A 72,089-nucleotide genomic window follows, 5' to 3' on the forward strand; every position below is an offset into this window, starting at 1 on the left:
ATTAGATATACCACTTTTGTTTTAAAATCGAAGTCAAGGATCTCCAAAATCAAAACTCTAGTGTAATAATTTACGTTTCTTCTTGTCTGAACTGAACTCTCTTCACATATATATATATATATATATATATATATATATATATATATATATATATATATATATATATATATATATATATATATATATATATGTATGTATGTAGTGTCCCTGCATGAGCAGTGAGAGTCACTGGTATTTTAGATGAGACCTTAAAACCTTTCAACTTAAATCCCTTGTCACGGTAGGTTCTGGCACGATAAAGAACGCTCACTGCTCAATTTGCCGCTTTATATTGATTTCTCTATATGGGTGAAAAATTTCAGAACTCGGCGAACATGTAAAATAACAACCACTCATTCTATTCTTAAATGGTTTCCTTATTATCAAAAGATTATTAAGATCAGTTTATTTATAACTCTTTACTTATTTGGAAACCAAAATTATGTCATTTGAACCAGTTTTATCCAGTTTTGATAATGATGTTTACCAGAAAAATTCTCATGTAAATATTGCCTTCTCTTCATTTCTCCTGAGTTCTTAATCAATTCAAGTGAGTCAGACTATCTTTACATATAAATCTATTATTGGGATTATTAAATATGTATTTATATTTAACAAAATTAAGAAGAAAATTTTCTAGGTTTTCTTTGAACCTTTAAAAGTGTGAGGATGGAAGCACCTAAAACATAAATTGTATCAACTTGTATTTTGCTCTATAAATGTCTTAAGTGTATTGCACTTTTCATTGTTTTTTGTAGAAAATCAAGGCTAATGTGATACCTATTAAAGATTTTTCCCCGCATAATTACTAGAATTTAAGCTTTATATTATAAAAATATTAAATTTTGCATTAATCAAAGGACTTTTAAAAAAACATGAATTATGAAAAAGCTGACTGACATTCGTAAAGTTGCCTCATTGATTTTTATTATTTTTTTTTCATATTACATCCCATCTTTTCTGAACCTTTAAAGGCTTACAACACAATGGGGAGATAAATCTTGCCATTTCAATTAAGCGTTTAACTTGACGTTAACTTGACGTTAAATTTGACGTTAACTATGAAGCGTCCAAAAGACGAGCGATACGAACTTGATGTATTTTAGGAAAAACTGGATTTGAGCTTTTGATCGTGGTTTCTTTATGAATATCAAATCCTATCCTTGATCATTTGCGCATTTGCAATAAACACCCTCACATCAATGAAAAGGAAGAACAGAAAGATAACCCCTTCTTTTTAATTAGAATTTTTAAAATTCTTTCTTTAGACTGTATTCGTGATAAAACCTCGGCATTTTTTATCTGAAATTTTTTTTGCTACATTCCTTTTTTCCATTACAATTGGCTACTTTACATTCATATTACCGATCTGTCTCTAAATTAGGAAAATACACACTATCTTATTTTACTTTTCTATAAGAAAAAAATAAAATCAAAGTATTAATTATAGATATTATTTTCAGAAAGTTACTGATCAAAGAGAAACAACTCTAAAATGTAGGAGATGAATATTTTCCTCCCTTAGCTGAGTTATTTCTCCTGTTTTCTGAACAATATAATTTTTTTTTCACAAATACACCGATAGATTTGTGTATATGGACTACAAACCGGATAAGTGAACGTAAAATCGTTAGAAAATGAATTTTACTAAATATAAATGAATTCATATAAAACAAAATATATCAATAATCAATAAATAATCTGCATTCATGCATGAACGAATCACAATGGTCTGCTTTGCAAAAAAAAAAAAAAAAAAAAAGAAAGAAAAAGAAAGGAGCAGGAGGGGGGGGGATAAAATTTCAGAAGTTGCATGATCATCTACATTTAAATGCAATTTCCAAGAATTTTAGATTCCGATAAAATATAAATATAAATAACATTTTAGCAAAAGAAATTTTTAAGCCTGGAATTTTTATGTGTATTTGTAGATTTGAAATATTGTTTTTGTCCCAAGTCTGAAAGAAGATTTGAGAAACGTGACTTACGAGAGAAGGAGAGGAGGAAAATATAAAGAAAAAAAACTATTTTGACAACCAGTTACATGAAGAAAGTATTTTTTCCCCAAAACTAAACGATAAGTTTTGGCAGTTTTCTAATTTAAAATGAACCATACTTTCTCAATTTAAATTCTTCAAAATTGTTCTTCTCGAAGTGTACCTCTACAAATTTACTTTGTTTGTGTGTTTTATAGTTAAACAAATGGGTCACTGAAATTTGACAGCAAGGCTATCCTTATATTTTTGAAAATCAAGGATTTTATAGTTAATCTGTTGAAAATTTCTTCTCCTCGTGAACAGCCAAAGGGGAAGTAACTTTTGGAGCTTCCTGTCCAAATTTGTCCAAAATGTGCATACACATAGTAAAAGCAATTGGTATAGTGACAGTACCGTGGCATATTCATTTTATGCTATGACCCCTTTATTTTGGGTTTGGTACTATTCTAAGGCTACCACAAAACCCTAAGAAAATAATAAATATTTAAATTTAGAATGTATTACTTAGAACATAAATATTTGAAAGTTAATTTCAATTTAAGTGAAAACTTTGAAAGATCCTGATTTCTGTGCAATGGGTTTTCGAGGATAAAATGTTTTTTTTTTAATCAAATTTAATTTGAATTCTTTCTTTATTGTTGTTTTGACAGAATAAACGATTATCGAGATTTTCATAAATATAGATACATTACATTTCTTCTTATCTTACGGATGAATTGTATCTTAAAATATATGTTTTATTTTTACTTTACATAAGTAGCCACGTATAAATTTACGTGCAAAAGAATGATGAGGCAATTTACAGGAGAATTATTTAACGACAAAGGAAGCGCAAACGATTGATTGATTCATTGTATGTACTTTTGCGTCCCGTTTGAGAATTTTTGTTCCATATACAGTACCGCTTGGGGTCCGCTGCGGGTCCGCTTTCAGAAAATTAAATTTGGGACCGCTCTGGGTGCACTTCGGGTTCGCTCTGCGTTCGCTCGGGGTCAGCTCTTGGTCCGCTAGAGCGAACCCGGCGTTCGCACTCATGCGTGAAGCGGACCCCGCTTTAATCTCGCCGCCAGTAAGCCCCGCCCCTTGTATATTCCAAATACAGTAGTGAAATCGATCATTACTGTTTGTATGGCGATCGAAACATGTACATGTAAGTGACAATATGGAGAACGTTGATTAATTTTCAAGAATTTCACTGTACATTCGACGTAGAATTATCACTTTTATTTTTCTAAACTTTCAAGCTAAGTATATTTCGAAAGAAAAAGAAGAAAAGGTATTAAATTTATTTTCGATGTATCGGATGGAGTGAAATTGATAAGAGTGTCTTAATAAAAAAAAAAATGCTTTCAAATTCATTTGTTCACATTATTCATGCGTTTTAAAATAAGTTGGAACTTCCAATTGTAATTGCAATTGCTAAATCGTAATTTAAATGTTTGAAAGACAAACAACTGAAATATGACCTTATCTATGAAATAGCCGAGACATACTGTACACGTAAAATGCTAAGTTTTCATATTTAGCAGTTTACATTTAAGCTAGGTTGTCGTCCATTACATGTATATGTAGGTCGTGACAATCGCTAAAAATTCTCCTACATGTACAGTATAACTTGCGTTTCGTTTTACAGATCATTTATAATTTACTTCCATGCTATAAATCATTGTTTTATAAGGCGAGTTTAACGGAAGACTTATAAAAAAACAACAACAATCAAGAAACCAAAACAAAGAAACAGAAACTAATAACTGGTCCACTGATAAGAATATATTAATTTTTTAAAGTTGTTTTCAAATACATGAAAATGATCAATTGAATAGTTTGTGTTCCTTACTGGTTCATGACCCCCCTCCCCCCCATACATGTACATACTGGAGCGGCTTGTTAACAAACAAACAAACAAAACAAAATTCTAAATGTTTAAAAATAAATAAAAACAAGATAGAAAAACAAAATAAGAATTCAATAACTGTAAACTCGCATGATTAATTAATTCAAATTAAGATAATAACGCCCGAATTTTTTTTTTATCAATGTTTTATTTCGGTGAGCCCCCACCCCTCTCCGTACTCGAATTGTTTTCTATGGGCAGGTTGTAGCGATTTTAATTTCAAATACTATATAGTGTTCTCTCTCTCTCTCTCTCTCTCTCTCTCTCTCTCTCTCGCTCTCTCGTAAAGCTATTTTACTGATTTTCAGCATTCAGGTGGCAGCAAATTACATGAACATGTAATATTCATGCAACGTACCAAAGAACTATGACGTTTCCAAATTCAAAAATAAAATGTAAAAAAAAAAATAAATAAGAATAATAATTGAATTTCTCATTGATAATATGCCCAGACGAGGTACATGCAACTTAAGGGGGAGTATATACTCAGGTATACCGTGACCATGGAGACAGTATACATCCAGCTAGCAAGTATCAATTTAAAAAAACCCTACGCAATTGCTCTTGGCACCCGCAATATCCTCGAAACAGGTGGATGATTACTGACACGTTGTAACTTTGGCTTCACTTTGAAATTATAATTATTAAAGTGTTAAAATTAAATAATTATGACAATTACAAAGTTCAAATACAGGTACCTATGTAATGAAAAAAAAAATTACGTTTTCGTATGAAGGTATCTTTGCAAGTTCAATTTACTTATGTTGGAATTAAGTGTACTTTTCAGTTTTCATGCACAAGTACAAAACGTACCCGTCTAGTATTTTTTACATCCATATAAAGTATTTCGAAAATTACATGTAGTACATGTAAGAGGTTCGTGAACATGTAAACCTGTATAACTATATATATCGACGCGAAGGAAAGTGATAAGCATATCTGCGTTTTTTTTTTTTTTTTGTTTTTTTTTTTTTGACTGACTTGCAAGTAGTTACAAAAATTCAAAAACATACAATATAAGGTCTACATGCAAGATAACTAGAATTGACAAAATAATCTTTCCCTATATTCATGTATTTAAATCAAGCTATTTATTAAAGTTTGGTAAAAGATTAATTAAAAAAAATCATAGTATTTAAAAAAAATGAGATTTTTTTCTCCAATTTACGTATTGGCATAATGCTCATTTATACTGTACATTGTATATTTAATTTTTTTTCATGATCAATTATTAAGATCGATAATTTCGATGTAGATCTGGATTAATTAAAACGTGCATGTAAATTGAAATAATAAATAAAAAATAATTAAATTAAAGCCCGTACATGTTCTTATACTGTATCTTAAGATAATAAAATTCTATAATTTATCGAAGACCAGTTTTTTTTTTTTTATTCTTTTTTTAGTAACACTTGTTTTAACCATTATTATCTTTGTTTTTTCTATTATGAATTAAAGTACTTATTGTCTGATAAATTTACGCAATGTATATTTTTATATTAATGGATTTTAAAAATATAAAGAAAATAAATATGTAACTATACATGTATTAATAGATTTTAAAAATAAAAAATAATGAAAATTGATGTGTAAATATTGCATGTTGTCTGGAGAATTAAAATATATAAATATAAAATCATGTTTAAAAATCATATTAATAATATTTTTACACTGTACATTCACACGCTTTGCTTGTACAATGTTTAGAATACAAACTGGCATGTTGACTGGTCGATGCGCTGATGGTCAACGTATTTTATCCCTTATCCTGATTGACAGACCTGTTCGGCATGTAGATTGGTCGACGCGCTGATGAGTTAATCGCTAGTCGTGATTGACAGCTCTGTTACGCAACACCGAACGCGCGTTCGCTTTCTGGGACCGCTTCTGAATTTGGGGTTCGCTTTCAACGTTCGCTCTGGGTCCGCTCTGGGTTCGCTGCGGGTTCGCTACGGGTGCGCTCCGGGTTCGCTCGGGGTCAGCACTAGCGGACCCCAAGCGAACCCGAAGCAAACCCAGAGAGCGAACCCGGGGTGCGCTCTGGGTTCGCTTTCTGCTAGGTTGTGTCTGGTCGGTACTGTAGGGACGTCACCATATACCTGTGAAGGACTTCAAAATTAGACTTTTTTTCGGAACTCAGGGTCATTGGGCAGTGAAAAAATCTTTATCGTGCCAACGCCTACTTTAACACGGGACCTCGATTTATAAAGTATTATCTGAAGGACCCTAACTATTACTTAACTGTGCCGAACGCTTGGCGAAGGAACAGTTCTATTTTTAATCGACATAGGTCAGTCGCGACCCTGATTTGAACACACGACTTTCCGATCACGGAGCTAGCGCTCTACCGACTAAGCTACCGTGACGGCCAAGCACGAACGAAAGCACAATTTGAGGTTAAAATAATGAAACATTTCCACTCAAAACTCTGTTACGTTGTGGCCACAGTAAAAGGTTTTTTTCACCATTATATAGTGGTACTGACATCACTGATGGTTGTGGACTACGTTTTTTTGTTTTTGTTTTTGTTTTTGTTTTTGTTTTAATTTTTTTATCATTGGTTTTAGTTTTTACAGTCAATAAAAAGCGTCTATAAACAGCAGAATATTGATACATGTACTTATTCAATTACACATTTCTACCACTTTTGCAATCACAGGCCCACATTTCAAAAAAGGAAATAATCATGAAGAATACGTCATAGTTTCGTACATCAGGATTAAAAAAGGCAACATATGAGTACAAATTTTATATTATTTTTATCTACGTCGATTTACGTCTTTTTTTGAAAATAATTTTGATTTTATTATACTATATGGTATGATAATTGCTTGATAAATGAGTCTTCTTTTTAAAAACAAGCTTTAAAAATCCATTGTCTCAGCAGTCAAAGGTGACCAAGATTGTTTTTATTCAATCTATATTTGGCTAGAGTTATTAAAGCCGGATAATTTGCTCATCAAATTATATTTGAATTATTTAAATACTGAAATCCCTAACTAATATGCAATATATCTTATTTTTACATTTGTGGAAACAATGGGTGAAATAAGTGCAAAGCACACAAAAGATGATTCGTGAAAAAAAATCATGAAATATGATAAGTAGAGAAACTATTTATGTACTTTTCCATCAGACGTATAATGCTTTGATGAAGTAAACCTTAGCTAGAATCTGTAAGATGAAAAAAGATGAAACTAGAGAGGATAAAGGTGATTCTGAAATGATTAAAATTTTTCTATGAAGAACACATTATTTTTTTCATGAAGAAATACAAAATTTATAATGATAAGAAAGAAATTTGAAAAAAAAGACATTACCCCCCCCCCCCCAATCAAAATAGTTTTTAAAAAAATCCCGCCTACACCCCCCCCCCCCAAAAAAAAAAAAAAATAAATAAATAAAACATCAATATAAACACATCACTGTCTTAGTGTATATTTCTGGAGATTATGTATTTGAAATTTCACGTTTTATGCAAACTGTCTAATTTTTTCACTACTTCTATTCTAAGCATGTCCTCATAACAAAAAAAAAAAATGAATTTGAACAATTCTAAATATAAATGTATTGTAATTCATGCTACATTTCATCTTTACTACATTGTAAAATGTTGATTTGTGGAATTTGCCCTAAAAATATATTCATTTTTCCTTTGATTCTGCAGAAGAGAAACGTAAGCAAGATATGCATACACTCTACAACCATACATATTTTGATGGACCAAATGAAAATGTGAGGACAGTAATGAGTGATCAACTTCTAATAAGAATAACAGGAATCCAAGTTGAGAGCAGGGTAACCAGAGTCCCTTAAGCACCTGATGGGATTATTTGCCATCGTGAAATTATCATTTCCTGTTTAATTACTGGTTAATAAAAGACCAATGCTTGGAACGTATTTATTATAATTTGTGTTGGAAAGAGGGTAAATTCCTATTATTAATGACAATATGTCAAATACCTTATTTTTTGATTTTTTTTTTATTTCATTTGTCAAGGTTACTTGTGATTTAGTTACTTGCGATTTAAACATTTGTTTGTTTTCATTTCTCAGTTACTTGTGATTTATTTTGTAAACATTTTTATTAATTCATATACATCCACTGCCCTTGGTGTTCATTCAACTGCGTCACAGTTTGATTATATGGAAATGAAATTCAGTCTGGAAGAGAGTTTGTCTGCTTTCGGAAACTAGATGATTTAAATGAAACATGACCAAACATTTATCACTATGATGTAACAATTGTCTGCATTTTCTGACGATAACAACTTCATACATTTCCTGACACATTCAAATTTCAGTCGATGAGAGAAAAATTCTTACCTGTCTATACAGTGCAAAATCTATGAAGCGATATGGAAATATGTAGCTTGATAGATATTGCATTTTTTATCGAATTTAAAATTTCTGAAATCAAGACGCTAGTGGAATAATTTGATATATGTGAATAATTTGCCTTATGTGGTTCTTCTCTAATGCCTCTTCTCGTCTGTCCGCACTGAACTCTCTTCAGAAATATATACATCAGTATCAAATGGACTCAGAAGCAAGGTAAATAATACAAGAGGTTTAACTCACGTTGTTGATTGTTATGAGCTAGGTCGAGGATTTTATTTTTGACTATATTTTTTCGAAACAACATTTTTTTTAAATTCACATCGATTTTATTAGCTTTTGGATAGTACAAATTTAGACGTCTGAACTTACGTCAACGTAGCGGAAGCTCTTTATTTTGACAATTGAAAATGTCAATCCATCACTGACATTTTTGTATTGCAATGTTAGATACATGTTAAATTTACTTTGGTAATGAAAACAAGATTCTCTATACAAATAATCAGGTTTAGTCTGTCAATTTAATGAATGTAATGTTAGATACACCTTACTGTATTCCAGAAAAAAAAAAATGGGTTAGAAAACCAGTAGAGGCTAAAAATTCAATATCCCACATATGTTTGGATCATATGTCTAACTAGATGCAACTAGAAATAATTTGCTTAAATATTAATTTAATCTGGACTAAAATTTCATCATATTGTTTAAGTTACTCATCATTCCATTGATGATGAAAGATTTGCCTGAGAACATGCATTACACATCTGTGAATCAGTGACTATGTTTTGGAAGTTCGACAAAACATAACGGTTTTTTACCTTATTTTAACAAGTATAATAGTCATGAAATCATACATATTTTTTGCTGAGAGTAAGTTAACAAAATAGGTTGAAATTGGTTACTGATGGTGAGGGCACAGAAAAAGTTTAAATAAACGCAATCCCCCCTTTCACTTCAACAAAAATCTGAAATATTTTTTAGGTTTAACATAGCAATTTCTTTTAACCTACAAAAAATGTCATCTGAATTCCAAAAGGAATGCAAATATGTATCTAACAATTTGACCTGATAACCTCTGAAATGTTCAATAAATTGTAGAATGTTTAATAAGTCAATCTGGCGTTTAGTATAAGTTTTTGAAAGAAGCTGTTTTTTATATTCAATTTGACGAAAACAACAATATTGTCAAAAGTAAAAAAAATATATATATTAAGGGGAAAAAATTTCATTTGCTTATTTTTGACAAGAAAAAATTGACAAAAATGATGAAAATATACAAGTGATTCTGTATATTTTGCTTTTGACATCCCTTAATCAGATTTAATAAAATCATAACAATGAGGTAATCCATGTTTCTGTATGAAAGATTTTTAAAAAAAATCTGTTTCTTATTAAATTCAAACTAAATTGACACCTACATCTTTGTAAATAATTGCACAGTCAAAATTTGGTATATTTCACGAACCTCTTAATCTCCAACAGAAATAATTTGTTTCAGTTTATGTTTGCGTAATGAAATCTGTGAAATAGTTTCTACTTGGAGAAAGTTAAAAAAAATGAAATTCAAATGCATGCACTTAATCTGATGATCTATTAAATATCTGCCAATATTTTATTTGATAATAATTTTTATATTTTATTTGATAATAAAATATATTTCCACTGTAGAAGGATTACATGTAATTATTCTGCTTTTCACTGCACATAAAATGAACACATTTTACCATGTTGATGTCATATGGACAAGTAATTTGCGATCAGGTAGTAAAACCTCATTCGAGGTTGTTTTGGATTCAACAATTAACACAATTTTAAGACGTGATAATTTTTTAATGTAGTTTACTAAGGAAATACAGTTTGTTATTTCCAAGAATTTCATTTTCTAAAATTTCTAAGAACTATTACCACTGATGTATGATGTAAAAGTGAAGATTTCCCTGTAAATTAGACCTGTACCCTTAAACACAAAAGTACTGCGTAATATTCCATCATTATATTATTGTCATTCTATCAAAAAATAAAAAAATAAAAAAAATAAAAAAAATAAATAAAAAAATATTATAATCTATTGCAAACAGATATATACAACGGATAATAAAAATAAAAAAAATAAAAAAAAATAAAAAAAGATCAATTATATAGTTATAAGGCGTACAGTACCGACCGGACACAACTTAACACCAGAGCGAACCCAAAGCGCACCCAGGGTTCGCTTCCTGGGTTCGCTCGGGGTCCGCTGCGGGTTCGCTTTCAGAAAATTTGGGACCGCTCTGGGTGCGCTTCGGGTTCGCTCTGCGTTCGCTCGGGGTCAGCTCTGGGTCCGCTAGAGCGAACCCGGCGTTCGCTTCCCGGGTTCGCTTTACGCACTCATGCGTGAAACGGACCCCGCTTTAATCTTGCCGCCAGTAAGCCCCGCCCCTTGTATTTTCCAAATACAGTAGTGAAATCGATCATTACTGTTTTTATGGCGATCGAAACATGTACATGCAAGTGACAATATGGAGAACGTTGATAAATTTTCAAGAATTTCACCGTACATTCGACGTAGAATTATCACTTTTATTTTTCTTAACTTACAAGCTATATCTCGAAAGAAAAAGAAGAAAAGGTGTTAAATTTATTTTCGATGTATCGGATGGAGTGAAATTGATGAGAGTATCTTAATAAAAAAAGCTTTCAAATTCATTTGTTTACATTATTAATGCGTTTTAAAATAAGTTGGAACTTCCAATTGTAATTGCTATTGCTAAATCGTAATTTAAATGTTTGAAAGACAAACAACTGAATTATGATCTTATCTATGAAATAGCTGAGACATACTGTACACGTAAAATGCTAAGTTTTCATATTTAGCAGTTTACATTTAAGCTTCCATTACATGTATATGTAGGTCGTGATAATCACTAAAAATTCTCATACACTGTAACTTGAGTTTCATTTTACAGATCATTTATAATTTACTTCCATGCTATAAATTATTGTTTTATAAGGCGAGTTTAACGGAAGCCTTGTAAAAAACAACAACAATAACAATCAAAAAACCAAAACAAACAAACAAACAAAAACTAATAACTGGTCCACTGATAAGAATATATTATGTTTTTTAAGTTGTTTTTCAAATACATGTAAATGATCATTTGAATAGTTTGTGTTCCTTACTGGTTCATGACCCCCCCACTACATACATACTGAAGCGGCATGTTAACAAACAAAATTCTTAATGTTTAAAAATAAATAAAAACAAGATATAAAACAAACAAAACAGGAATTCAATATCTGTAAACTCGCATGATTAAGTAGATGAAATTAAGATAATAACTCCCGATGTTTAGTTTTTTAATTTTATTTTTTTTATTTCGATGAGCCCCTCTCCGTACTCGAATTGTTTTCTATGGGCCGGTTGTAGCGATTTTAATTTCAAATAATATACAGCGTTCTCTCTCTCTCGTAGAGATATTTTACTGATTTTCAGCATTAGGTAGCAGCAAATTACATGAACATGTACTCTTTCTGCAACGTACCAAAGAACTATGACGTTTCCAAATTCCAAAAATCAAAAAAAAAAAAAAAAAAAAAAAAAAAAAAAAAGAAAGAAAGAAAGAATTTCTCATTAATAACGTGCCCAGACGAGGTACATGTAACTTTAGGGGCATCGAATGTAGGGGGAGTATATACTCAGGTATACCGTGACCATGGAGACAGTATACATCCAACTAGCAAGTGTTAATTAAAAAAAAAAAACCCACTGCATTTGCTCTTAGCACCCGCAATATCTCCGAAACAGGTGGATGATTACCGACACGGGGGTTTACTTTTGATTACTTTTGGTAAAAGATTAATTAAAAAATATCATAGTAGTTAAAAAAAATGAGATTTTTTTTCCCTCCAATTTACGTATTGACATAATGCATATTTATACTGCATAATGTACATTTAATTTTTTTTTCATGATCAATTATTAAGATCGCTAATTTCGATGTTGATTAGGATAAATTAAAACGTGCATGTAAATTGAAATAATAAATAAAAAATAATTAGATTAAAGTACGTACATGTTCTTATATTGTATCTTGAGATAATAAAATTCTTTAATCTATCGAAGACCAGTTTTTTTTTTAATTTTTTTTTTTAGTAACAATTGTTATAACCATTATTATCTCTTTTTTTCTATTATGAATTAAAGTACTTATTGTCTGATAAATTTACGCAATGTATATTTATATATTAATGGATTTTAAAAATATAAAGAAAATAAATATGTAATTATACATGTAACATGCTACCTGGATAATAAAAATATATAATGTATTAATAGATTTTAAAAATAAAAAATAATGAAAATAGATGTGTAAATATTGCATGTTGTCTGGAGAATTAAAATATATAAATATAAAATCATGTTTAAAAATCATATTAATATTTTTACACTGTACATTCACACGCTTTGCTTGAACAATGTTTAGATTACAAACTGGAATGGTCGTCCGCGTGGCGCAGTGGTTAGAGCGTCTGCTCTAGAGTCGCGAAGTAAGGAGTTGATCCTTACGTCGCGGGTTCGAATCCCACTGTGGGACGTGGAGACCGGTCCTTCGGATGAGACCGTATAAACCGAGGTCCCGTGTCGCAGTAGGTGCTGGCACGAAAAAGATCCCTCACTGCTCAATGGCCGTAAGTGCCGAGTATAGGACAAAATTTGCAGCTCTCCACCGGCAAGTGGTGGCGTCTCCATATGAGTGAAAAATTCTCGAGAGGGACGTTAAACAATATACAAACAAACAAACAAACAAACTGGAATGATGACTGGTCGATGCGCTGATGTTCTACGCATTTTATTACTTATCCTGGTTGACAGACCTGTTCGGCATGTTGATTGGTCGACGCGCTGATGAGTTAATCGCTAATCCTGATTGACAGCTCTGTTACGCAATACCGAACGCGCGTTCGCTTTCAGCGTTCTCTCTGGGTCCGCTCTGGGTTCGCTGCGGGTTCGCTACGGATGCGCTCCGGGTTCGCTCGGGGTCAGCACTAGCGGACCCCAAGCGAACCCGAAGCGAACCCAGAGAGCGAACCCAGGGTGCGCTCTGGGTTCGCTTTCTGTTAGGTTGTGTCTGGTCGGTACTGTAGTAACGGTGCAGAATACTGTTCTTATGAGATTCATTCAGTATAAGGTGTTTCGTTATCAAACTTATTGTGAATAAAATAATTATTGAGGACGGTTATTTTTTTTTTTTTATAAAGACCTGTGTTATGAATTCAACAAATAGGTCGAGAAATGCATGTGAAATGTTCAACATGAGTGTTTCGTTTTAATTCTAGTGAGGAACTAAAAAAAAGGAAATGACTAAGTAAAAGTAATAAACGTGTAGTTACTCTTTTTATTTAGAGTGATTTATATTTTGATTTGACATTTCTAACAAGCACTTTCACTGCATGAAGTCATCTAGGTTTTAGGTGAAATATCAATTAATATTAATCCAAAAAAATGAGATGGCTTTCTTTTCGAATTGACATGCAAAAACTCTCTAAGAACTTTCTTCCATGGATTGATCGTCCTTCCACAAAAAATTCCATTGCTTTTCTAGCACCTGAAAAGAGAATATCTGATTTGATAAATGTACTTAGAACTATAAAATACGAGGAATGTTAGGAAATTATTGAGACATTTGCTTTTACTTCACAAGGGACAGTGAAAAATTCAGGGAAATTCGTCAATATTTTATAAAAATCAAATAAAACAAATGTACAAAATTTCTAATTCATAGAATAATTAAATAAGTTTCGGTGAAATTATAAACATGCATATGTCTATTTACTTTGAGCAGCATCGCAACACACTGAATTGTCGACGGATTTTCCCGTTATTTCCCGATCATGACAAGGAGCACACGGCGGGTATGACCGGTCGGCAGGGGATGCTCACTCCTCCATGGCACCCGATCCCACCTCTGATGTTTGGAGGTCCGTGTTTGCTCTGCTCCTATTTTGTATTGTATAATGGACTTTTGAGCTTGAATACTGTTCGTTATCTCCATATATTTCATTTTAACCACCGAACATGTATCTCTGCTGGTGGACAGTCTGTCCCCGAGGATACTTGTCGTTCGGTACCTATTCATTCATGAGTACACAGAATAACGAAATGATACTGGCAGATGCTTCGCCCAGTATAAAAAGGCGTCACTCTTTTGAGTCTATAAGGGACACAGACTCAAGGAGTTCATTCGGTGCCCCTCGGATAATCCTCAGGGATATTAAACATATGTCATATGTACAGTCTTCAGATTCCCAGTTTTGGTATAAAACCAATAGTTCATACAAACAATTGAAAGAATGTAAAGTTTCTATTAGAGATATATTCGAAGACTCCTTTTCCGATCCCATGTCTTCTATTTCAAAATGTTCTGCGAAAAACCGTAAAACCTGTGACATTTTGATAACTAACACTTCTTTCACCAGTAATCTTACTGGACAGAGCTTCTGTACCAAAACTTGGAAAAATCTGAACTGCAAATCTTCTAATGTTGTCTACGGAATAGAATGTAATCTTTGTGGACTTATTTATGTTGGTGAAACCAAGGGATCACTCAATAAAAGAACATCAGGTCATAGATTTCAGATAGATAATGGGGGTCAGCAACTTTTATACAAACATTTTAATTTACCTGATCATTCTATTTTGTCAATGAAAGTTAGAATTCTGGAAAAGATTTACCACCACACAAACAGTCCATCACTGAGTACACCTTTCCGTAGACAACGAGAAGAATTTTGGATCAGAAAGCTAGGGACAGCCTTTCCCTATGGATGTAATGACAATGTCGATAGTGTTGGAAATCTTTCCAGTCCACAGTGTAACAATGTAAATGTGATGGGACTTTTTAACCATACACAGAGACGTAAGCGTAGTCATGGGCATCGGTCTTACAACTTTTGATACACGATGTCTCTTTTGATTCATTACTACCTTATGTAAATCAACAGTTAGGGTTACATCATATTCGCACCAAACTTTACTCTGTCCCTTTGAAACTTTTAATAGTCTTCTTGAAAAGGTCAAGGAAAGTCCATTTTTTGATTCCTCGACACCAGAATATAGGCTCGGATCTGTAGTTATGGATATTGCCATTCATAGGCTTTTTAAACCCTCGCGTTTTACTGAAGAAAATGCAGCTAAAACAATCCGTTTTTTCCTTAAACTTCAATATGCTAACAAAGGAATTGACGCGGTTAATATAAGTAATATCCTTAATCACAAAAAGGTCCAGTCTTGTATTCAACCATATTTCAAGACTACACCTTGTATTTCCTACAAATATACATCGACTATTGCTTCCAAACTTTTTAATTACAAGAAAACTTTACAGGGCCTGGATATCGAATATCTGAAACATAATCCTCCATCGTGTTCATGTTCTTTTTCGCCCTATAACTATAGTCCTGCTGGACACGTTATTACTGGTGACGTAAATATAGTTAATAATGAGGATCTTAGATCACTAATTTTAAAAGGTCCTAAATTTAGGGAACCCAGATCCTTCAACTGGCGTAAGAATTTCATATTATGGATTCTGTAGAGGACTACGCCAGGCGATGGGCCAGACATGAAAAAGAAGACCTTGACACTTTGTCAGAATGGATTAAATGTATCAGATGTATGTTAAAATCGCGCATTAAAAGATTGAGAGGTAATATGAAAACCATCTATCCTTCTGTATTCAATAATCCAGAAGTGAAAAAAGAATTAGATAGATTACATGATCAGTACGTACTGGTCCCTGCTGACAAAGCAGGTAACAACATTGTCTTTGTTTGTAAGGCTCATTATATTAAATGTATTTTAGAGGAACTTGGATTTAATTCTACAAGTGGTAATCCAACTTATACTCATAGTTCCCTTTCTAAGGAAGAAATTCTTCAAAATCATATGTCAGTTTTGAATATTTTTTAATATTCCAAACAACCAAAATGAATTCGAATTACCATATTTATATTGGATTCCGAAACTTCATAAAAATCCTTACAAAGAAAGATACATAGCGGGTTCCAGTAAATGTTCAACCAAGCCTCTATCTTTACTCCTCACTAAGATATTAACAGTGGTGAAGGAGAAACTTCAAGAGTACTGTACAACACTATATTCGAGAAGTGGTGTAAATCAGATGTGGATACTTAAAAATTCCAAGGAACTTTTGGAAAATTTGAAATCACAAGATTTTACCAAAATCAACAGCTTAAAAACTTACGACTTTTCAACTTTTTACACAACCATTCCCCACGATAAATTTAAGTCCAGGCTTTTTGATATCATTGACAGCTGCTTTTTCAATAAAACTGGAACTCGTAAATATACTTACCTTGTCATTGGTCATTTGCAAAATTATTTTGTTAAAAAACATTCCGATTGTACACACAAGTACTCTGAAGTTTTTTTTTTTTTTTTTTTTTTTTTTTTTTTTTTTTTTTTTTTTTTAATATTTTTTTTAAATCTGTATAATTTCATTTTCTTAGATATATATATATATATATATATAAATATACAAATATTTGTTAGAATTAATAATTGATTTCTAGAGAATTAAGTCTCGCTGCCAGTGGGGCACATCCTTCATCTTACAGAGTCAATAATTAGGTACCCCAACATGGCAGCACTACTGAAGGACAGACCCCTTCAGATATTCAGACTATATTATTATTATTACAAAGCTAAAGAAATATCATAAAACCATTTATATGTAAAGTTAACATCCAATCTTTTATAGGTCTCATATTGATACATTAGGTTTGTCTTTACATAGTATATAATATCATTCATATTTTCTTCTTTGTTTTCATATCTTAGCTTCATTTTTATCTTATATATAAAAAATGCTATGTAAGATAATAAATAATTGAGTGAAACAGTAGTTTTGTTTTCTTCATAGAAAAATCCTAATACAATATTTTTCCATTTTATATTCAATTTCAGACAATTTTCTAGATTAGCCGTAAAATGCTTAGGAATATATATAAAATTTTGTTCTCACAATTTGTTAGACTAATAGGTCTATAATTTCTGAGGTCATTCTTTTCTCCTTTTTTGTGTATCAATGAAATAATTGATAATTTTTGCGAAAAAGTCATTTCTTCTTTTTCAAATGTTTTAGTTAGTGATTCATAAAAATATTTTTTAATGTCGCTCCAAAATATTTTATAGAATTCGACAGGTAACCCATCAGAACCAGGAGATTTGTTATTTTTCATCTGTTTTATGGCCTGCGCACATTCAGAAATCGTGGGAAGCTCATCACACATCTCTCTTTCTTGATTAGTTAATTTAGGACATTCACAATCTTCTAAATATTCTTTTATATTTTCTACTCGGACATGATTTGTTGAGTATAGGTTTTCATAAAAATTACAAAGTGAATCCATAATATCTTCAGTTTTTGTTAATAATTTATTTTCTTTTTTAACTTCATGTATTGTATTTGAGGATTGATTTTTTCTTTCTAATCTTAAAAAGTATGATGTGTTTCTTTCCCCATTTTCTATCCAATTTGCTTTAGATCTAATAAATGCACCTTTAGTAGTTTTAGCATAAATTTCGTCCAATTCTGCTTCAAGAACGTTTTTCCTTCTCATATCTATTAAGTAGTACGGTGACATTTCAATTTTTTCTATTTCCTTTTCTATTTCTGATATTCTTTGTTTTCTATTGAGACTTTTTTGTTTTGAAAAATTTATTGAAAAGTCTTTAGTAATAGATTTGACCTTTTCCCATCTTATTTGATGATCAGTTACACTCTCTAATTCCTGTTGTTTATCTCTTATCAATTGTCTTAATTCGGTAGTATAATTGGAGTCGATTAATAGCGAGGTATTTAGTTTCCAATAACCTTGACCTCTTTTTTCTTTATTCATTGAAAGATTTAATCTAATCGAAAGATGATCTGAACTTCTATTACCTTGCGTATTAGGAGCTTTTCTTATAAAGACTTTTGACATATCTAACTCAAAATGTTTTGACAAAAATACAAAATCTATTCTACTTTTTGGTATTCCGTTTCCGGAAGTACTCTGAAGTTGACATTAAAAAAATGCTTGAGTTTCTGATTGACAATATCTATGTGGTTTTTGGAGAACAGGTCTTCCAACAATCTATTGGAATTGCTATGGGTACCAATTGCGCCCCGTTATTAGCAGACCTTTTTTTTGTATTCATATGAAGCAGAATTTGTCCAAAATCTTGTACGTGAAAAGAAGAAAACACTTGCTGTGGCGTTCAACTCGACATTTAGATATATCGACGACATACTGTCAATTAACAATGGCTATTTTCATTCTTATGTCGATACGATATATCCTGGTGAACTTGAGATAAAAGATACCACAGAGTCTGACACATCTGTTTCATATTTGGATATTTTACTTGAAAAAGACGTTAATGGTAATCTAACAACCAAGCTTTATGATAAACGTGATGACTTTAACTTTTCAATCGTCAACTTCCCTTACTTATGCAGCAATATACCTTCATCACCTGCATACGGGGTATATATCTCTCAGTTGATTCGATACGCAAGATCATTTATAATTTCTAAAACGAGGTAAATTATTGACAAATAAGTTGATGAAACAAGAATATCAGCTGTCTCGTTTAAAGTCATCATTTCGTAAGTTCTATGGTCGATACAATGACCTTGTCAGCAAATACAATTTATCATTGAGTCAAATGCTGACTGACGTTTTTCATACTAATTGTTAGGCCATTATTTACTCACTGAATTGTCGACGGATTTTTCCGTTATTTCCCGATCATGACAAGGAGCACACGGCGGGTGTGACCGGTCGGCAGGGGATGCTCACTCCTCCATGGCACCTGATCACATCTCTGATGTTTGGAGGTCCGTGTTTGCTCTGCTCCTATTTTGTATTGTATAATGGACTTTTGAGCTTGAATACTGTTCGTTATCTCCATATATTTCATCGCTTCGTCATTTTAACGTCACATCAACTGGAGATGTTTTCTCAAGTGAAACGATCGGGAAGCGCTTACTCTTCTTTCTCTGTTATCACATACTTGCATAACATTCCAGAAATCAAACTGTCTAATTTCTTAAACGATTTTTTAAAAAAATATATAGTAAAACGTGTGCTGTTGCTATCCCATTGAAAAATGTACATGAAGTGCCATATACCGGTTGACTAAGCATCATACAGTACTGATTTATGCAACGCGAGTCAACGTTATTGAGTTCGTTATAATTGATGGTCGCTCGGAGCTTTTGTTTTTACTCTGGTTGAATTATTTGAACGAAAAATTAATAAACTAATTAAAAAAAAACTCCAACCCCATGACATGTTTTATAGCATTGTTATTGTTTAAGCAGGTCGTTAAGGCTGGATAAGAATTCCTTATAGCGCTACACAAATTTTAGGTACAGTACCAACCAGACCCAACCTGACACCTAAGCAGTCCCAGAAAGCAGTCCACGGAACTGCTTTGGGACCGCTCTGGGACTGCTGTGGGACTGCTCTGGGACCGCTGTGGGACTGCTCTGGGACTGCTGTGGGACTGCTCTGGGACTGCTGTGGGACTGCTCTAGAAAGCAGACCCAGCAGTCCCAGCAGTCCCTGGGACTGCTTTCTGGGACTGCTTTGTTCACTCATGCATGAAAAAGGTTCTGAGTGACATGACAGCTCCGCCCCTTGTGTATTCTGAATTTGCAAGCTCCCTGTTGTTGTTTTGTTTACTTTCAGCAGAGAGGTGTTTAAGATAAAGAATAAAAAAAACCCAGGGATTTCTTACAACATTTTAATAAGTAGAGATAGATATGCATGTATATGTAATTACTAAATGTCTTCAGGGGCTGTAAATTTACACAATTGTAGTCCAGAATTAATTTTAAAAAATGAAAGTAGTTAAAAGGGAAGTCAGGGGATGACTTTTATCCCTTAAATTAAACTTACAAGTGTTTGAAAAAAATATCTAGGCCTATTTAATTAAATAATGCTAATTAAAACGTTAATACAGGTGTTTGAAAAAAAAATCTAGGCCTCTTTAATTAATTAATGCTGTCAAGTTACGGTATGTACTTAAAGTTTGCAATAGCACTATATTTCAAAAAAAAAAAAAAAAAAAAAAAAAAAAAAAAAAAAAAAAAAAAAAAAAAAACCAAACAAACAAAAAACAAACTTGTCATTACAATAAGATATTCAGAGGGACATACTGTACTGGATTTTTTTTTTAATTGAAAAAGCTAAAACCATGCTAAAAAAAAAGCATTCCATGCTATTTTTACCACCCTCAAATAAAATCTAATAATTTATTAAATGACCATGAAATAAAATATTCTACCATTCTTCAGTCATTTAAACAATTATATTTGTGAACAATTATTGGGGGATTTATTTATGAATTTGTTTTTGATTTATAAACAAGTTATTAAATGAATAAATTTATAAACATTTTAAAATATTGGGAATTGTGACTTATTTCTTATTTGTTTTGTTTGTGTGTTCCTGGCCGATTAATAAAAAGCAATACAAATGTATAAAATGGTGTCAACACCTGAGGTTTCAATCGCCTTCGGGCATGATTAGCAGAAAGTCAATGCATGTTATTTGGGTATCAGTGTTACACATCACTGAACCTGCTGGTCAACAATGACACTAATTTCAATCTATGTACTGCAAAAAATCTTCGTTTCAATAAATGTGTATAAATTTAATTCGGGATTAATTAATTTTGAACATAATCTGAGGGTTCCATTCGCGTAATTTACAGATGTACACTCAAACGTTTATATAATAAAAGTATTATTGTTTTCTGTTACATAGATAATCTAACGATAATGAAATTGGCAAGTCAGTGAAAATAATCATGACTGAAATATAATACAATGTACTCAAAGAATTTTTCAAAAGCTCCAGTACTTAAGAAAACTGCATTCAGAGTATAGTATGGAAATAGGCCTTGCTCTATAATTATAAGGTCTATTTAAAGCTAGTTCTGATAGAAAATGAATAACTGAAGTTTAATTTTCTATAAAAAATAAATAAATAAATAAATATGGAAACCAATATCAATCACAGTAAATCAAGAAATTGATTTATTTTGGTGAAAAATTAATATACCACGTAACTGTGTTTAAATATTCATGTTATTAGTAGGTGTGAACGTCTTCTTTGTTCAACATTTATTATTTGTTTCTATACGCGTAGTGTGATTTTCTTAACAGTTCAAAAATGACTGTAGCATGAGAATTGATACTGCTGAGAAAGAAATGGATCATCAATTTCAACTGCCTTTTATAGTTACATTGTTTATTGGTAATTTCATTTCTGAGTAAGCTCCGCCCATTAAATTAATTAACCCCGCCCACTGGGACTGCTTTCTGGGACCGCTGGGACTGCTTTCTGGGACCGCTGGGACTGCTGGGACCGCTGTGGGACTGCTCTGGGACCGCTGTGGGACTGCTCTGGGACTGCTTTAGCAGTCCCAGGGCAGTCCCAGAAAGCAGTCCCCGGGACTGCTCTGGGACTGCTTTGTGTCAGGTTGGGTCTGGTTGGTACTGTATGCTCGCTGCGCCGCCTGACGTCAAAATCCATTTAGTCGGCGTTATTAGATTTCTATACCGCACTTAAATTTTTCTGATCGAAATTCTAATAAACTTGCACAAAAGAAGTCAAAATTAAATTGAAAAAAAATATATATATACATAATTTGATTTATTTTAGCTCTTACTATGGGTCCACCGGCAGTTTTAAGGTTGGTGTTACAGTCCCTGAAACGTTCTACTTTCCCACTTGAACGGTGAGCGAACGGTGAGCGAACGCAGAGCGAACGGTGAGTGAACGATGTGTGAACGCTGAACGCAACTTGGTGAACGGTAGGTGAACGCTGAACGGTTAGCGAACGCAGAACGCGAACGGAGCGCGAAAGCGAGCGCAAAGTGAACGATGAACGCAAGATGAACGATTTATTCGGAATGCCTCTGATGTTTTCCATGCAATGTTTCGAATCTATTGTATTCAATGCGGAAAATCAAAAAGAAATAAATACGTGTAAATATTCAAAAATTGTCCTAAGAAAGATGAAACATGCACATTTAGTAAAACTATTAATTAAGTTTCTTACAATATTTTCTGCATATATGTATGATGTTTAAATTCAGCTGCTTAATCACACGATTTTTATCGCTGTAAAACATTGTCGTTGTTACCGAACGCTGTAGTTTAATTATTCTAGTTGTAAAATAAATATGTTTATTCTTATTTGATATATAAAACCATTACAAATAATGATTTTCGAAGAGTACATTACTGACTTATAGAATGAATTACAACGGTTGTAACAACCATACATGTATGTCAAGGCAATTCCGTGTAAAATAATGAGAAAAAAAAAATTAAAAATATTTTGCTATTCTGTGGACGTATTGCATGTATACACGCGTATTTAAAAAAAAATTAATGCAATAATATATTTATGTGTCTTTTCATATTTTTTTAATGATGATTTATTTAGCAGACATCTACATGTATCTGTAGACAATTCCCCGTGATTATACTCGGACAAGGCGAGACAAAGAAGCATTCATATTATTTGTTATAGATTAAAATTTCAGAACTTAGTATTTAATACGTGTCATAGTTTTGATTAAACGGACAAATGAGAGAGAGAGAGAGAGAGAGAGAGAGAGAGAGAGATATTCCGTTTTAACCCCCCTTTCCACAAATGCATGTGCATGTACATATGTACTTGTATAAACAAAAATTCTTAATTTTTATCTAAATATATCAGGCAGTGGAAGTAATTTTTTTTTATTTATCAACAAATTCACTTTGTTTGACAGTCATAATCGGTTTTTATTTTCCTACACGAAGTCCACGTGCTTGTCCTGTCAATCAAAATCATTCGACACTGTGCAGGTGTGAAAGTCTCGTTACACCAAAGGCGAAGTGTTACACTGTAGTGTTTCAAAGAAGTTTTAACATGTTTTATCATTTCTAGATCTGATTCCAATTTTTCCAATAAATAAAATACATTGGGCATAAACACTTTGAATGAATTTGAAACATACTTCCCGGCCAATTTAAAATACCACCGTCGGCGCGTGTATATTTTGAACTACTTTTGTTTAATGACTTTTTTAGATGCATGTTTGTTTTGAGACTGAAATTTTTGTGCTACAAAACGCGTTAACTTGTTTTTAAATATTAATATAAAAATATACTGGAAATACTGACTAAGTCACCGATCTACGTGGAAAAAGAGGGGGGGGGGGAGGTCTTAATCATATTGAATGGCAAACATATAAAGATATTGTGAAGAAAGGAATTTTCTCTCTCTAACAATAGAATTTATATATGAATTGTTGTATATCACGTTTAAATAAATATTTTTTAACCACACTATCAATTTAATTCGATCCAAAGATATTTAATTAACTGGATATCCGCAGTACTATTTATAATTCTCAGAACTAGTTCTAATAATGTATTTCTATAATAATTGAAAAAAAAAACGTGTTAGTAATAAATACTTTCGTAATGTTGCTGCAGTTGGTAAATTAATTGACATGGATTATTATCTCTCCATTAACGACTTGTCGTCTTTCACATAACAACAAAATGTTGCAGTGCTTGAAGTACGCGTATATTACCCGTATTTAATTTTAATATTTCAGCATCGTTCTACATAGGTACAGACTTATAACAACATTTATTTTCCAGAGTAATTTAATTAATAACCTATCAACTAAGTTAGAATAATAATAAAACATATTGTAGATAATTTATTCCCATAAAATAATGATCCTTTAAACACGATACGTTAATTATTAAATTTTAAATCCCGTAAATCCTTACTTACAAAAAAGATAAGTCCTTTCACTTTGGAGTTCCGAATGACAGTGAAGACTGAACGATAAGTGAACGCTGAACGCAAGGTGAACGCAAAGTGAACGAACGGAGAGCGAACGGTGAACGCTGAACGCGAGCGCACGGTGAACGCAGAACGCAAAACTGTGAACGGAGAGCGAACGGTGAACGCACGGTGAACGAACGGTGAACGCACGCTGAACGAACGGTGAGCGAACGGAAAAATGGGAAAGTAGAACGTTTCAGGGACTGTACATATTTTCAATATATCACTTCGCAACTGCGCCGGGTACCTCACCAGTGACACCTTGATATACCATTGGAAAGAAGAAATAAAATATTTGTAAAATATTTTTTGCTTTCATTAATTCTTAGTGTTTGTCAAACGCATATGCAAATTTTCACCGAAAAACGTTCATTAGAAAAATATACGCAATGTCTCAATAATTTCCGAACAGCCCTTGTAATAATAACAATAACGTAAACATGTTTTTCACATTATTTTTCTTTTTAGTAGATTTTTTTCTCGATTTTTTTTTGTTGGAAGAAAAAAAAGAATAAAATGAAAAGTGTTTTTGGACATGCATAAATTTGTTACGTAACACAAATATTTGTGAATTGAAAGTGTTATTAAAAACGTTGCAAAAATGTCAATCTAAATTCTCTTATCACAAGATGAAATAACAAATGCTTATTAGCAATAATTCTCATCTGAAAGAAATGCTTTCTTTTCCGTATCTATCTAGATAAATAAACTGAGTGCTTTGTTCATTGTTTTGATGCAAAAGAGAAATATTGAAATAATAGAAAGAACATATAAATTATCTCCTGGAGGATTCATGTTTACTGTTAATATATATCTTGAAATTACCAAATTACCAATTTGATTAATAGCAATATATTCTGACACCTTCATTACTTTTTAAGAATCCTGACAACCAAAAGTTCTCCAATAGCCGTGTTTCGAGTTTTGCCGGAACACCGTTTTTATTCCCTGTTTAGTCACGCCGATCACTTGATTTTAGGAAAATGTTCCACAGGGTTACTTCCGGTTTACATTCGAGTCGGGTTGTTTACTTTAGTTACGCCTGAAATCAAGATTATGCATGAAATCGTTTATTTATTTGTGTAATATAATAAGTTTACCATGAAGGTAGAAATTAATATACGTTTATTTGAAATATCTAGGGTTCTCTTTCTGAGTTAAAACCAGTTCTTGTACATGTGTCCCTCGATATCAATATCAGTTATGTAATATTTAGGAAATAATACATAGTATAAACACTGTTTAACGACTACTTTGTTGTATTTTACTCTCTAAGTTGTACATGTACTTCATTATAGAACGTGTAGTGTCAACATGCGTTGTCGTGAATTGTCAATTGGGGCGGAATATTGCAGCAACTGTAAAAAAAAGAAGGGGGGGGGGGGGAAAGGAGACTTTACATAAAATTGTTTTGTCCTCTATAAACACACAAAGTTCTAAATTTATATATGATTGTTACACATATTTAAACATTATTCCAATATGTGATAAAATGGAAATTCATTGTAAAAAGCCTGACAATTGGGTACATCAGCTCAAAGTCATCATCTCATGATTTGTTTATATTCCAAATTCCACGCATAAGATCAAGGCATTTTAATGCTAGAATTTTTGGGGAAAAAAGACTTTTTCGGTTTCTTAAACTGCATCAATATAAACATGTAAAACTCCTTAATTGAATAAATCAGATTGAAAAAAATATCTTGCTACTGCTTTAACAATAAATTATACAAGATCTCCAATGATGTACGACTGAGGAAATGCATGTACCTTGTATTAAGTGTATCAAACTTGACACAATAATTCAAACTAAAGTTGAGTGTACTGCCTCAGTGGTGGTCAAGATACTGCACAGAAAATCAACTGTGTAATATTTAAGCATCTACACACACTTGCAACTGGAAAGAAGAAAAATGTGACGGACCAGACCAGGATTCAAAACCCAGGCACTTGCATCACTAGTCAAATGCTCTACCAACTGAGCTATCTGGCTACCAGCAACTGAACCTGCCTACTGGGTAACTGCCACACACTCAATAACCCGCAATGTTGCTGAAATGCCACGTACCAGTATACAGCTTTATCAATTTACAAAATCTTATGTCCATACACATATGCAGTGAAAGTATAATTTATATTTTTGAAAATATTTTTTTTATTTTAGGTTAAGGACATATTTAAAAAAACAAACAAACAAACAAAAAATGTTTAGCAACATACAAAACAGTTCCTCAATGTATTTAATGTCCTGTTCACACGGAGAGTTTAATTCGAATTAAACGTAAGTTACTGCGAATTAAATTTGATCCGCGTTCACACGGAGAATTTAATGCGAATCAGTTTAATTCGAATTAGTTCACTGCGCATTAAATTACTTCGCATTAGCTCCGTGTGAACGCTAAGCGAAGCTAATTCGAATTAAATTTTGACGCATGCGTAAGGGCAGAATTAAATCATAGGCCACATGTCGATGGTCAAATATAGGTACTTGTGCTATTTTTGAGTGGAAAACAAAGGAAAATTATTTTAATCACTTAAATGTGTACAGACACTATGACATTATGTCAAATGTATCTGCTCTGCACAATATGACGTGATTTGTAAATGACGTCATAATAGCCTTACTGAATAGCCTTGCTGTAGAAGTCAAAATATAATTCGCATTAGTTTACTTCGCATTACCTGTCGTGTGAACGCAATTTAATTCGCATTAGTTTAATTCGCATCATTTTACTTCGCATTAATTTACTGCGAATTAAACTCGCCGTGTGAACAGGGCATAAAATTGTTTCATTTGGATACTAAGTCCACCTGAGAGTATTATAAAGCAAACAAAAATACTATCCAACTGTTCTGCAGTTTTATTTGCATGTTTCACCGCAGTCCAATATTTTTTTCTATTATAAGCCAAAAATCATATCTATGTTGACACGATGGAGGAGTGCACAGTAAGGTTTAAGGTTTAAGACATACAGCAAGCTTCTAATTGGCAAGGACTTAAGCAAGCTCTTCTCCCTAAACATAAAAATGGGTATCAGCCAAAATAATCTTGCTAAAAATATGTGTACTCTATTTAAAATTTAGCACAATAATTTATTACTTCATTTTATCAAATTTAAAAAAAATAAAGATATGGATTCTGTCTTGTATATTTTATTGTCTAGTCCATAACAATTTACTCAAACACTGAGAATACAGAGAATTTTTATACTATTATATATACATTACATTATGAGGATTTAATAAAGCAGACATTGATTTTTCATTAGCAGCTATACATATTATCAATCTTGTGAAATCATAACTTACACAAAACTTTCAAAGCCATACCTAATAGATGCAATGAGGTGATCTGTCATAGTGGTACTCCAGCAACATCCTGCATGCAGAGCTTTTTCGTTAACTATGGTAGAATATGGGTGTTCTTTTCTATACTTCTTCTCGTCAGGGAATGTACTTTCCTGGAAGCATTGTAAAGCTACATGTACTTTACTGATCAGATTACCCCCCCCTTTTTTTTTTTAATATAAATCATAATTTGAAACAGTTATGTAATACTTTTCCTTTAAAGACCTAGTATGACTTATCTCAATGATATTTGTAATGGACACAGTCAAGTTTCATGTATATACATGTATACTTATGCCCTAGCCCTATCTTTTAAATCTATCAGTGTTTCTGTGTGGAGTTCTCTAAAATTCATTAACAACTAGTCACAAAACTTTATCTGTCTGGGAAATAACATTAGGACAAACATTTCTGTTGTGTTATTGTCCTCATTAATTCAGTCAACTAAAACTGAAATAGATGTTTTTAATTTTATTTTGTTCAACTCTGCATTATTTCTTAAAAACAAAAGTGAAATCTTAGCTCCCCCATCTCCCGTGTAACACTTTCAAACTGCATTTCGTTTAAAAGATACATGTATCATAGTACAAGTGACTTCATCAGTTTTCCATTATTTTTTAAATTATTATCCAAAATTGTTGGCCCTACATTCAATAAAACAATTTGATTACCTTTGGCTTTGCTCAGTCGCACCACAGGAGTTCGCAATTTTATCAATAAAGTCAATAAAAATCATTCGATTGACCAAGCCATGAGCTATGCGTTATTATATATATAATAACGCATAGCTCATGGCTTGGTCAATCGAGTGATTTTTATTGACTTTATTGATAAAATTGCGAACTCCTGTGGTCGCACCTGTGGATCTTCTGCAGTTGACGTCTGGTCGAGTTTTTCAACAAGAACTACAAAAGTGGTGTGTGCAAATAAATTTTCTAGACAATTCCATGCTTGCAACTTAAATGAAATTTGCATGACAGTAACAGAGTTAATGGTAAAAGATAAAAGTTTCCAATATAAACACGGTATAGAATATTACCGGAAGTAACGTTGAGGAACATTTTTGATGCGGCGTGACTAAAAGGGGAATAAAAATGATGTTCCGGCATAACTCGAAACACGGCTATTGTTTCTTAAGAAATAAATGGAATTTTTGAATTAAATTTAAATTCTTGCCTCAATCCGTTTGTTCATTTTTTGATAGAGTTTATCCATCTGGGAACATCCTTTCTCCAATTTTCCCATTCTTTCATTTTCACATTTAAGTTCCCTTACATAATCAATCCATCTTGTAAATACACATAGAACATTCTGGTTCACATCACTGAGAAATAATTCATTTTTTTAACTTGAGAGTCAACAAAAATGGTAAAATTTTAACAGTCTCCTTAAATTTTAGAATATTTAACAAGAAATGAACAGTATTTACAGTAATTTTTGAAAACTTAAATTTTTGCTTTCGTTTGATTATTTAAGATAAATATGAGTATTTTATCATTACCATAAAATTCATCAAACCAAGCAAGGTTTATTATTAAACATGTTTTCATGCACTTTGAATGAAATAGCAACTCTCTAAGGTATCTGGACTAGCCCAGTACATATTTACAAGTGTATGTTAGTTTAGTTTAAACCATACTTTATTTGAAAAATAACATGCAGAAAATACAGGCAAGTAGTACAAAAATCAAAAAGGATTCGGAAACAAGTTAGAAAACTTATACTGATCAGTTTCCTTATTATTATGATTAAGATTACAGACCTTTATTAGATAGTAACAAAACATGTTTTTAAGCTGCTTAAAAACTAATATTTTAAAATGACAAACATGTTAAATTAGAAATCATGCCGAATTACACAAATGAATGACGTTCTAATTATACAGAAGAAATCTAATGGATTTTTTCGGCAGGGGATGCTCTCCTCTCCATGGCACCTGATCCCACCTCTGATGTTTGAAGGTTCGTGTTTGCTCTGCTCCTATTTTGTATTGTTTAATGGACTTTTGAGCTTGAATACTGTTCGTTATCTCCATATATTTCGTTACAATATGTATGTATGAGAGGGAGAAAAAAAACCCAGCAGAATTTGGTCGAATTTACAGAAAAAATAATTAAAGAATAAATACAGGAACAGTACAGTAGTAACATATCTTAATATAAAGATGAGAAAAAAAAATACAATAATAAGAGAAAAAATATTTGAATTTAATATTACTTGTTCACTATCACTGAATTATTATTTTGTTGAAAATATTTATTGCATAAAATAAAGTTTTCATTACGCAAAAGTCTGCATTCCATATTTAATTAAATAGAATTAAATAGATTCATTTAATTTGATGTCAATTATTTTCTAAGCTGTTGTATTGTTTTTTTTTGAATTGATATCAACAGATCAGATATCATTTTCTAGATTTTATTCAACATACCTTTTCGATTTTCTTTTAATTTTTTTCTTATTAGATATCCCATCATTGAGTTTTAAAACACTTTTCCGTAGTCTGCATGTACGACTTAACTACTCTCATCTAACAGGTTTTCTTTCGATATATTTGTAAGACTCCAAAGTCCGATGGTGACTCCAAGTCCGATGGTCTTGCCAAACCCCGATCGTCTGCGCCAAACCTCGATGGTTTGATGTCAGTACAGACGCCAAAGTCCGATGGTCACGCCAAAGTCCGATCGCTCGTTTCCTATGAGACGCGCTGCGCTAAAGTGCGATGATCTGACACGCCAAAGTCCGATGGTGCAGAGAAACAATCAACGTTTATGACGTCACAATATTCAGACGTCAATCCTTGACGCCGTTGTCCTGCATTCAAAAGCCATCAGTTCAGTATTCGTCCTCGCATAAAATTTTACTGATTTTGCGTAGTGTTTGCACCCACCAGAGATATTAGGGTTAGTCCTCGCACACACTCGACTGATTAGGGTTAGTCCTTGCTTCGCACCAACCCGAGAGATTTAGGGTTTGTCCTCGCACACTAGTCGAGAGATTAGGGTTAGTCTCGCGCCCACCCAAGATATCTAGGTTATAGTTGTTACACACTTTTCGAGCGATTAGGGTTAGTTTCGCAACTATCCGAGAGATTAGGGTTAGTTTTCGCATAATGATATTTATTTATACTTATTTAAGACCTTGGCATGGCGCGGCATTGCAGTTTGGCACAGTAGTACTATGACGTCACAAACGCCAATCGTTTTTCCGCACCGTCGGACTTTGGCATGTCAAACCATCGGGGTTGGGCGCAGACCATCGGACTTTGGAGTCCCATCGCACTTTGGAGTCCTACATATTTACGAAGCATAGATAAAGTTAACATCAATACAAGTATTAGCTTTCTTAAAAAGCTTGTCTGACGTGAGCAAATGTATTATACACGAAGAATCCAGAAAAATTAAATCCAGTGCATCAACATGACTCTGGGAGTCCTGAAATGAATTCTTTTTTTCTAAGAAACGAGAAAATAAAACAGAACTTGGACATACACATATTTATACTGTATATACTGTATTACTTGTAATTTTTGTTCATGGCCGTAGGAACCGGGGTGTGTTTGCCAATTTATGCATAGCTACTTATGCTGGTGTCTCAATCATGGAAATAATAACGTCGGATAACTTTTTTTGTTTTGTTTTTGTTTGTTTGTTTGTTTTTTTTTTTTTGTTTTTTTTTTGCTTTTTTTTTTTTTTTTTTTTTTCCTTGAAAAAGCAATTTCCTTTTATAGTGCACACCATAAACTGAACAGTTTTGGTTGAACACCCCCTCCAGAAATTTCTTACAACGGGCCTGTTATACTTATGAAAAGATTATATAATTGAAAAAAAAAATAAACGTGTTAAAAATTAGCTAACAACTTAAGTTTGCATTTTGGCAAAAGAATATTCAACATTTATCTTTCCCTCTGAGATTTTTTTTAAGTATTAATGAATCAAATTTCTGCAAGTAATGGATATGTGTAGACTTTATAAAAATTCTAAAGGTAGAGAGACTTGGAATGTATTGAAAATAAACATCCATTAGTTAATTTGATAAAATATGCGACAAGTCAGTGTTGACCTGACCAGCTTAATTAGTTCCTGCTGTTTTGATTGACATGAATGATGCATTCGAGAATGGCTAAATGTATGTATAATGTGATCCATGTAATAATGACATCAGGTCAAATGCTCTGGTTTGCTATGGTGTTTAGTATGTTTCCATTACTCCTCATGCACTCCAATTGAAAGTTATTTAGATAGTATGAAGTTTCCAAGATCAAGTTATCAAAAGAATTCTTTTAAACGACTTGACCAACAAGCTTTGTCTAAATTTCGTACTGTCTGACGCAATTACGTCAGACAATTAAAAGGCCATGTTAACGCCTACTCTAAAACCAACACATTGTTAATATTCTTAATGCCAACACACAATGTCCCGAGAAATGAAATATGCTGATGAAAATTTTTCCGACAAAACAATCTTATTGGTAGTCTAGCAATTTTATATTTAAATCCTTTTTTTCAAGCTGCGCAAACATATTTTAAGGAGTAGCAGGCAGTAACAATTGTTTAGATATTCATAGTTGCAATTAATTCTTCTGAAAACATACGTTTATTCTATTATACACGCTTATTGGTTTTTATCTAACTATTGGGTTGGCACGTTCAAGCAGTTTAATAAACAAACAAACAAACAAATAAATGAATGAACATAAATAAATATATAAATTCATTGATTAATTAATTTTTAAAAATACTACTAATAATAATGGGGTGCAGGTTCCCACCTGGCTTTTTTTGTATGAAAGCACATTTTTTTTTTTAAATCTTGCTTTCTATTAAAATATTGAATAGAGACCTATTCGGTATTTAATTTCTATTTATAACAACTGTAATGTAATTTATATTGTAAAAAAAAAACACAAAAACAAAAAATAAAAACAAAAACAAAAACAAAACAAACAAAAAAAAAAAAAAAAAAAAACAAAAAACAAAAAAAAAAAAAACAAAAAAAAAAACAAAAAAAAAAAAAAAACAAAACAAAACAAAACGAAATAAAACAATAACAAAAACAAAAACAAAACCAAAAAAAAGAGGAAAAAAAACTTCTGCAATTCTTGAAAGACATAACGGATCACTTTTAATTTTATATCACGTTAATAAACATTGGTGTCTAAGGTTGGATTAAAGAAAAGTCGATTTTTCTAAAAATGGACTTATTTTTGTTTTTAAATGGGGGTTCAAATTTTCTACAAGACAATTTATAAGACTTTAAAGAACCTTGAATCATATTCAGATGCATAAGTTTATCATTTTCACAAATACTGAAAGGTAATATACGTGATGATTCTATGTACATGAATTATTATTTTTAATTTAAGCTTAAAAAGGACTATTTTTCAGTCAAATCCAGTATCCAAAACTATGGATGCTCTAAATGAAATCAAATGGCATTAGCAGTAATTTGCTGAATCATTTTTTTCCTTAAACTTTGAAATATCCATTATATCTTGAAATAGTAGACATTTTGAATAATATATAGACCTTCGGATCGATAGTTGCGTTTTTCTTGTTTGCTTCACATTCTTTAACAATATCTTTTTATATAATACAATTATTATTTATTTCCTGTTTTTAACATCTAAGTAACGCTATTTTTTAAAGTTCAATTTCAAAAGCATTGATATCATTACTAATCCTATTTATTTTTTAATATGTTTAAAAATACTTTTTTCTAATATTTGAGTATAATATCATCTGTAAATGTACATAACATTAACATTAAGCATTCAATTAAATCACGTATGCAGAAAAATGAATTTTAAGTTGTATGTTTCCACCTTAGCTAAACAAATTGGATTTTTTTATCTATGAAAAATCTAGGGTTTTTTTAAGAAATAAAATCTGACGTCATTTTTCACGACATTGTCTAATGTAATTCTTCAGTTGGGCTTTGTGAAGAAGCAACGAATGTAGTTGACCACATATGTAGGCATGACACGTCTTATTATGTAATATTTAAAAATAATATCAAGAATCAATTAAAAAATGGCACTTTATGATTCACGTTCATTGTGAAATATGTTAACCGAGTGCTCAATTAATAAAATAGCATATGATTTTAACCTCAAAAGCCTGAACTACAATTAACTGTTTGTGGAATAATTAGACGTAACTCAATATGAGTTACATGTAAGCTACATTACGAATATGAGAACGTATACTTTTTGAACATAGCTGAAGAGACATAACTCTTACAATCTTAACATTACCAACTTTTGAAACTACCGTAAACAATCATCGACTTTTGATGCTGTCCCCCGTAAATGCACATGTATATTTAGCGTACGCCAATCGAATATTCTTTCTGGAATTCATTAAAAAAAGAACTTCAGAAATATTTATATCAGTGTCCCCGTTTTCATGAAGCGAACTGTTAATTAATGGATTCACATCTGATTTTCATTTGAATTCTGCGGATACGAGATACACTTGCAACCAAAAACATGAAGTATTTAAATTATTGACAATTGTCAAAAAAAAGGAAATAAAAGTAAGCTTAAGGTTGCATGGCAGGCCCTTTCCTAGCCTCCCTTTTCCCTATCTAAGGTGTGACCCAGTTGGCGTGTTGCCATTGCGGTGGAATGAGGTTGATTACAAACCTGTCAGCACCTATAAACAATATCATCAATAAGCATATTGACCCATTTTTATGTTCAGTCTGCTAGAGTTCCTTTGACCAAACAATTTCTAAAATTCAAGAAGGGGCAAGGAGGCGTAAATCTGCAAGATGGATCATTCGGATGCATTTAGACTTTAACCTATTCCTATATATTCCGATATATCCTGGTGAACTTGAGATAAAAGATACCACAGTCTGACACATCTGTTTCATATTTGGATATTTTACTTGAAAAAGACGTTAATGGTAATCTAACAACCAAACTTTATGATAAACGTGATGACTTTAACTTTTCAATCGTCAACTTCCCTTACTTATGCAGCAATATACCTTCATCATCTGCATACAGGGTATATATCTCTCAGTTGATTCGATACGCAAGAGCATGCTCTACGTATGTACAATTTCTAAAACGAGGTAAATTATTGACAAATAAGTTGATGAAACAAGAATATCAGCTGTCTCGTTTAAAGTCATCATTTCGTAAGTTCTATGGTCGATACAATGACCTTGTCAGCAATTACAATTTATCATTGAGTCAAATGCTGACTGACGTTTTTCATACTAATTGTTAGGCCATTATTTACACACTGAATTGTCGACGGATTTTTCCGTTATTTCCCGATCATGACAAGGAGCACACGGCGGGTGTGACCGGTCGGCAGGGGATGCTCACTCCTCCATGGCACCTGATCCCACCTCTGATGTTTGGAGGTCCGTGTTTGCTCTGCTCCTATTTTGTATTGTATAATGGACTTTTGAGCTTGAATACTGTTCGTTATCTCCATATATTTCATTCACTTAACAAATTTTGAAGTTTTAGGTATGTGCATTCAAGACGAATACTATTTTGACCTGTTCATGCCTTTTGGTTGTTTAATATTTGAAAAATTCTCATCATCCCCCACCGGCTGGTAGCGCAAAAGGTCCAAGACAAAATTTTATTTATTATCTCGATGATTTCTTGTTTGCTGGAAGACAAAGTACTTCTAAATGTTCTGAACTTGCCAGAATATTTAAGTTAATCAGTGGTGAGTCAGGGATCTCAACAAATGAAACAAAAAATTAGGAATTGACACTGTTACATATATCTTTATCCCTTACTCCAAGGTTATAGAACTTCTGTTAAAAGTTTACAAAGCTCATTTCTTCAAACTAGAGTGTTCCAAGGAATGCATGTGTCGCATGCTTTTCAGCTTCATTAAAGATGTAAAAAAAAAAAAAAAAAAAAATCTAAGAGTGGTCAGCTTTTTATTTACAATTAGTATGATAGTTCACATTTGCCCGCAAAGAAAAAAATGGCATCCATGGATAGAAGCTAACAATCAAAGAAAATATAGTTCCCTAACTCTCAAATTAATAATTAAATTGAAATTATTAGATATTACCATTTATCATTTTATTAATACGTTTATCCAACAATCCTCCAAAAACGATTTTAGTCTGTCTTTACTGCAATTGTAAGTCTACACTATCCATCGTGGAATAGTCGCCCGCGTGGCGCAGTGGTTAGAGCGTCTGCTCTAGAGTCGCGAAGTAAGGAATTGATCCTTAGGTCGCGGGTTCGAATCCCACTGTGGGACGTGGAGACCGGTCCTTCGGATGAGATCGTAAAAACCGAGGTCCCGTGTCGCAGTAGGTGCTGGCACGAAAAAGATCCCTCACTGCTCAATGGCCGTAAGCGCCGAGTATAGGACAAAATTTGCAGCTCTCCACCGGCAAGTGGTGGCGTCTCCATATGAGTGAAAAATTCTCGAGAGGGACGTTAAAACAACATACAATCAATCAATCCATCGTGGAATACCGATCCCGATGTATTTACATAGTGTGATAACTGAATATCATACAGAGTCAAAGTACAGTATCATGAGCTCATAAACATGTATAAATGCAAATTATCAAATTCCTTCCCCTCAAAATTAAAAAAAAAAAAAACATCAGCAAAATTAAACTGCCCGGGGTACTTTTTTGCGAAATACGTCAAAGGTCAAGTGGACAGTATTAGTATTTTGATAATAACTCATGACAAACAATGCACATGCTAAATAGCATAACCTTACCTCTTAAATGTCTAGAATTAGTGAATATCGACACTTTGAAGTAGGTCAATGGTCAAGGTCAAGAGTCATGAGGTCGGTAAACATGGTCATTTACAAAAGCCATAGTACCAAGCAATATTTTTGCCCAAAATATCAAATCAATACCTCTTACAATTCTCTAGATATAAGGTGTGACAGTGCACGTATGTTAAGGCAGCACACAGATCAGGATTTGGCAAATTTACACTTTTTTGTAAAATGTAACATTTATTAATCATAAAGGTCACGTATCAAAAATTGATTATTATTATCCCTTCTATAGACATGTGACGTTTATGAATAGAAATATATGCCTAAAAAGTGAAAAGTTCAACACTAGGTTTGGATAATTAATTTCTGTTTGTAAAAAAAAACAAAAAAACATGTTAAACCATCTCTTGGACATCTCTTGGACATGAAAAGTACTGCTAGAATCCTACAGTTCTATCACAGAAATAATTATTTCTCATTTTCTCATGAAACCTTTCCAAAAGTTTTAGTAAATAAGATAGTTTTTTTTTTCATCAATTCATGTTAACCACACGATTCTAGCAGCACTTTCCAAGTACTGTAGAATACAAGCTTCCGATAGAAAGAAAATTTATGTTTCAAGGTATTCTGCGTAGTGTTGAACGTTTGCATTTTTTTTTTATTAAGAATTACAGAGGAAAGGTTTATCAGGATTTCAAACCACTGCCTGACTTCTTTATATGAAAAAAAGAAAATAAATCAGGGTACCTTATTTTTTCATTAAAACTCCTATTCCATACATCTGCTGTCATAAATTCTCGTTACCTTTGATCTCCACTCATCAAATAGTTAACAGTTATGACGTCACAGGTTTGGTATTTAACCCCCTTGAAAAATACAGAGCTATAACTCCACAGAGCCTAGATATCGAACATAATGAAACGTAATCCCTCAAGATGTTCATATTCTTTTTCACCCAACAATTATAGCCCTGCTAGACACGTCATTACTGTTGACGTAGATATTAATAATATATTTATAAGGACCTTAAATCACTTACTTTAACCCCTTCACTTCCACACCGGTCAATTTGACCGGTAGCGCCTTAAAACACGACTTCGCGAAAACAAGATCTCCGTATCTATTTTATGATAGCATAAAGGTATATAAACTATACATCATCTTTTTGGAAATTTTCTCTACTTTTAAACTATGTAAACATTTTATGTCTTAATGTCGGTAATGAATAGATTTTACGTTTTGAAGACATACACGACTTTTTGAAAATGGCGCAATTTTCCAAAGCAATTGTCGATTTCCCGACGATTGACATTTTTTCCTGATTAACTTAATAAAGAAAATATGATATATTCTAAAAGTACGAAAGCCTAGAAGGGTCAAATAAGAAAATAAAAAAAACAATTTAAAAAGTCGTAATAACGAGATAAAAAGTTGTTATTTCGAGATAAAAAGTCGTTATTACGACTTAAGAAAGTCGTTATTACGACTTAAAAAAGTCGTTATTAGGAGATAAGAAGTAGTAATTACGACTTAAGAAAGTCGTAATAACGAGATGAAAAGTCGTTATTACGAGATAAGAAGTCGTAATTACGACTTAAGAAAGTCGTAATAACGAGATAAAAAGTCGTTATTACGACTTAAGAAAGTCGTAATAACGAGATAAAAAGTCGTTATTACGAGAAAAAAAACGACTTTCTACCTCGTTATTACGACTTTCTTAAGTCGTAATAACGATTTTTTATCTCATTATTACGACTTTTTATCTCGTAATAACGACATTTTATCTCGATTTTACGACTTTCTTAAGTTGTAATAACGACTTTTTATCTTGTAATAACGACTTTCATAAGTCGTAATAACGACTTTTTTAAGTCGTTATAACGACTTTTTATCTGGTTATTACGACTTTCTTAAGTCGTAATAACGATTTTTTATCTCGTTAGTACGACTTTTTATCTCGTAATAACGACTTTTATCTCGTTATTACGACTTTTTATTTTTTTTTTTTTTTTATTTTCTTATTTGACCCTTCTAGGCTATCGTATTATAGACTTTTTATCACGTAATAACGACTTTCTTAAGTCGTAATAACGACTTTTTATCTCGAAATAACGACTTTTTGTCTCGTTATTACGACTTTTAAATTTTTTTTAATTTTCTTATTTGACCCTTCTAGGCTTTCGTATAAAAGCATATTTTCTCTGCTTTTAAAATATGTAAAAAAAATATTGTTATTTCTTTAAAATATTTTGTAAAAAGAAGAATTTTCTTGCACTTATGTGTTTTTTCTCGTTTTTATTCGTGATATTTAAGTAAAGCTCAGCTTTACGTGTATTTCTGTACTGAAATAGGGAAAACAAAATAAAGCTGATAAAAGTAGAGAAAATTTCCTTTTCAACAAGCCTTTATAGGTCTTCTTACTCTCAGTATTTATTTAATTACGATAGTTTGAATTTGTGACCTTCGCATAATTTTTGTAGAAAAATCGGGGGCGATCAATATTTAACGTCAAGGTCGATATTTTGTTGCGTCTTACTAGGAACAACATCGTTTTATAAGTACTACAGACCCTGAAACGTGCTACTACCCCACAAAAGCGTGTGACTTTCGTTCGCTTTTGGTTTCGTGCAAACCGTGTAGCGTTTCGTGTAAACCTGCACGTGCAGCGTTTCGTGTAAACCGTGCAGCGTTTCGTGTAAGCTCCAAAGCGTTTCGTGCAAACCTTGTAGCGAGCGTGCGAGAAGCGTGTGAGAAACGTGCGACTTTCGTGTAAGAACCGTGTGAGAAACGTGCGACTTTCTTGCAAGAATCATGTGAGAAACGTGTAGGATTCATTCGGAAGTCCTTTTATTTTAAATATGGCTATTGATGGATCAACATCCCATTCTGTGTTGTTTGTAACTAATATTATTCGGATATACATGTATCATACCGGTGGTATTTTAAGAGTGAAAAAAAAAACAAAACAAAACGGAAACAACAAAATAAAAGTACTCGGTAATGTATTACATATTTGTTTCATTTTCTTTCTTTTTTATTCCAATAAAGATGGACAGAAAATGTGTAAAAAGTAATTAATTACGCCTGTATATGCACATAAATTTTAGGGTATTTGATTCGATACATTTTTTAAAGGGAGCAATACAGAAAATTCATTAGGAATCCGGTCTTGTCCTTTTCATTCATTTATTTGAATCTCTTCACCATTTTTCAATTATGGGATGTGGGATTACAAGAACATATCGGTGATTAGTACAAAATAATAGATAGATATGGCAGGCGTGAAATTTAGTGTGTTGCTATGAATGTTCACGAAGTATTGGAATTCTATAGGCCTGGGAGCACAGTTTATTGATTTCCTTTATAAACGAACATAATTTTCTTATATTACAAGATTGTGATACAAATAATATTGAAACGATGGATCATTTATAGTCGTTTTTATGCATAAAATTGGTTGATTAATAATAGTCATATAAATGAATTATAATTCATGTGCTTCGGCAAGTACAGGCTTAAATATTTTTTGGGAGGGGGGTGATTTGGGGGTGATCAAATAAAAATACTGAGTTTTTGTTGTAAACAAGTCTTTTATTGATAATTTTCTTTTTAAAAATAATTTATTGCTTTTTTCGGTGTGGGCCCCATGCACCCCTAAAAAATATTGGAATCTTCTTTACACTTTCAACACTCTTATTTCGACTGAGATCAAGGTCATTTGCAACAGCGATCACGGACTCCGCGTGCCGGGACTGGAAACTTGTTCTGCAATTATTTCTTGTCAATCATAGCTAAGATGACACCCGACAATAACGATTGATTTTTAATTCGTGAAATTAGACGATTTTATTAGGATTTAATGGGTATAAATAAATACCCGTGGATTTTATTTCTTAAGTTTATCCAATTGTCTGTATTCAGTGAATTAATTTGCCAGTGCATTCGTGAATAAAATAAATCCTGAATAATCAAATATTAGTTGTTTTATTAATCACGCAGTTCTAGGGCGTATTTTTCGTAGTTTTTAGGACATTGGACATGTATACATATATATTGAATGTACTGTTAAGAGCCGCGACTATTGATTACATAATTATTTCTATTTCAGCATCCATTGTGTAAAATTTTAGCAAGAACATTGAAAAGTGTTGGAAAAAGTTGATGAAATTTTTTCACTTATTAGACCTTTGACCTCCAAAAATAGTTCTAATGAGGTCAAACATTAAGACAATTTATCTGCTGTATGTCCCTTTTAATTTTATGACCTCATATTTGACTTTGAAATGTGCTATAATGCATAAATGTGTGTAAGATGAGCAAAAAACAAAAAATGCTGCCCGAAAATTGAAAAATACCCCGTTGCTAAGCAACCCGTTTAAAGTCGTTATATGCAGAATTTAAAGAAAAAGTTTATTTGATTCATGTAGTACAGTATAATGCTCTTTTGTGAGTTTATTCTAAATTTCCTATTTCAACATACATCATTGTAAATTTTTAGCTTGAAGATTAAAAAGTATCGAAAAATTCGATAAAATTTTGCACTTATTTGACCTTTGACCTCCATTTCTACTAATAAGGTCAGTCGTTGGGTATCTGAATAGTCATGAAATATCATCTCTATGAAATTCCCTACAAAATGGTATGCATTATGCCTAGCTTTCTCCTTGGATGAAAAGGTTAGAAATAATTTGATAATGCTATTTCAAAAGGTCTCCAAATCACGTAAAATTCTCCGGTAGAGAAAAGGTTAAATGAGCCAAAATTTGAGGAACCCAAATCTTTCAACTGAAGTCAATTTTTTTTAAAAATATTTTGAAGATTACGCCAGGCAATGGGGCAAAAAAGAACACCTTGATACATTGACCGAACGGAATAAAAGTATCAGATTGATGTTGAAATTTCGCATTGAGCGATTGAGGGGCAATGTGAATACTACTTAATCTCCAGTGTTCAATAACTCAGAAGTGAAAAAAAGAATAAGATAGATTACGCGATCAATATTTAAAGGTCCTTACTGACAAAGCAAGTGACAAAATTGTCTTTTTTTGGTAAGACTTGTTATTTTAAATGTAATTAAGACAAGCTGAGATTTAATTCTGTCAGTTGTAATCCAACCTATATCCGTAGCTCCATTTCTAAGGAGAAAATTCTTCAAAATCAGTTTTGAATATTTTAATATTCCGACAAATCAAATTGAAGTTGAATTACCATACGTATGCTGCATTCCTTAACTACATAAAAATCCTTACAAACAGCTTTAAGGCACATAGCGGACTCAAGTAAATGTTCTATCAAGACTCGTGTTTCTTTACTACCTTTTAAATATTTACAGATGTAAAGGAGAAACATCAGGAGTACTGTACAACAATATATTCGATAAGTGGTGTAAATCGGATGTGAATACTTAAAAACTCTTATTTACTTTCAGAAAATTTTATCAAAATCAATATCCATAAAATCATCACTGTAAAAAACATTTCTCACGATAAATTAAATCCCAGGCTTTTTGACATCATAGACAGCTACTTTTTCAACAAAAATGGAACTCATAAATTGACTTGTCATTGATCATTTGTAAAATTATTTGTTAAAGGACGTATGGGAGTGACGATTTTGAATCTACCGCGCAACTCCGAATGACGTAAATGAATCTTATGTCGTTCATCTCTTTAGTAGAGTTTGAAATAAAATTTACAATGCAACTTATTTAAAGATATATACTTGATATAGAATCATATAAAATGTGACTAAAATTTCATTGGATTCAAACTAACAAAAAGTTGAGATAATTTTACGACTTATCTTACTTTTCGGCAATGTAAACAAAGCGGATGCTTCGAAAAGAATGAAAAGCGGAGTAAACGAGGATTTTCGTCCACCAAATCTATTCAGCGGTATAGTAAGGCTTTGTTGACTCAAAAAAAGGCGATGGTGAGCTGCGTCTGACTAAAAATTACTGTGCAAAGATTAAACCCATCATTCGAATCACAAACGCATGACAACTCTTGCCTAGCAAAAAACACAGACACTTGGGGGTCTGGACACCCCCACCCTCCTTTTTCCATTTTTTTTTCTTTTTAAATATGGGGTCGAGTCACCTTTTTCCTATATTTGTGTTCTAATATGCACTACATGTTATCGATAATGTAACCCTTTTGTCTCTATAAGCTGTTTTTAAATATCTCGTTTTCGACCGATACATGAAAAGAGAGAGGGCTTGCAACTCTTTCTCGTCGTCTGCCTCACCTCGCTTAAACTTCGCCTGATTATTTATTAAAAGCATGTCAAAACATGGAATATGCACATACCTATAAATTTGTTACACATTCTTCTTCTTTTTTTTTTATATTTTCAATTATTTTTAGTGCCACCGATTCGTGAATATTTCGATTAAATTACTCGCATCTAGGGTAATTTTCTTCATGTGCACCAGCTGGGAAGGAAGTGCAATAACGATAACTCCGACTAATGTTCCGAATGACATTACGCATATGATGACGCCCGAAACTTCCGATAAAAAGTTTTGGCGCTAATATACAAATACGATAAATTCACATATTTTAAATGGCAAGGAGAAAATCTGCTTATGCAAACACAGAGATTGTTACATGGTAATTAATTTGTTTAACAAATAAAAAGCATCTTAGAAATCAATAGCTATCTTTTTTTAATGCCTGAAAATAAACGATAGAGAATTTTATAAATTCTGAAGTCAACATTAATTTTTTAAAATATTTTTAAAATACTCCAGGTTTATTGACAACATTTATGAAAATGAATCTGGGAAAATTTTAATTGAAAAAAATACAAGTGTCCTTTCTCCAGAGGCAATTGGTGCATTATTGCAAAAACTGTTCCCAAATATTAAGTGTAAAAGATTACGACCACAAGGAAACTGGACCAAAAGGGCACGTGTTTACTTTGGCGTTTGCTGACGTGACAGTGAAATACCCCAAACTGTCCCAAACCTTACAGATATTTTGAAATATGTATCAAAAAATTGTTTAATAGAAGTTTCTCCTGTATCAATCAGAATTAGACTAAAGTTTTGAGTAACAACAAGAAAAGTTTAGTCACTGGACACAATATCATTTCCTATGATGTTCCAGTATTCCCGAATGCAGTGTAAAACTGGCATTGTCAACATATTCGATATGGAGTTATGGATGGAAGATGTGAATTGAAAACTATGTGCGACTCATTCTAAAAGAAAAGTGGATTCTATCTCAGAATACAGACTTTTTCAAAGACCCCCGAGTTTTGTATGAAAAGAGTCTTATGTCTTCAGTCTGTTTGAAATGTCCATGGCATCAGTTGTGGATACATTATTGGTGTTATCAGAATTTGCCATGTCTACAGCATCAATTTTAGATACCATGTCAGTGTTTGGTACTACATGTAATAATTTTTCATTTTTTCATTAATTTGAATTTGGTCAAATTACAAATTATTTTTTTTTGTAGATAGAGCAAATAAGTTTTCAATATGTTAATGTATTTTGATTCTCATGAATTTTGCAATGATATATACATTTCATTATAAAAATTATTTCATTACCTTAGGCCTACATAAATAAATTGTGTGTTTCCGATTCCCTGACAGACCCTAAAATATAAGAGCCGACCCTGAAAAATTTATCCGCCGATATCTTTCAGGAAGTAAACAATAATTCCATTTTCACCATAAGAAATCCTTCTGTGTTTGAGAAAATGATATCCTTTACACATCAAGCAGAAATGCCATTAGTAAGCTGCCCTTTGGGGAAAAAAGAAAAGAGCCCTTTGTTTCTCTCATTTTGTTTATTGTCAAAGTTGAATTTTAACAAATAAAATGTTAAAATAAAATAAAATGTTTTCCCTACCTACCTACCCTATTTTTTCTCTGGTTGGAATAGGAAACACAATATTTATTTATCTTGGCCTTATCATTGTATGAACAGATGCTAAATGCACTGCATATTAAAAAAAGAGTAGAACTTGAGAAATTCATCTTCTTTATTTTTAACAAGGTTTTCCATTGGACTGGTAATGACCCAAATGTGTGCCATGACCTTGATTCAAGATCCTTCAATCAAGTTAAAAGTAATTTTAAGAAAAACATTGAATTCCTTTCCTGATTGTATTTTGTATGGAGAACATGAGATGCTCATACTGATTATAAATATTGCATATAACCTAAGGTTACATGTATGTACTGAGTAACTGACCTTGACTCAAGGTCATTCCAGCAAGTTCAAGGCCTCTGGCAGAAAAGGTGTATTATTTGTACCTGGTCTATTACTCTCAAATGGAGGCTAATTGGTAGTTGATACTTGACATAAAAATTGCTTATGACTCATATCTGTGTCATAATCTGACCCAATGTCATGAATGTATAATCTCCTGCAACTTTCATGTATTAAAAATCTCCCATCCCTCATGCCTATGGTTACATTGAGGAAGTAATAAGCAGCCTCACGTCATATACTGTATATTTTTTTATGCCCCTGGATCGAAAGATCCCGGGGGTATATTGTTTTTGTCCTGCCTGTCTGTTTGTCTGTTTGTCCGTTTGTCTGTTTGTCTGTTTGTCCGTTTGTCTGTTTGTCTGTCTGTCTGTTGTCAACTTTAACCTTGCCCATAACTTTTGATTGGTTGGAGCTATGACTTTCATATTTCACATGTGTATTCCTTGTGACAAGACCTTTCTTTGGGTACCATCATATTTGACCTTTTGACCTTGACCTTGGAGTTTGACCCACTTTTGCAAAATTTTATGAGACTTTAACCTTGGCCATAACTTCTGAACAGTTGGTGCTTGGGGTTTCAAACTTCACATATGTAATCCTTGTGACAAGACCTTCCTTTAGATACCAACCACTTTGACCCTTTGACCTTGACCTAGGAGTGAGTTTAAACTACTTTTGAAAAAGTTTAACCTTGGCCATAACTTTTGAATGGTTGGTGCTAGGGCTTTCATACTTCACATATGTAATCCTTGTGACAAGGTCTTCCTTTGGATACCAACCACTTTGACCTTGACCTTGACGTTTGACTTTTATTTAAAAAACTTTAACCTTCGCCATAACTTTTGAACAGTTGTATCTAAGTCTTTCAAATTTCACAGGTGTATTCCTCAAGACAAGACCTTTCTTTGGGTATCAACATTTTTTGTCTTTTGGCCTGGATTTTGACTTGCATTTGAAGAAACTTTAACCTTCGCCATAAACTGCCATACGGGGGAATCAGTGTTTCACAAACACATCTTGTTTTCAATATACATTTATAAGCTCCTGTGTGAGAGTTATGTCAGGTGCAGTATTACAAAGCTTCTCAGGCCCGTAGACTGCTGGGGGACCTACTTTTTCCGAATATAGAAGTTTGCTTTAGTGATTGGTTCCCCCCTCCCTTTTGTTGCTGCAAGGTCAAGCACTGTCAAATTCCAGGAATTGAACAGTTTATAATTAGTTTTTTTTTTTTTTGCGTTTGCGTTTGTGTGTGGGTGGGTGTGTGGGTGGTGTTTTTTTTTTTTTTTTTTTTTTTTTTTTTTTTTTTTTTTTTTGATTTTTTGGTTTTTGTTTTTTGGTTTTGTTTTGTTTTTGTTTTTGTGCCTGTCAGATTATTTTTGGAAGTTGCTCTTTCCCCTTTTTGGGGTTCAGTTTATTATTATTATTATTATTTTTTTTTGGCTTGACAGATTATTTTTGGAAGTTGCTCCCCCCCCCCCAACTTTTCAAAAATGAAGAATTGTTAAGTATAACTTATTGTCCTTTGTACATTTTTGAAGAATAAAAGAGTGATGGTAAATATTACTTTTCATAATTCTTTTTCTTTAACCTTTAAAAAAACTCATTTCTCAAAACAGATATTTATAATGTGCTTTTAGTTAAATTAATAATAGAATTCTGCAAAACGTATGACATCACATAGGGGTGGGAAAACTTTAAATTACATGATGCCTAAGGGGAACAATGCTGTCATTAAATTCAAAGTAAACAACAGTATCTCTTCCGCAGGGCGGTGGTTGAGAGATTTTGAAACTGGACGAAATTATTTTCAAGCATTGAAGGGTAAAAATAACACTGGGGTAAAAATCCCCTGTATACAGTTCAAAAATCGCTTATATATGTTGCCTGTAAAAGTTGAAGACAAACATAAAGTGATGTTATAACGGTAAAGTTATCAAAATTGGAACTTGTTATTTCTTTGTGTTTTTGCAGAATGTTTGACACACAGTATCTGGTGAAAATGAATTCAAGAAATACATCATGAATAACGACAAGTAATATATAACGGAGTTTGACGTAAATGTCCATCTTTATTATTTTTTTTTAGAGAAAAGGGTAACTAAAAATATTTAAAAGGCATTAGTGTTTCTTGAGATAAAAAGAACAATAGCTGATAAATTCTAAACACTTGCCTCTATCCGGTTATTCATTTGTTGATAGATTTCATCCATCCGGAAATAATTTTCCTCTAATGTCTCAATTCATGCACTTTCACTTTTTAGTTCCATTATATAATCGATCCACCGTGTAAGTACAGAAAGAGAATCCTGTTTCACATCCCTGGAAAATAATTTGCAATGTATTTCATCACAGCCAATAACAGTCAATAAGAAATATAGAATGTGTGGGGAAAAATTAAAATATACTTGCTGTCCCTCTCTTTTAAATTATGCTTTTATCTATTCCTTTTAAATTAAATTAAATGTATTTATTGTTAAAGGTTTGAGTCATTGCTTTTATTTATCAAGAATTTAAAAGTTTTATTCATTCCTTCATTCAAACTGAAAGGCAAGTCCGTACACTGTTTTGAATTTTTTCCCCAATTTTTTTATTACTACATGTATCTGTGCATTTATTATACGAGTATGTGAATTAAAATTGACGTTGCGCAGTACTATAGATTATTAAATCATGGTTGTTACCAAACTGTTCTATCATCTTAGTAAAAGAAAAAGTTCATGAAGATAAAGATTTATTATAGCAACACAGATCCGTAAGCTATATTTGCGTTAATGAGTAAATACATTTGATAATTAAATAAACGGTTATATAATTATATCACTGGAAAAAGCTTTAGAAAGCTAAAAGATACACAGAGAAATAATACTTACAGATAGCCCGTATGATGAAGATCTTTTGCAATTTGTTTAATTACTTTGTCGAAATCGTGACTTTTCAACTCCCCTTTAGAATAAAAAAAATCTAGTATCAAGTATTACTAAGATACATTTGTAAATAAGGCTTCAAACACCTTTCTCTTTCTTGTTGGTTTATTTCTACTTTCTAAAAATCATTTTTGTCCTTGACATATAAAGAAAACGAAAAACTAACTCATTTTCTTGACATATAAAAATGATGTAATTAGCAATTTGTGAGCAGATCAAGTTTTTTTAAACTTTTTTCCCCAATTTCGACGTAAAAAAATTAATTGCCATGGATACTCTTTTAATGACATAAAAGACCATTGACTTGATAATGCAAATTGTAAATAAAATGTGAACAAATCAGCATGAACAGCCAATACAAATTCTAAGACTGACAAGATTTAGTCTTTACAAAGTGTATGTATTGATGTGAGAATTATTGTATTTTTATATATGCACATATTTGTCATTTATTGATAGTGTTTTGATTTTGTGTGCATGCAAATAAAATATATCTATAACCGTCGTATTGAAAATATCTATTTTTGTTTGAGCTTAAAATATGCATTCATTTTGATTTTATTGTGCAAAAGACCATCTTTAAAAGTAAGCTCACTAGAATAAAAAATTCCTAATTCCTTTTGATATGAACTGTCTTGTAAGCTACATGTAGTTGTAGTATATGACATAATTCAAATTCATTTCACCTAAAGTCATATTGTATTAAACGTACCTTTTTGATATCCCTTTTTCTTTATTCTTTTTATATATCTCATCAAAGGAATGCTGCTACACTATTTCTTAAACTGCAAGTGTTATTAAAGAATTCTGAAGCTGATGGTTTTTTTTTTTTTTTTTTCAAAAATAATATTTATACATTAATAAAAAAATCAGTCAAGAGATTCTATCTTAACGACTGCCCCTATTTTAACCGACGAAAAGATAGTGCTCTAAATGAAAATAGAAATGCCTCCGAGCAATGCAATGTGCAGATGAAAATTTCACCGACATAATAGCTTGTTTTCATTTGTTGTCAAGAAATCATAAATTTGATGTGACTCTTTCTCGATCCGTCTAGTTTGGCCTTTAAAAACCCAACAAATTCTCTTTGCATACAACTCTAAATAAAGTGTTCAATTAAGTCTACTGAAAGCATAACTTCAAGTTATTATGTTAATCATTCCATCTTCTAGTAAGAGGGGCGTAAAAGATAAATAAATGAAATAAAATAAAAATTAAAGTGAAACTTCCTTGAATGCGTAAGACGTTTAAACTTTAATTGATAAAAGAAAATTGCATGTCATTAAAGGTTTAGTACAGTGAAACTTGTCTTATCTGGATTTTGTGTAGTATGAAATCTTGCTTAATGCGATGCCAACTTTAGGTTCTTTTTTTGTGATTCAATTGTTTAAAATGTTGTCTAATTTGGAATGTTGTCTAATCTGGCTAATTTCTATGGAACCCATGGTATTTGGATTAAACAAGTTTTACTGTTTTATGAAATGACAAACATTATTAGGGGGTTGAATGGTCGGAAATTTTCACCACTGCCTATGCCTCTTTTCTATCAAAAGAATTTGTCAATTTTCATGTTCTTGCAAGTGTTTATGCCATATAATGCATTGGTTATTTTTTTAATCTGTAATGGCAACAAGAAGGTATGAATGAACCCACAGATCTACATGCAGTGATTTAACTGCTTATCAAACTTTCTAAAGCTATTTTTTTCCTTGTTATATTTTTTAAATATCATCTTTTACTAAAGGTCAAAATTTTATTTTTGAAAAAAAAAAATGATTATGCAGGTTTTAAGTGTATTGCTTTTTGTTTTGTACATATCGTTGCAGCATTAATTGCGCATCTGGTGCATCAAAATTGGTATGTGATTTACATTAGTTACAAATAAATAGAATTTTTTGATATACTAATATGTAAAATAAATGTCGTGATGACAGTCTTTTACGGAGATTTCTAATCCAACTAGGACAGAAAATCTTTAAAATCTACTTACGAAGCATTGAATAATAGCTCAGAACCTCTTTAACTAGAATGGGACAAATGCAAGCTTATCTGCGCAGTAGCGAATGATTAATAGTCAGTTGATACCTGATTTCACGTTGCTCTAAAGAAACACCGAATGACAATTGAAATAAGTAAATACATATATATTGACAGCGAACATGTTCATTACTAAAACAAAACATTATTCCATGATTATAAGGTAAATAAAAAGCCATTAAAATGTTGCATGAAAATGCGTATAAAAATGTAATCGAAAGCACATACTTCGTGAATAATATTAAGATCAGCAAGTGCAAATTAATTTAAACAGTTTTGGAGAAATGATTTAAAATTTTCTGATTTTTGCTAAACAATTTTTCGATTATAGGTAATCTATCAATTCAAAATCATATTTTCATCGCAAATTCGACTTCGCATATAATTTTTTATTATGAAGATATTCCTTTGTGTAGGAATAGACACCCCTCCATATAAATAAAAACTCTTTCGGAAAAAAATATGATAATTAACGTGCTTGGTTATGATAAAAAAGATCTTCCACTTACCATATTGGTTCCTGATTTAAAAACTGTTTTCTTCTGATTTCCTAAAATATTTTTTTTTACTGTATATGTACCATTACTTGGTATCTGATAATTCCTTAGATGGATTATTCTCTTAACGATCTATAACTACTTCCTCTTAAGAGTCATTCTTCGTAATAATTTGAAATTTTAACTAGGAGCTATTGTACGCATAGTCTCAGAATTTCTCCAAACTCTCTATGACGAAAATCTCTGATACCGTAAACTCAAACCAGGCCAAAATTGGTTGCTATGTGTAAAAATTACCACAGCAACATGTCCTAAAGTTTGAAAAATGCATTTTTTTTAAAACATGTTCAGAGTCCAATGAATAACGTTTGCAGCGATGCAAATAAGTGGCAATGACTGTTTCCAAACGTTGAAGACCTGATATCTTAAATGCATGATAAATATACCTGAGAAATCAATCATTACATAGTTACATTACTGTGGAAACAAAGTTTTAAAAGAAGTAATTTTATTCATTCTTTTTGTAAAGTCGTACACTAAAAATAAAAGCAATTATACGATGAAAAGCAACCAAACAATAGAAAAAGATCCTTGTCCTTATGTATACCAAGGTATATGTATACCAAAATGTGATATTTCTTAATTATTGGTTGGCAATGGTTGCCATGGTTTTAATACCGCAAAGGAATTTTAAGTTTACTCTTTGTATGTTTTAATCTGATCCTATCTTTTTAAAAGCACATTTCTATATTACGTGTGATCAATTCTTAAAGGAATTTGTGTGTCCTTATTCTCACATTTCAAAAACAAAATTAAATTGAATACTTTAAATGGAGCATAACTATGGAAATTAGCGGAAAAAATATGCATAAAATGCTGAAAAATATTTTGTTTACTTAGATACACACTCTTGCATGTACATTTCCAAAACTTTATGACTGATATTTATGAACAGCTTACCAGACTTTCAATTTTGATTACCACACAATCTCTAACTGGATGCAAAAAGCTTCTTGGTAACCATAGCAACAGTGTTATTTCTTCACCATACTTTATCAATATATGATATTCAAATTTAATTCTGTCAGATAAGTACAATTCAAGGCGAGTCAGATAATATTTCTTGATTAAATGTTAACTAAATTCCTCAAGCAGCCAAAAAATGACTTTAAACCACCGGTATGATTTTTCCATGGTTGCACATCCCAATTTTTCTTATGTTATCTGTGTTACGCGTTTAAACGATGCATTTTTGCAAGCTTTAAATCGGCATTTATTCCTCAAGATAGTGCTTGGCAACAAATTTTGTATGGTTACACACTGTGTTGCCATGGCAATGATTTTTTTTTAACAGAATAATCAAACTCATGATTAAATATTGAGCGTGTTTTGGCATTTTCCAACATTTAAAATGTATTCCGAATGTTGCCATGTTTACCACTAACTTTGATATATATTCTAAATGTGTCATGGTTTTGTGAGAATGTTTTTTTTTCTAAGTCTTTATTAAGGCTCAAAAAGATTCAAAGTAGCTAAAAATCTCAATTTTTCAAACTTTTCTGTCTGTTACCATGGCAACCAAGACACATTACAACCGAATATTATTGGATATATGTTTCTGGTGTCAAGTTGTATCAACGGGCAAAGTTTCATCAAAATCGGTGACCATACGTGGCAATAAAGCTTAAGTGGTTACAGACAATAGCTCTTCAGCCGTGTGACATTTGAGGTGAATCACACATAAACTTAGGATTTCACATTCATTTACCTCAGACACGCAAAATCTATACTAGAAACCGTTTATCTGCCAGATATTGCATGTGAGATATGGCACTTTTATGAGTGTCATGTAAGTTATATTCAGAAAGACACATGCATTTATAAATATTTCATAAGAAGGTCATCCACAATCACAAAAATCTAAAGTTGAATAATTGCTATTTTTAACAACCAGATGATAAACTTATTGATATGAATCTATGGAAGCAATTTCTAAAAGAACGATTAGTAGATTAAGAGAATGTCTTTGAGATTCCCAACTACTACATAACAGAAACTGAATTATATAGTAAGCTAAAAACATCAAATTATGTAAATTTCCAGAATGGTTAAAGAGATAGGTGGGACATCGATCTAAAAAGGCTGCCAGAAAGTAGGCTGTAAAATATTAAGAACGCTAGAGAATTTTTTAGATAATTTGTTTAGTCAAAAGGCTTAACAGCATTAAAGATCTTCGCTGGCGAAAGGTTACTTTTAGCTTCACATAAACAGAGCTTAGCGGAGAGGCATGAAATATGAAATGAGAGATTCAAATGAAGAATCGAAAATTCAAAACCTAAATAAACCAATCAGAACGCACATTCTGTATATTTGAACACTTGCAGTTCTTATTTTGTGATTCATTATCTAAATTTGACAGGTATGTGTGATTCAAAAGCAAGGAGAACACATAATAAAATTTCAATGAACTTGATTATTAAAATGTAAAAGATTCTCAAAATACCTTAAGATAAACATTAGAGGTTACATAAACTAAGAATATAAAAGAATCCAAGTCAAATACAGCGCTACTTTTTATGTTAAAACACGGATATGTATATCCTTTAAGCATATAAAGTATTCGAAATGGGTATCGGTAAACGTTCTATTTCTTGCTGAAATTCAACCACTGTGCCCAATCGATCAAACATGTATCTGGTCAGGTTAACACAGACATCCGTGATCAAAATTTTAAAATTCATTTGGCTGAAAACTTGTATGAGTCATCTTAGTCAAAATACTACCCAATGACAGGTTCTATTTGCAAACAAGAACATTACAACGACCATAGAATTTGCTAAATGCTGACTTAAAAAGAGATTATGGAAAGTCCACTAACATCATTTTTTTGTCAGTAGCCTGCTTTGGTTCAATTTTTTATCGTACTCGGAACATGCTGTCAGTTGTAAGACATATACACCATAACCAGATGATAGTGAAATATACATGTAACTACTGTAACATAAATAGGAGAAGTTGTCGATGAAAAAGCTAAAAACAAAGAAAGCTAAATCAAGATGTTCAAACATGTTGATCTTGCTTCTTCTCTACGGATTGAACATATTTATTGTAATTTCTAATTACAAACGGATTGGGCACAAGTTCTAAAAACTTATTACGCTCTCTCCCTACATGTAAATTACAAAGATTAAATAAGGTATCAGTTATGTATGTACATTTAAAGTATTCAATATTTGCGAAATTTACAAATCAATGCATTTTAAAGAATCATATAATTTGGTATATGCATGTAGATATAAATTAATATATTTATATTAATATATATACTAACATTTGAATCTTCCAGAATGTTTGATAAATGTTTGAACAATAGAGAAAAGACGTTAATTTATCTCTTCAGTTCATGTATCCTTTTTATCTAAGGTTTTTGGAATATGCAATAACTGATGATTAGGCAAGAAAACAGGATAATCAAAGCTTCATCTTTTCTGTTGGTGGTACGATGATTGGTCGACCCATAGGCCTGATTTTTTTTCCCGATCACGCTGGAACTATATTACGAATGAGTAATTCAGGTTTGCTTCTGATAGAAAATGTTGTATTTGGTAAGAGTCATATCCATTGAAACATATCATATAATTTGTATAAAACAGATGTACATATATATAGGGCTCAGCCAAACAAAGAAAAGTGTTACAGGAGCTTATTCTTAAAAGTGATAATGTGTACGTTATTTATATTTTCACAGACGAAAATACTTGGAATACAAGTTTCTTGTTTCAATCTCAGCCACAGTAAATATGGCAGTTTTTGAAAACTGTAAAAATAAATCCTCAGAAGGAAAATACATTTCATTAAAATGCAGTTTGCTACAATTGTAGTTGTAGTTATGTATGGGGTCAAAATGTGGAGTAGAATACGTGTTAGACAAAACTTCTTACAAAAATTTATTCAAATATGAATAGGATTACTATAAAGGTTTCACGGGGAAAATCGCAGTCGTCAAGCAAATTTCATCAATAATATTATCCATTCGATTCTAGATCTTGTATAGTGTATCTACATTGTATCTTGAGGAACATGTTAGCTAGTGATTTTTCAAAATTATTTTTTAGCAAACCTGTTTCATATTTTTTACCTACATCACAATGTCAAAAATATGCAAAATTAGAACCATACTCCTTTAAAATCTGATAAGATTAAAGTCACTAACTGCTAAGTTTTTACTCTAACAATTCTTCAAAATATTTTCAATGTTTTCTAGATATATTGAAGGAAAGTGGAGGGTGGGAGAATCTATTAAGAGCGTGTCTACTAGAAAACCATGCAAATATGAAAAATGTGGTAGTAGCAAGTCTCAAGGATAAACAGAATTTTTTACGCGGGTATGTTAAGACTACACTCAGATATTCTACTTGCCTATACAATATGACGTCATAGTAAGCTGTATGACGTGGTTTTTAGAGATAACGATTTTTTAGTATCTTTATTCAAAGTTTTATTTTAGGTCCAAGAAATGATTGGAAACATGTAAAATATTCTTTTCATTTTTGGATAGTATAATTAGCAAAGTAATTGTCAGGGGGGTATAATACCGAACTTCATTTTGAAGGACAGTGGAGGGACAGCCGAGTGAAAATGAAACTAGCTAGAATTCATGTAAACAAATATATAAAATAGGAGTTTAAAAGTTTATTCCGTGAACATTATGTGTGATTCATAAGGAATTAAAGAGTAAGAATCAGGTACGCTGATTTATTCTTATCATTTTTTTCTTATAATGAAGACAGTGTTTTGAAATCACGATCACTATTTCCTCTGTCACAACAAAGATGCAAAAGTTCAACACTACGCTGCATACTTTGAAACATAACGTTTGTTTATATAGAAAGCTTGTATTCTATAGTACTTTGAAAGTGCTGCTAGAATCTTGTGATTAAACATGAAAAGATAAAAATTTCTCGATCGTATGTACAAAATGTAAAAAAAAAATTGATACTTTTCGTGACCCAGTGATGTTTTTACATAATTAATTTTACAAAGAAAAATAAATTATCCCCGGGGTAGTGTTGAACTTTTCACTTATTCATTAAGGCAAATTTTCTATTTATAAACGTCACATGATGACGTCACAGTGGAGTGCTTCTTTTAGCCTTAGACTCAAAGTTGTCTATACAATGGACAATAATAGTAAATGTTTTATCCATTGCTCTTCCGATTTATCAATGTTACATTTTACAAAAAAAAGTGTAAATTCGCCGAATAATGATCAATGTGCTGCCTTAACATACCTGCGAAGTATCTTTATCTGAACCCAATCAAAATTCCAAAATATGACTCTATATTTGTTATGAATGTTTCTTTTTTAGTAGCAGCCAATATTTCATGTTGACAAAAATATGACCTAAGACAAGATTGACTTGTTAAAAAAATGAAAATTTCAAACTTCAATCAATAAATGCATAGTAACATAACATACGAGAAAAAAAATGACTATTCCAATCCAAGGTATCGTCTAACAATTATATTTTTAACCAATTTTTGTACAATTTGAAATGCTTAAGAACGGCACAGGAGCCAAAATATTGGCATAATGCCAGGAAATGATAATCATGCCTTTTTGTCACTGATAAAATTCATGTTGTTGGTAATCTGAATAACTGATTTCCATTGTAAACACTGTGTAAATAAAAAAGAGGCTGAAATATTGGAACTATATATTAAAGGAAAAACATTAATATTTTTTTTATTTATCAAATTGCAGATCAGCAAGTTTTACAGAAGATCTTTACAGATGAATAGGGATTTCAAAGACGATGAAGCTCTTTACAGGTCAAAATTACAGCCAGAGAGAGACTGATACCCATCCACGTCTTCTGACGACCTTGCAAATATTCATTGCCCTAAATCAGTTTCTGTTTAACATATGTCAACGTTTTGGTATCTAGTTTCCAGAGGAGCCCATGTGTAGCAGATTGTCTCACTAGCTTATGTTCCAGCAATATACTGTAAACCAACTTTACATTGCAACAATATTTGTTTACATTGGATAAGTTTCAATTCAAACCTTAGCTATTAGTGTTTGCAACTGATGAAATATTCTAGTACTTTACTTCCAGTCAATAATTATTACGATTTTTCAATATTTCCACTAAAAATCTAGTCCGTGAATGTTCTCGGAAACTGTAGACGTAAATACACAAAAACATAAAAGAAGTATTCTCGAAGAAAGTCGAGAAATTGACAGAATTTCTTTACACTTGAATAAAATGATGTTTATATTAAATTGATCTTAATATTACAATCTATCTTACAAATCATCCATCAAGCCTTGCTGAACCGTTTATGACTTCTGTGTGACACCACTTCAAGATTGCGTCAATGTGGAATGTGGTCACACCTGTTATCGGATTTGACTTGAATGTTGCAAATAGAGCAAATAAATGGATGATCAACTACATGCAGTTGGTACCACACTTAATCAATGGACTGACTGTACAAACTGATATTAGATTTGCGAGGGCCTTTGAGTGACAAATGAAACTCGCAAAATCGACACATGACAAGCATAAACAATTAAGCCCAATTACCCCCCCCCCACCCCCTTAAACTACAACTTTGAATATACTATATGGCGTTTATGCAAATTATCACGCAAGCCAATCGATTGATCACATCATGAAACCAAAAAAAAATTAGACAGTTATTTCTTAATTAACATCTAACGACGAAAAATATCACAACATTAAACAGAAGACAAAAAAAAAAAAAAAAAAAAATGCCTCATTGTAATCTAAATAGAAGAAAATCCACGTGAAATAGAATACGACTGCAGGAATCCCTATCAGATTGAATTTTCTTGTTCTTTGTGCAAAGTACATCAAATAGTCATTTTCATAACATGAAATATATGGATGTCGTGCACAATACTGGTGTCTTTTTGGCACGGTGCATTGTAAAATTCATCTGTTAGATTTGTAGAGCTGATTTTGCGAAAATATATCAAGTGTTATATATCAATGACAAGGAAAATATATCAATAAAGACAATACCATACTTAAAATATACTTTGGATATTTTTATCAGTACAAATATAGCTAGATATACGGCGATGTCGTCATTTTCTAATGTCCCAGCGTTACCTAAAATGGTCATGCACTTTAATAAGACTTTTTTTTTGTGAAAGTTTCAATATAAAACCACGAAGGAAGACATAGATCAGAAAAACCTTAAACAAAGGTACAAGGTGATTGTAAATACGAACAAATGAATAACAAAAATTGTGTTTTGGTGTGCTTGTCATGGCCATTTAATAGATATACAATATATCAGAAAAGTACAATTATTGATCATATGTATGCTTAGAAACATTTGGCAGCATAAAAATTAAGCAATAGAAGTGCCATCTTGATCCAGGGAGCCTGGAAAAAAGTACCACCCAGAGAAAGCAATCTATGCAAAATTGTGCCAAATGGGTCAAAGGACATGGCCCCATGCCTGATGTCCCCAGACCCACCAGCCAAAACGAAGATGGGGCGGAAATTTTGCAGCCCAAAATTAATATAAATACTAATATATATGGAAGCACAGATGGTGCTTTAAAACACTAAAGATATTTAAAATACAGATAATTTTGATACAGATGGTACCACTCTCTCTCTCTATATAAATTTGGAAGTACACATAGCAAATAAATGGATGATCAACTACATGCAGTTGGTACCACACTTAATCAATAGACTGACTGTGCAAACTGATATTAGATTTGCGAGGGCTATTTGAGTGACAAATGACACTTGCAAAATCGACACATGACAAGCATAAACAATTAAACCCAATTACCCCCCCCCCCCCTTAAACTTCAACTTTGAATATACTATATGGTGGTTGGTGATTTTGGTAAGGGAAATGTTGGAGAAGAAAAGTTGCACTTAATGAAATGATGCAATTCATTGCTCAATGTATTGATAAAGATGGAATTTCCCAAGTCAGATAAATGAACCCCATCCTTCCTAAATAAAGCTCTTTGCTGCATACTAATGTCTGGGTATGTAATAGATGCTCCCCGCCCCTGAAACATATTAATGACGAATGTTGCACAAGCACTATTTATTCTACGTCTGCATTTTTCACTCACAGTGTTTGCAAGGCAATTAGTCCAACTATAGAGTGGCAAAATATGGGACCAAATCAAAACAGTAGTATGGGGGAGTAGATCAGCAATGTCTGCTAAAATGGATTGTAACCCGCTAATAACTTCTTTACAATAAACGAGTCAACTGGATTTTGCCAGCCATTTAAATTGACCAGAAAACTTATTATTGACAAATAGATTTGGCAAAAGCTAGTCAACTTTCTGGAAGATAAGCTATAAAATTTATCATATAATACTGAAAGTGGCCAAACTTGCTGAAATGATGATTCTAGTCGAAATTCGTTAAAACATGGAGATCCTTGCCAGTGTTCAATATTGCATCATTCCAATAATCCTACCAAGCATTGCAATATGCATACTGAGGTTTTATTGAGGCTAATAGGCACTAAATTATTAATTAATAATTTCAATTTTTGCCTGAAAATTACCCATCTTACCTTGCTGCCACGTGCACTACCTATCATAAATTTGCCTTTGAGAGATTGACCAGACGGCGTTTTGCTGTTTAAAATGGGGCGTTCGATATTGAACGCTCGTATTCGGAATGTTTCGGGCATACACATATACGTAATACAAACTCAGCGTTCCAGAAATTGCTAAAACACGCGCTAAAATCCCTTTCTTAATTGGGAATAACACATAGAAAGAAAACATCTAATGTGAGATTTAATTATATTTACATCTCACTGCGTTAAATGGTTCAAGCAAATGACGTCTACTAAGAATTTGCATCTTGTACAAGCTGAAATCCTATTGCATAGGGCTATGATATCTTTTCGCGAAATAATACGAGGGGCATTTCAAAAGTTCTTGCAACTGCTATATAAAATTTTAACTACGTTACGGATTAAAATGACTCTGATACCACTGTAAAGCTTAGGCAAATATGCATGAGTAGTGACGTCATTTTACATTCAAAATGACGTATAGGTCTGCTAAAATGACGTCATAGTTAGGTATACTCTGTATACAGGGCGTAAAAATGACTGATAAGGAGAACAATTTTTTTTTGTTGAGCAAAGAGCGTATTGCAAAATTCGCTCATTGCTTGGCTTTATGGCAACAGAAATGAAAGCCGATTTAGATGTAGTATATAGAGAGCATGCTCTTTCATATCGAGCAATAGCAAGATGGGTAGTTCAATTTAAAGAGGGTAGAAAATCAATTGAAGATGACCCCCGTTTGGGGCGTCCAGTTATGGCGAAAAAGAAATCGTCGCTGTTCAAAGTGCGATAGCTGATGATGCTAGATACATGTATACAGTTGAGGAAATAGCAGACTTAACTAACATTAATTCGTCAGCAGTTTTTCGTATTTTGAAGGAAAACTTAAAGCTTAGGAAAGTCTGTGCTAGATGGGTGCCGCATCTTCTCTCGGAAGAGCAAAAGCGCATCCGGGTAAAAATGGCTTCACAGTTACTAACAATTTATGAAGATTGTGATCAAAGGCGAATAAATGAGATTGTAACTGGTGATGAAACATGGATATATTTTTTTGAACCGGAAACTAAGCTCAATAATAAAGTTCGGATCGGTGAAAATGATACAAGGCCTCAAATTGCACGCAGAAACTGGTCTGTCCGGAGAGTAATGTACACCTTATTTTTTGATTCTAAAGACCCTGTTGCTCAAGTTCCGGTTCCAGAACACAGCAGTGTTACTGGTCAATTTTATGCAGAGAATGTCTTGTCTCAGGTTGTAGAGCACTATAAAACGACCCGACCAACAACCAGTACTAGAGAAATAAAGCTCCTCCATGACAACGCACCTGCCCATAGATCAGAGGTAGTAAACAAATATTTAAAGGAAAATGTTATTGCCGCTTTACCACATCCACCCTACAGTCCTGACCTAGCTCCATGTGATTTTTGGTTGAATGCCGTTATCAAAGAAGCCCTCCGAGGACGGCGATTTGAAAGTCGTCATGCGCAGTCGGAAGTGCCGTATTCCAGTGTATGAAGCATATACCGAAAGAGGACTATAGGGCAGCATTTTCCACGTAGATTTCAAGACTGAAAAAGTGTGTCCATATCAACGGAGACTATTTTGAGGGATTGATATAATTTAATTTATGATAATGACGCTCATTAATTTACCGCACACCAGTTGTCAGAACTTTTGAAATGCCCCTCGTATTATCTAACATTTAATTATTTTCAAATGCAAAGACATAATTATTTTGGGTGAAATGGAAATTTTCAATATCTAAATCAAAATTTTTAATTTTCCTAATAAGAGACTCTATGAAGTCTTAAATATCTTTTAGATAGATTATATCTGAGAAAATTCAGCAGTATTTAAGATTTTGAGAGAATTGTGTATTTACCAATAGAAATCCTATTCTTTGATGGCTGTGTAAGCTATTCAAAGTGTTTATCGTAGATGATTTACCTTTGAATAATTTAAAAGGGGAATAAATATCCTGAGGTATAAAAAATCTTACAGTAAAAAGCCATCTGTAGAAGACAAATGTAGGTACAGGTATATATATCCTATTTAATACACGGAGGAAGCTTTACTCGTAACTATGCAGATTTACTGCAGTTTTAAATTATTGAATCTGTCTAAAAATTCCATTTCTTTTTAATGAAATAAAATGTCTTTCTGTGTTAATTGCCCATAAAAACTGGTTTACTTAATAATTAAGCATATTTTGTTCACACTGAATAAATATAGGCTGCAAAAAGTACACCAATTAATCATTTTTATCACCCAAAACATATAGCTGTAAAGAACACAATCTGAAAGCATGCCATTTGAATTTTATAAAAGTATGAATAATCCAAAAGTCCTTTTTTATTATTTTTATTATTTGAAAATGAAATGTCTCAAATAATATATAAAAATAAAGAAAAGGACATTTGTTGTTATATGAATATGCAATGTTAGAACCTGCATATCACATACGTGTATTTCATGACTTAATGAAGTTTTTTTTGTTAATTATACAAACATGGAGTAAAAAGAACAATTCCAATCTATGACACAGATAAAATACTTCTTTCTTTTATAACAAAAATAAATAATATATATATACATACAGTGTATATATATACAGATATAGACATAGATATATATATATACAGATATAGACATAGATATATATATATATATATATATATATATATATATATATATATATATATATATATATATATATATATATATATATATATATATATATATATATATATATATATATATATATATATATATATATTACGACAGGCCCGTAGAAAGCAATTTCAGTTTAGGGGCACAACCAAACATTTTCAGTTGGGGGGGGGGGGCTACCACAAATTCATAATTTCCTTGAGAAGCAAAAAAAAAAAGGGTCATCAGATGTTATTATTGAGGGGACACAGGCACATAGTAGCTATGTTTTCTATAATATTCTATATATTGCCCCCCCCCTCCCCCGCCCATTCCCGTTCCCTACCCGGTTCCTATGGCCATGATTACGAATAAAGTTCTCACTATTCAAATAGTTTTTTTCTTTCATTTTCGTAATGTGTTATCTGCATGTGCAACGCTAACAGATATTTTATGTGTTATCGATATAACACCTTTGTATGGACTTTGACCAACTTAAAGACCATTTATAACATCAAAATTTGCAAGTCCCATTGATAAATATTACATGTCAGAATCTCGACAATATTTATAAATACACTTGACACTTTGTTTAAAAACTGGTTTAAAAAACTAAAATGGCAGGTAAATAGTGTTGTAAGCACCATATAACAAAATGCAAATTCATCATTTTTATGCATGAATATTGTATTGGAGTAAAATATTAGCTATGCAATAGCTTTACTTATAGCTAATAATGCTGCTGAATGAATTTAAGTCATCCGATTAACGAAATTCATTAATCTAACCGCATCCATTGTTTTAGGCAAAAAAGCAGATGCTATGTGGTCTTCTTTCTTCTCTTCTGAAATTAAGATGCACGTCACTGTCAGATTCACTTAATCAAGAGTCAACTGGCTATGTTCTCCACTGCAGTTATTCATACAGGATTTTTCGAAATATGCGTTACATTTTGAATCTATAAGATCGCAAACACAAGAAAAAGATACTGAACACAATCTACATCAATACGATGGAAATATCCATTATTTTCAAAAAATGTACACTTACCATCCAAAATATTGTGTCTTGGACGAAATTTAAATTATTACTAAAATATGCGAAGTTCCTAAATTGTGTCATTTTTAACACTAGACTTTAACTAGAGCTACTGTGAGCACTGAGCCCACAAAATGATACCCCCGCCTCCCATATTTTTTATAATGGCAAAGTCCATGTTTTGCAATGAGATATGTCTCCGATCAAAAAGTGAATTAAGAGATGCACAATGGCACTATGTTACAAAGATTCCGTGAAAGTATCATTACATTTTATTCAGGGGTATAAGAGGAGTTGCGCGTAAGAGATGGGTATCACTCAATATTATAGAAAGAATTGCAGTGTCTATGTTTTGCTATTGGAAATCCGAAATATGTGTCCGATCAAAATGTAAATTATGAGGTGAACAATCGCACAATATGCATGTAACAAAGTTTCTGAGAAAGTGTCATTTAATTTAATCGGTGGTATAGGAGGAGTTGCGGATAAGATATGTGTATCCGAAAGCTAACGGAGTGAGGGACGGACAACCCGATCACTATATACCCCCCCCCCCCCACTTTTCAAGCGAGGGGGTATAAAAACCTCAAAAACTCACATAACATACTGTAATTAATTTACGCTTACTTCAACTTTAAGAGAGAGTTGCTTCTTGAAATTTGTAAATCCATTGTCACATTTGTCTGCTGAAACAGTCCTCATTTGAAGTTTTAAGTTCCTTTTGAGTTCATTCAGTTACTGTAGTTTAGGATTTCTTACCTTGGAGTGTTACATTACTGAAAATTTTATTTTGATAACTTCATATTATGCGCTCCGTGATCGGAAGGTCGTGATTTCGAATCTCGGCCGCGACTGACCTAAGTCGATAAAAAGTAGGTAGCAACTGTTCCTTCGCCATGCTCTCGGAACTTTGAAGTGAAAGTTGCGCGTCCTTTGGATATGACCTAAAAAACCGAGGCCCCTGTCACGGCAGACGTTGACACGATAAAGATCCCTCACTGCTCAATGGCCCTGACTGCCGAGTAAAGGTCAAAATTTGAAGCCCTTCACTGGTATATGGTGACGTCTCTATATGAGTGAAAATTTCTCGAATGAGATGTAAAACAGCATACAATCAATCAATCAATCATATTATGTGTCAAAGTTCACTATACACTGGGAATGCAAATATTGCTAGCATCAATTTCTGAAAACATCGATCTGCCATTTTTCTGAGAAGTTTGCTAAACTATCTAGAGTCTCTCCTAACTATCTAGAGCTTCCAATTCACCTATAAAATCTTTCGTACTCGAATCAGTGATAACAGTGTCATTAATCGCAGATTGTACTAATTCTTTCAAATTTGTTACCAGTTTTCCGATAAGCATCCTAAGCTTCTTTTCTTTAGGAATATTTCACTCATAGATTTGACAATTTGTAATGTTGAAAGGTTTATATTTTAGAAATATATTGATCGGGTATAGAATTTAGTAAAATATTCAATTTATCGGCATTCATGTCAAAATTAACCATTATAACACTATGATTTCCTTAAATTTTTAACATTGAATATTAACAAAAATTTAGTGCTCGGTGTTTAAATTCATATGTTGTTTGATTTAGCAAAATTATTTATCAAAAAAAAAATTGTTAAATTCAAAATTGCAACAAATAATATGAAACACCCTGTATTTTACAATATTTTTCCCCAACTGAATATGAAATCAGAAGGCTTCCTTAGTAGGACATGTAAAGTTTATGATTATATAATTCTGTCTGACGGTCTGAGGTAAGTGCAATATGATTAATAAAAACATATTCATTACGTTTTCCAGGAAGAACAAAGAAAACCATCCATAACTGATGTTTTTATCACATTGTTTTGACGGCTTTCATGCAAATGTTGTTCAAATTTTTCTTCCTATTTAAACTCAGTGATGTGCACTTTACTCAGGAAAACAAAATTTAAAGAAAAGTTAATATACCAATGATTTCAAATGTTTGAAAGCAAAATTTTAAAGCATCTAATGTGTAAAAGAGTATACTACATTCATTCTTGTTGTCGTGCGAGTATCTTTAAAAGCATTAACAATACAGTGAGTAGAACTATTTCTAACTCGTAATTTGGCAATTGTTAGTAAGAACTGAATACATGTTATTCGAATTAAACAGCATGCAAATATTTTAATATGTAATTGAAGTGCTTAGCTATCAATATAAAGCGTTTCTTTATTTATAAAATCTACGACAAAAGTAAAATTGTTGCCAAATTTGAGTGCAAAAATCAGAAGCCTTGCTGTACACTCAAGTGTGTATAAGATTATGACTCATTTAGATTTCATACTCCCGATCATAGATAAAAACTTTATGTACTTATTAGACAACTCTCATACCTAAAATATTGTATTGAAGAACGATAAAAAAAATTCTTCTGGATTTTATTTCTAAAAACAAAATTATTTATTTGTATTTTAGTGCACAGTCATTGCTAGTCGTTACTACATCAATTTTTTTAAATATAAAAAACATTAAGAGACAATGTGCCAAAAATATTGATCATATAGAATGAAATATAACAAACAGCAATCAAGCTCAAAAGACCATTGGAAGAAAAAACATTTTGAGCAGAGCAAACACAGTCCTCTTAAAACATCAGAGGTAGGATCGAGTGTAATGGAGAAGTCGACCGGCCACTCCAGTCTGTGCGCCTTGTCATGGTCGGGCAAACGGAAAAATCCGTGGACAATTCCGTTTTTAAAATAATGGCCTAACAATTTGTATGAAAATCGACTTAACGATAGATTTTATTCGCTTACATTGTCATTGTATCGACCATAATTTGCAAAATGTTAATATTAAACGATTGGTGATATTCTTGTGTCATCAACTTATTTGTCAATAGCTTGTCTTGTTTTAGAAATTGTTTTACGTAGACTATGCTCTTGCGTACCGAATTATCTGGTAGACACAAAGTCCATAGAAAAATGAAAGTCGACACGTGTTTCATTAGATTTTGCTATTACTTTGCCAATAAATCTTTTCGGTAGTGAAGAATCCAAATATGAAACAGATGTATCAGACCCTGCCATGTCTTTTATTTCGAGTTCAAAGGGATATATCAAATCAGCGTAGGGATGAAAATGAATATTTTAATGAATGAAAATTAATAATTGATACAACGTCGTCAATCTATCTGAATATCGCATTGATCATGAAGGCAAAAAAAGGAGCTTCATGTAGAACAGGATGAATAAATTCTGCTTCATGTGATTACAGGACCCAACACCGAATAGAAGTAAGCATACAGTGTGTACGGAAAAGATAAGAATCATTTGATGATGTTTCCATTCTTTGGTCTATCAGTATTAATTTATTGAGCGTTGATGGAATAACTAATTATTTATCTATCTCGAATTCAAAGAACTACATATTGTTACTAACATTTTTATTTGAACTTTGTCACTTACTTATCTGCCTTAATGGAGATTTTTTCTTATGTGATGGCATCTTGTAATCTTTAAAGTATATTTTACAAAGGATTATTAACAACAAGGATCGCCGGCGTAGTGCAGTGGTTAGAGCGTTTGTTCTAGAGTCGCGGAGTAAGAAGTTGATCCTTAAGTCGCTGGTTCGAATCCCAGTGTGGGAAGTGGAGAACGGTCCTTCGAATGAGACCGTATAAATCGAGGCCCCGTGTCGCGATAGGTGTTGGCACGAAAAAGATCCCTCACTGCTCAATGGCCCGGAGTGCCGAGTATAGGTTAAAAATTTGCAGCTCTCCACCGGCAAGTGGTGGCGTCTCCACATGAGGGAAAAATTCTCGAGAGGGACGTTAAACAATAAACAAACAAACAAAAATTAACAACAAGGTCTTGCGTCCTGAGACTTACTCGAGGCAACCTGTCTTGCTGTTTTTCAAAAGAAAATCGCTTTTCTTCCCTTGAAAAACGTTTGATCTTATATTCTTGGCCAACATAACAAAGAGGTTTTACTTACACTGGGCTACAACCCACACACCACAGAGATACTTTGCCATAAATATGAACTTAGTGTTTTATTATGATAGTTTCCCCTATATTCTCACATACAATTCGGTCCCTAGATTGTGCCCCAACCTTGCTCCTGGTGGCCAAATTTTATGTGAACTTTTTAAAATATGCATTATCTCAAAATGCTTGCATATTAGTGTACCAATTATGGCCCTGAAATTCTTATTTCTTGTGGTCCCAACCTTCTCCTTAGGGCCACAATTAATAATACAATGTTCTACCCCAAAAATGTTATAATTTCAGAGAATATTTTAGAAACCCACTTTTAAGTTTAACCTTTTTAGAATTTTATCCATATCACCAACGGGCTTGAACCTATTTTAACAAATTTGAATCCCTTCTTTGAGCTTGAATACTGTTCCTTATTTCCATATATTTCATTCTACCCAAATATACTTTGCTGCAAGTTTGGTGAAAATCGGTCCAGTGCTTCTGTTAAAGAATAAAAAATAAAAAGTTAACAGACTGACAAACAAGCAACGGACCAAAGGTGATCAAAACCTTTGATGTTGAGCATAAACTTTTATACAAATTATGTTTATTGCTTTTCAAAATAAAAAAAAAATGCATTGTACTCAAGCATATTTTTTTTTTTCATTTATTAAGGATAACGGTATTTCTCTGACCTGTGTAAATGCGCGTAGTAAACAGAAAAACTGAAAAAATACTAAAAAAAATAATTTTAGTATCAATTAGAAAACTTTATCTTATATTAAAGGTAAAGAAATTAAGAAGTATTAAAACACCTTGAACGGGCCTTTGAAATGCTTAAACATATTAATGTGTTATCTCTTGAAGTTTTCCTGTACATAAAAATATATTCCTGTTTGATCTATTTCACACTTCCCGAAAACCAATGTCCTTTAAATGTTTAAATTTTAAAGAGACAACAGCTTTCTGGAATGTCTAAAAAGATGTTATGGATGTATACATCCATTTTTCCCTTAGCCCCGTCTCAAAATCTGAATAAAGCCTCGGTTTATATTTACCGTAAGTTTCAATGAAGTCTGTAATATTTTGAGATGCGTTTTGGGAAAAAGCAGATTAAAACAAATGACTACATACATGTAGTGTCTTTCTTAATACATTGAAAGAAAGGGTAGTAATTTATCTCAGTTTTTCTTTGCCAGAAAAAATATAATGTTTCTAAAACAAAAAACAAAAAAAAAAAATTAAAAAAAATAAAAAAAAAAAAAAATCAGAATTCGTTTTACAGTAGCCTCATAGATTAGGTGTGAGTTAATGTATGATTATATAAATCAGTAATTATAGTGAACAAGTTAATAGATTCATTATGTCTTCAAGCAAATGAACCTTGTTACGTTGTAATCTGAAGACAAAAAATTAAATTCTAAACTTTATATTTAATTAATTCACCATATCCAATTGATAAAATTTATTTTTGTAAAGAAATTCTCATAAATGAATATTAATTCACCGCAATCAATAATTTAATTTCATTTCCTTAAATGAATCTACTGATGTAATATATTGAATAATTTGACTTAAATTTGATAAATAACTCTCGTGGCATAATATGTATTTAATAGTTTACTTTCTCAAGTTAATTAAATTTGTGAATAAAAAATAATAATAATAATAATAAAAAGAAAAAAAATAAAATAAAAACAAATAAAAACAAAAGAAAAAAGTTTGACTTCAATTTAGTAAATGAAGTTTTGTTACTTAATATTAAATAAAATTTGTTTTCCGCTCATCTTTATCTTAGGGAACGAATCTTCCTTAAAAATCAATTTAATATAATATATTTCAAGACAACGCCATTGCAATACATTAATCCATTTCTTAGCATCACTGTTTTGTAGTTTTTAAATAATATGTGATCACTGTCTCAAACAAAGGGTTTTATGTCTCCATTTTATGTCCATTTTAGAAACGCCTTTGGCTTGCAACAATGGTACTCCATTTAATTTTGAAAAAGAAATAAAACTAGATGAGATCTCGTTGCGAGCAACGAGTGGGTCTTCCGTCCGATTTTCCATTCGATGACATAAGAATTTGACTCAGATTTTCGTCAAAAACTAGTGATATAAATAAATTGTTAAGACAAACAATTTTCCTTCAGTAATGTGTGACAAAATATTGATCATTAAAAAGTCATGGATTAAAAACTTTCGGCCTTTCTTGGCCCCTATTTTGAGGGACCAGCCCCTTTTTCTACATACCACTTTAAAGCTCTTATGATTTTGAACACTTTTTGTTCAACAACTATTCAGAAATTCTTTTTCGTTTCCGAGCTATATGAAAAAGATATATTTAGGGGCCAGCCCTTCAACTCCTTAATGGGGACCTTTAGCGAAAATCAAAAGGTTAAATATTGTTTAGAACATTATTTTGAACATCTTTTATTCAATATTGCTTATCAAAATATTTCCCACTTTCGAGATATAGAGTGCCAAAGATTTGGCCTTCTGGCCCATTATGGCCCCTAATTATGTAACATGTGATGTGAATATTATAATATATAGTAGAAAATTGTTGAGGTAAACATTTCTGCTTCAGTAATGAATTACAAAATATTGATCGTTAAAGAGTTATTGATTAAAGACTTTCGGCCCCTCCTGGCCCCTATTTTGAGGGGCCAACCCCTTTTTCTTCATACCACTTTAAAGCTTTCATGATTTTGAACACTTTTTGTTCAACAACTATTCAGAAATTCTTTTTCGTTTCCGAGCTATATGAAAAAGATATATTTAGGGGCCAGCCTTTCAACTCCTTAATGGGGACCTTTAGCGAAAATCAAAGGTTAAATATTGTTTAGAACATTATTTTGAACATCTTTTATTCAATATTGCTTATCAAAATATTTCCCACTTTCGAGATATAGAGTGCCAAAGATTTGGCCTTCTGGCCCATTATGGCCCCTAATTATGTAACATGTGATGTAAATATTATAATATATAGTTGAAAATTGTTGAGGTAAACATTTCTGCTTCAGTAATGAATTACAAAATATTGATCGTTAAAGAGATATTGATTAAAGACTTTCGGCCCCTCCTGGCCCGTATTTTGGGGGGCCAGCCCTTTTTCTTCATATCACTTTAAAGCTTTCATGGTTTTGAACACTTTTTGTTCAGCAACTATTCAGAAATTCTTTTTCGTTTCCGAGCTATATGAAAAAGATATATTTAGGGGCCAGCCCTTCAACTTCTTAATGGGGACCTTTAGCGAAAATCAAAAGGTTAAATATTGTTTAGAACATTATTTTGAACATCTTTTATTCAATATTGCTTATCAAAATATTTCCCACTTTCGAGATATAGAGTGCCAAAGATTTGGCCTTCTGGCCCCTTATGGCCCCTTATTATGTAACATGTGATGTGAATATCATAATATATAGTTGAAAATTGTTGAGGTAAACATTTCTGCTTCAGTAATGAATTACAAAATATTGATCGTTAAAGAGTTATTGATTAAAGACTTTCGACCCTTCCTGGCCCCTATTTTGAGGGGCCAGCCCCTTTTTCTTCATACCACTTTAAAGCTTTCATGATTCTGAACACTTTTTGTTCAGCAACTATTCAGAAATTCTTTTTCGTTCCCGAGCTATATGAAAAAGATATATTTAGGGGCCAGCCCTTCAACTCCTTAATGGGGACCTTTAGCGAAAATCAAAAGGTTAAATATTGTTAAGAACATTATTTTGAACATCTTTTATTCAATATTGCTTATCAAAATATTTCCCACTTTCGAGATATAGAGTGCCAAAAATTTGGCCTTCTGGCCCCTTATTGCCCCTAATTGTGTAACATATGACATAAATATTAAAATATATAGTTGTAAATTGTTAGGATAAACATTTTTGCTTCAATAATGTATACCAAAATATTGATCGTTAAAGAGTTATTGATTTAATACTTTTGGCCCCTCTCGGACCCTAATATGACAAGACAGCCCTTTTTTCTTGATTTCATATTAAAGATCTTGTCATTCTGCACAAATATTGTTCAGTATGTTTTTACAAAATAATTATACTTTAATAGATATGATACAAAATGTCTCGAAAATTCACTCGTGATTCGTGTCCTAAATTTCGACCCCTACCGAACTTCCATACTAGGCACTTCCTGAAAATATTTAAACCCAGGTGCAAAATGGGAATATGTCCTCTATCATCACTGAAAATTTCAGCGCTCTAGCTTAAGCCATTTTTGAGTTCCATCGCAGACAAGGAGGTCCTCTAAATTTTGATAAAAGGGCGATAACTTTCGATCGGAAGTGAATTTTAAAAAAATTGTTTAGCCGGAATTAACTTCAGATGTCAACGCATCTACCATGAGAATTTGAATAAAATCGAACCAGCCATCTCCGAGAAATCTTCTGCACAAATTTTGTAAGAAGAAAAAAGAATAAAAATAATAATAATAAAGGTAAAAAAGAAACCGAAGAATAATAGAAGGGTCTTCCGCTGAAGACGAAAGACCCTAATAAAGGTGAAAAAGAAACCTAAGAATAATAGAAGGGTCTTCCGCTGAAGACGGAAGACCCTAATAATAATAAAGGTAAAAAAGAAACCGAAGAATAATAGAAGGGTCTTCCGCTGAAGACGAAAGACCTTAATAAAACATAAGAGAAATCATTTCTCCTAGACAAATTACTAGTCGTTAAACATTTTTGGATGTTTCCGTAAAAGTCTATTTAAAAAAAATTGCTCTTCAAGCAGGGATCGAACTCAAAACCCTTGGGTTGAAAGGCAGGTGCGCTAACCATTAGGCCACGCATTCCGACAACAGTAGTAAGTTAAAATGTTTAGGACTATAGAATAGATGCAAGCGTATTTTTAGAATCGGTAGGGGAAGAAAGAAGTTCCGTAAAAGGAAATAGTTCCTGAACTTGCAAGCAGTATATAAAATAAGAAGGGACGGGCTGCGTGAGAAAACGTTAACACTGTTCCCTAATGAAAATGTATTAGTGGACTGTGGCCCGATTCATCGATATTGTGAACATGCTGATTTTTTTGTAAATACATGTAGCTTTGTTGAAAGCTTTAAAGATCGGGTTCGGATTTTAGCATTTCTGACTGAATATCCTGAAATAAATATGAAACATTTAAATAAGCATTTCTATGGGTTATATTAAATATATGTAGCACAAATTAAACTCCCAACATGCATTTTTAGAAGGGAAACAGGACAATGAAAGCGAGAATTGTTTTTAATATATCGAAAATCGCTATTTCTGGAAACTGATTAATTCTAAATAAAAATCAAATAAATTCCACATGTAAAAGAAAGAGAGAATGCTCGTTATTAAAATGTCATATCATATCAGGAGAATCGAATGCTATTAACGACATCTGAAGAAATAGCCAATAAAAGGTTAAGATCATTTCTTCGTTCACCTGCACTTTAATTTCAAACACAACAGAACTTGTAGTTTTTGCCGTGAAGCTTCATGACTTCTATATACTTATAAGACTCACCGTAAAACTTTCCAGAAAGTTTCTCTGAGGTCTATACTCAATTGGAACCAAATTTGGTGTCGATCCGAGGTCTGGTTTGAATTTTACAGAAATAGTCTACGTTGTTGTTGATGTGATTCTTTTTTTAAGAAAGGGGGGGGGGTGAGTTATTTATTTTATGTTTCTTTTTAACTAACAATTGTAACTACTTCCACATCCTTAAGCTTGATTGTGACCTTTGGGTCAAGGTCAAAGGTCAAGGTCATTTAAAAAAAAAAAATCTTTACGTTCTATGTTTTAACCTGCTACTGTAGCTGGATGCATGTCCTTAGTTTGAAATTTAACCCAAAGTCATGTTTGCCGATAATTTTCATTATTCTTTTTTTTTTTTTGGAGAGAGGGAGAGAA

General features: G+C 32.2%; 3 long non-coding RNA genes across 3 annotated transcripts; 1 reads left to right on the forward strand and 2 right to left on the reverse strand.

Annotated features, from left to right (window-relative positions):
- Positions 1 to 13,625: 13,625 nt before the first annotated feature.
- LOC133188535 (uncharacterized) lies at positions 13,626 to 28,282 on the reverse strand. Its single transcript, XR_009721303.1, has 3 exons — positions 28,198 to 28,282; positions 27,509 to 27,639; positions 13,626 to 13,853 (listed from the first exon to the last, which is right to left on the reverse strand). It is a non-coding gene; the product is annotated as an uncharacterized LOC133188535 (long non-coding RNA).
- A 17,825-nt stretch (positions 28,283 to 46,107) lies between these two features.
- LOC133188980 (uncharacterized) lies at positions 46,108 to 48,223 on the reverse strand. Its single transcript, XR_009721368.1, has 3 exons — positions 48,125 to 48,223; positions 47,359 to 47,431; positions 46,108 to 46,807 (listed from the first exon to the last, which is right to left on the reverse strand). It is a non-coding gene; the product is annotated as an uncharacterized LOC133188980 (long non-coding RNA).
- Positions 48,224 to 54,240: 6,017 nt separating this feature from the next.
- Positions 54,241 to 56,250, forward strand: LOC133188982 (uncharacterized). The gene is made up of 2 exons (XR_009721369.1): positions 54,241 to 54,331; positions 55,711 to 56,250. It is a non-coding gene; the product is annotated as an uncharacterized LOC133188982 (long non-coding RNA).
- Positions 56,251 to 72,089: the final 15,839 nt, after the last annotated feature.

The sequence above is a fragment of the Saccostrea echinata genome, unplaced genomic scaffold, assembly GCF_033153115.1.
Source record: "Saccostrea echinata isolate AGI-Se365-2 ecotype Australia unplaced genomic scaffold, CSIRO_AGI_Sech_v1 ptg000016l, whole genome shotgun sequence".
NCBI lineage: Eukaryota > Metazoa > Mollusca > Bivalvia > Ostreida > Ostreidae > Saccostrea > Saccostrea echinata.